At 45.8% G+C, this 72,089-nt stretch overlaps 1 protein-coding gene and 1 non-coding gene across 2 annotated transcripts; both read left to right on the top strand.

The window, feature by feature from the left end:
• The first annotated feature begins 23,027 nt into the window (after positions 1–23,027).
• STC1 (stanniocalcin 1) lies at positions 23,028–52,653 on the top strand. Its single transcript, XM_035139928.3, has 4 exons — positions 23,028–23,344; positions 30,331–30,473; positions 35,289–35,500; positions 46,837–52,653. Exons 1-4 carry the CDS (start codon positions 23,227–23,229, stop codon positions 47,105–47,107), a joined length of 744 nt encoding a protein of 247 aa, XP_034995819.2. The 5' UTR covers positions 23,028–23,226; the 3' UTR covers positions 47,108–52,653.
• On the top strand, positions 40,877–40,948 carry TRNAC-GCA (transfer RNA cysteine (anticodon GCA)). The gene has a single exon. It is a non-coding gene; the product is annotated as a tRNA-Cys (tRNA).
• Positions 52,654–72,089: the final 19,436 nt, after the last annotated feature.

The raw sequence follows: 72,089 nt of genomic DNA, 5'->3' as shown, positions 1-72,089 counted from the left end.
TCAGGTAAGCCCTGCCCCACATGATCAATCACATGATGCAGTGCACACACACACACCTTTGAATGGGAATGCCCATCATGTTTGTGGGGGCCCAGCCCCCTCAAATATTTTATAGTGGGGGGGGGCCATAGGAGTTGGCTCCCCTATGTCTGGAAGAGACTCCTGCGTAAAACCCATGAGAGCTGCTGCCAGTCAGTGTAGACAATACTGAGATGGCCTGACTCAGTGTAAGGCAGTGTCCTTTGTTCCTAAATCAGATATGCATCAAAATGCATAAAGTGCCATCAGAAGCTATTCTTTCTTTCAGTGCGATGCTCCATTCTTTAATGGCCAGCTGACTTGTGGAAAAGTTTGCATTTTGCACATTTAGTTACTGCTGTGCTGAAAATGTCCTGCATTTTTTTTCTTTAAAGGAGGGGACATATATATTCAATTAATAAGAAAAGAAATTGCATTTGAAAATTGTTAGAGGGGAGATAACGTTTCTGTGAAATTGTGCAGGAATAGTTTTTCTTCCTCTCTCATAACACTAGTGAGGGAACTTGACAAAATAAAGTCCTTTTTTCATGCAGCACAAACCTTATTAAACTGTTGGATTTGTTTCCACAAGATGAAGCGATGGCCACCAATTGAGATGGCTTTTGAGAGAGGATTAGACAAATTTATGGGGGGGGGAGAAGGCTATCCCTGGCTACTAATCATGATGGGTGCAAACCAAAGAGGGAGAGGTCCTGTGGCACTGAGGTCCCATTTGTGGGGTTCCCAAAGAGGTGTTCGGCTGATCCAGAAGCCAGGATCTTCTATGTTTTTAAGTGCTGTATGGAAGTGAGAGCTGGACCATAAAGAAGGCTGATCGCCGAAGAATTGATGCTTTTGAATTATGGTGCTGGAGGAGACTCTTGAGAGTCCCATGGACTGCAAGAAGATCAAACCTATCCATTCTTAAGGAAATCAGCCCTGAGTGCTCCCTGGAAGGACAGATCTTGAAGCTGAGGCTCCAATACTTTGGCCAGAAGAGAAGACTTCCTGGAAAAGACCCTGATGTTGAGAAAGATGGAGGGCACAAGGAGAAGGGGACGACAGAGGATGAGGTGGTTGGACAGTGTTCTCGAAGCTACCAACATGAGTTTGACCAAACTGCGGCAGGCAGTGGAAGACAGGAGTGTCTGGTGTGCTCTGGTCCACGGGGTCACGAAGAGTCGGACACGACTAAACGACTAAACAACAACAACAGGAACTCTGTGGGTGAATTCTCCCCGTCATGTTTTCATTTTACTTAAAATGCAGTACGTGGTATGGGTGTGGTGGGGGGGGGGGCTGTAAAGGTCCTGCATTGTTGTAGCTGCTCTGATCAAAAGTGGAGCAATCTCTCTCTCTCTCTCTCTCTCTCTCTCTCTCTCTCTGTCTCTCTGTCTCTCTCTCTCCACACACACACAATCTATAACATAATATACAGTTTGGCTCCAAGACTATAAAGTATTCAGGGCAGGGACCTGCCATTTTATTTCATTCCATTTTATTCCTTGTCTAGCTCCATAAATGGTCCTGCACATTGACAGTGAAATAGTCATTTTTACCAACAGCTGTGAGATTAGACCATTATTGTTTTTTTGCAGGACAAAAATTCCATTTGTTAGCCCTGATCCAAACTGTGCAAAGTATTTTCCAGGATATTTCATGGTTGGATCTGGGCCCGGCATCCATTTTCTCTCCCCATTTTCAATTAAGAGCTGGCCTCCAGGCTACCGGTCTGCTGATTCACTCCCCCACAGTTATACAGCTGATGGCTCATAAAGACTTTGTGTTAATCTGATTCCGTAAATAGCTCTGGGCTACATCACAGTCACAGTGGTGATTTTGCTCCTAAAATCTGAACTTTATTCTTATTAGCCTCTGAAAGTCAAGTCAAGAGTTCTTAGAGGAACTGTCTACAGCATCAGAGGGCTTCATGCAAAAGGGAAAAGCCTGCAGTGGTTTCTAGCACGATATGCCCTGAAATGGGCTGAGATATGGAGTCAAAGCTCACTGAAATCAAAGGGATTCTTTCTAATGTTGAGAATTTGGAGTCTGGAGCTACAGAATTGCATTCTGTCTGGGTGCTCCAGAGCTGTCACCAGGCCTGACATCAGAACCTGGCAGCCTAGGGCAGCTGTCTGGACCCCAGCTACCCGATGGCTGCCCTTGGCCCTCCACCTTGAGCAGCTGGGCCTGCAAAGCTCTGTTTAATTTCCCTTGTGCCAGGGATGGAGAATTTCAGGCTTGTGGGCTAACTGTAGCCCTCCATGCCTCTCCACCTGGCCCTTGGGACTGGCCACAGTCCCTTCTTGGCTATGCCCTCTCTGGCTGGCTGAAATGTGTACTTGGTAAAATGACTCTGGCTCTGCTGGACAGATGATAAAGAATGGCACGTGAGCATGTGAAGAAGGTAGCCTTTACAAATAGTAAATTTGTTGCTCTGTCTACATTTGCCTGAGAACCTACCCACTACAGACATGTGGCACCCACAAAAGGTTACCCAGAAAAGAATGTGGGCCTTGAGTGGAAAGAGGTTCCCCATTTCTGTCCTATACCTTGGAATGTCTGGGCGCACTGGAGCACTGTGGGAAATCTGAATGGCAGCTCCCAGCCTCCCTTGGGCTGTTCTAGACCTTGGGCTACTGTTCAGAGAAAATAACTCCCCCACACCACGAAAAATAACAGTTGGCAATCCCTGTGCCACCTACTGAACACAAAAACCCTCCCTGGCTGAAATCAAAACTTCACCTAGCTCAGCCTTCAGTTGCCAAGGGTAGGGTTGCCGTACGTCCAGAATTTCCCAGAATACATACACGGAATATTGCAGTGTCTGGGCAGAAATCAACTAATCTCTGGGGAAATCCGGACGTTTTTGCCAATTTCCCCTAAAAAATAGCTCAAAAACATCTTTCTTTGCACACACAAAAAGCACACTCAACAACTCACCTCCCCCACCCCACCCCCCAAAAGCTCAACAATTTAGATTTTCACTGTTTGAAAGATGGCAACCCTACCAAGGGGCCTTTGGGGAGCTCCCAAACAGCACATACAGGAAACAGCCTTCCACTGACCTCAGAATTTTGGTACTTAAAAAAGAAAAAGATGTGCTGCTCCTGAACATGGAAGAACCACTTAGCGCATGCTCATTGATGGACTCATCCTCCCTGAATTTGTCTACTCCATTCTTCCTATTTCTTTCTGTCTTTCTTTATCTTAAAAAGTTTGCATTTAAATCTCACCTTACCCCAAGGAGTTCGAGATGCTATACATGAGTCTCACTCCCCACTTACTTTATCTTCACAACAACCCTGTGTGGTGGGTTAGGCTGAAAGATAATGAATGACTTCAGTGCAGATTTGAACCAATGGTCGACAACATCATCATCACATCTTGTGGCTGGGGGGTCCATAATTATGTGCTGTGTAAAAAAAGTATCTCAAACTGATTTCCAGTCAGTTTAATTTGAAAAGCCTGAGTTCTTTCATTGTCAGAAGGGGAAGCAGGATTTCTCAGGAAAAGCCTGCTGCTGAACAGAACCAAGATTTCAGAAAATAATTCAGATGTATTTTAAACAGTCCTGGGACTGGATCTGTAATTCATAGCTGGTAACATTTCAACAGGGGATTCACATCTGTAGAGATTAGGGGAGAAATGTGTGCATTTGCTTCTACTTTTCAAATAGAGTGAGAGAAATATCCAAGGATAATGTTGTTGGAATGAAACCTTAGTTATTTTTGTTTTAGTAAAACAAGAAAGATTATCAGCCAGTTAAGAACTAAATGACTTCCTGCTATGATGCTGGTAAAAAGCTTTTCAAAGCTTTGCTAATCTTTTTCAGGATTAGGTATTCATTAGCCCATTTGATTCTCTTATTACAACAATCATGATAGAGCAATTGTTTTCACTTTTCAGAGCCTGGCCAGCAGCCTACCTGTCGCATAGCCTCAATGAGAAATTTGCCAACTGAATAAAGTAAAAGAAATCTGAGATTCCTTGAGCATTGTCATAAACCTGAAAGCACTTTGACTGTAGCAAGTGAAACTTTTTCCAGCTCATTGGCTAGGAAGTCATGGAAAAAACTTTGGGGCGGGTGAAGGGGTGGTCATATAATCCTTCTCTCCAACGGGCCAAGATTGTATGCTTCCTAGGGCTTTGTCCATTCTAAGTATTAAATATCACAGTCAGTGAAGCTTCAAATTGCCCTGGCATTTTTGTCAGGCCAAATCTTTTCAAGTGCTGTGCATTTTTAAAGAGGAGGGCAGGAGAAAGCCTATAAGTAGAGGAATACAGAATTTACTCTTCCTTCAAGAGAGCTAGGAGAGTGATGAGGATTGTACATACACAGCGATTGAGGGATACAGTCAGCACCTTGGGGGCAAGTATCAGAGAGCTCCCTCACTGACCTTCAAATGACTGTAGATGATGTAAGACTTGCCAAGATCCATTACAAACTGATGTAGGGTTCAATTTTGGTCTCCTACTATGCCCTCCTATTTTCTTGAGTTAGCTCATGGGTAGGCAAACTAAGGCCCGGGGGCCGGATCCAGCCCAATCTCCTTCTCAATCCAGCCCATGGACAGTCTGGGAATCAGTGTGTTTTTATATGAGTAGAATGTGTCATTTTATTTAAAATGCATCTCTGGGTTATTTGTGGGGCATAGGAATTCGTTCTCCCCCCTATATATATATATATATATATATATATATATATATATATATAGTCCAGCCCCCAACAAGGTCTGAGAGACAGTGGACAGGCCCCCTGCTGAAAATGTTTGCTGACCCCTGAGCTAGCTTGTTTGAATAATCTGGAGCTATTGGTTTATAGAGACACAGGAACTATTGGTCTATAGAGTGGCTGGGGAAACTCAGCCAGATGAGCAAGGTATATATAATAAAATTGTTGTTGTTGCTGCTGCTGCTGCTGCTGCTTTAAAGCATTTGTCAAAGCCACGCCAGGAGGGGAGGGTGGGGTGGGACAAAGGTGGGGGGGGAAGCTGTATCCAGATCCAGGCCCAAAATGTTCTCCAACCCAGGATCCCAGCTACCAGGAGGAGGAGCTCCCTATTGATCAGTGAAAGGCAGAAGACTAGGACTTTCATCTTTATTGGGCCTAGCCAATCCAAAGGCTTTATACTGCCTCCCAGTTGCAGGGGCTAGTCTTACAAACCTGAAGCAGAACTCAACTGCTTCACTATAAGCTGCAAGGGAATGTGCTGATGTGGTTCCAGAACCACAGGTCAGACGCTCATCCAGAACCAACAGAGGTGTTCCACCATTATGGCTGTCCTACTTTGTAGGGTCGGCATTACCTCAGGAACCTTCCACATGGGAAGAGATCGAGGAGATGCCAGCTGCGGAAGCCCATCTCTGGAGAAAGGCCACAGAGGAGGAGATGGATCCACTGCATCAAAACAAGACGTGGACCCTTACTGAGCTACCTCCTGGAAAGAGCAAAATAAAAAAATTCGTTCAGTAGCACCTTAAAGACCAACTAAGTTTTTATTTTGGTATGAGCTTTCGTGTGCATGCACACTTCTTCAGATACACTAGATACTTCAGATACGCTCCTGGAAAGAGGTAAGTCAGTAAATGGATCTTTAAAATTAAGAGGGAAATTTACCGGGAACAATCCAGACTAGACAAGCCAGACTGGATTGCTTAATTAAAAGACTCTAGCGAGTCATCAACTGCTTCACTATAAGCTGCAAGGGAATATGCGCTGCTGTTTGCTTACTAGCATGAGTGAGGAGGGATAACATCAAAACAACATATCCTCTCCTACCTTCCTAAACATTCCCACACATAGCAGTGCCAGATTTAGGGTAGTGCGGGTGGTTCCCCTGCACAAGGTGCCTAACTGAAGGGGTGCAAAACTGAAAAGATTCATAATTGAAAAGATCCATTTGGGGACACCAGATTTTATCCTTGCACAGGGCACTATATTACAAAAGATTACCAAAGTCTCCCCTAGGAACCATATGTATGCTGCTTTTTGTTCCCAAACAGAAGAAAGGAAGGGGGAAATGTAAGAAACTACTGTAAATGGGCTCCCTTGGGTGGTTGTGGGCTCTCCTTCCTTGGAGGTTTTTAAGCAGAGTTTGGATGGCCATCTGTCATGGATGCTTTAGCTGAGGGCAGGAAGGGCAGGGAAGGCCCAATATATGGGGAGCAGTCCAAGAGAGAGGGAGTGGAGATGGTCTTGCTGGCTCTTTGTCCTGCTCCATCTAGCAGCAAGGGGCTGGCATGAGGAGCAAAAGCCCCCCTTGCCCCACCTACGCTAAGCCTCTTCACCCAGCCAAGGAGAACAAACAGCTGGTAGTTTAAGTCTTTATTGGTGAAAGGACACACTTAAAGAATACATACTCACACATGCTTTCAGTGGTTACATAGCTAGCATTAACTTTCCCAGGTGTATGCCCTGGTGGACAGTTGGCGCAACAGTGGTGTTGTGACGTGGGGTTTTGATTTCAGCTCTCTTGACATAACATGCTGGAGACAGTTCTCTAGTAACAGCTCTTTATTAAAGTGAACAAGACTGAAGACTGAGGAGAGGAAAGCTACATTTATAGGGACAGGGGACTAGCTAGGAAGGGATACATTTTGGAGGGAACAATATCAAGCAATCACAGTGCTGCCTTTTGGAGGAAACCAATAAGACAGAGGATCCAAATACAGCAGCTTAAATGAACCAATAGTAGCTGTACCCTCTGGAACCAAAAGGCAGTTACTTTATCCTAATGCAAATACAGACAATAATAATACAGATATAAAATCCTTTGACTCAATACACAACACCCCTCCCCCCCTAGTGAGCACAGCAGACGTAATCCCTCAGGTACTGTGGGGTCCTACAACTTCTACCTGATCTCCTGACAACAGGTGTTGCAGGTTCTGGATTGGGTGTTACCTGTGGTGGAGGGGCTGCTATAGGGGTTTCATCAGGAACAGATGGAGTCCCAGACATCTCAGGGTCCCCGACCTGTACCTCGTCATCATGAGGACTAGCAGACCCTGGTTCATTTGCTGAAGCCCCTGGTGACTGCACCTCTGGGCCATCTTCACTCTGGTCTCGCAGCTGTGCGTCATTAGCCAGGGATGAATTATCTGACTCCTCCCTGCTGAGCGCCCGGCGCCTCAGCTGATCTATATGTCTCTTCCAAACTTGCCCATTTTCCAAGGTCACATAATAAGACACAGGTCCACTAGCCCGGGTGATCACACCAGCCACCCACCGCGGACCTCGTGAATAGTTCCTCACCCAGACCAGATCTTCAGGGGCGAGATACCTTGTTGTGTCAGTCTCAGCCTGGGGGGTTGCTCTTGAATTACGGTTTGGCATTTTATCTGGGTGGACATAATCCAGCACCGTTACCAGTCTTCTACCTAAGAGCAGCTCGGCTGGCGACTTGCCCGTCGCAGTACACGGTGTCGCATGCTGCAAAAATAACATTCGCGCAATGCGAGCCGACCAGTTACCCTCCATTAAGCGCGCAATGGATTCTTTGGCTGTTCTTACCATGCGCTCAGCCTGCCCATTGGAGGATGGGTGAAAGGGCGCGGATGTGACCCCTCTTATAAAGTTATCAGCCAAGAATGCCCTGAATTCTTGGGATACAAAAGCTGCCCCATTATCTGATACAATGGTCTCAGGTAACCCGTGGGTAGCAAACAGCTGCCTCAACACCTTGATTACGGCAGCTGATGCCATGCTAGGGACCATCGCCACTTCTAACCATTTGGAATATGCATCAACGATAACCAAAAAGACCTTCCCTTGGAATGGCCCAGCAAAATCTATGTGCAGCCGGCTCCAGGGAGTCCTGGACTGCTCCCACCAGTGGACTGGTGCTCTGGCCACTTCTGGCCGCACCTCTTGGCATGCCTTGCATGTTCGTACCCATTGTTCTATGTTCTGGTCCATTCCAGGCCACCACACATAACATCGGGCTAGTGACTTCATTCTGACCATTCCCGGGTGTCCCATGTGAAGCGTCTCAAGAACCCTGTTTCTCAGTGGTGCTGGGATGATCACCCTATCTCCCCATAGGAGACAACCCTTATGCATGGACAATTCGTGCTGCCTTGTCGCATAAGGCCTGAATTTTTCTTCATGCGGACCACCTGGCCACCCCCTCCCCACCCAAGTGAGCACACGGGAGAGAACAGCATCTTTCCTAGTTTTCTCAGCTATATCCGTAGCTGTTACAGGAGCCCCCGGAAGTGTTTCTAGCATCATAATGTGCTCCGCCGGAGCAGGATCCTCATTGCTCCCGCCAGGAAGGGGCAATCGACTCAGCGCATCAGCATGGCACAACTGTTTCCCTGGCACATGGGTCAAGGTGTACTGGAACCCATTCAGGAATATTGACCAACGCAACATTCTGGGGGAGAGAATTTGTGGCGTTTGTTTGTTTGGGTTGAACAACCCTAACAGTGGTTTGTGGTCCGTTTCAATGGAGAAATGGCGACCGTACAAATAATCATAGAACCTTTTGATTCCGGACACAATAGCCAGTGCCTCTTTATCAATTTGAGCATAGTTGCGCTCTGTGGGCGACAACGTACGGGAGTAGAAAGAGATGGGCTTTTCCGACCCATCCGGTTCCCTATGACTCAGCACAGCCCCCAGACCGTATTGAGAGGCATCACATGCCAGGACCAGCGGCTTTGACTCATCATAATGAGCAAGGACGCTCCTGCTACTCAGCATTCCTCGCAAGGAGTCAAAAGCCTTCTGCTGCTCCCGCCCCCATCGCCACACATTCTTTTTCTGCAATAGTCTATGTAATGGTTCAGCTACCGAAGCTTTCTGGGGTAAGAACGAATGATAAAAGTTAAGAAGTCCCAGGAATGACTGCAACTCCGTCTTGTTCTGTGGTCGTGGTGCCTCGATGATGGCCTTAATCTTAGCATCTGTGGGGTGGATGCCTGATGCATCAATTTTAAACCCCAAGAAATCCACAGTTGGCACCCCAAAACTGCATTTTTCTTTTTTCAGTTGCAACCCCACCTCCTTGAACTTGAGCAACACTGCACGGACACGCGCAACCAGTTCCTGTGGGTCTTTTCCAGCAATCAAAACGTCATCAAAAAATGGCAAGACCCCCGGCAGACCTCTTAACAGGCGTTCCATGAGCCCTTGAAAAATCCCTGGGGCCACACAAACTCCGAACTGTAATCTGTTGACTCTGAACGCCCCTTTATGTGTGACAATAGTCTGTGCTTCCGCTGATTGTGGGGTTACTGGCAGCTGTTGGTAAGCTTGTGCCAGGTCAATTTTGGCGAACACCTTGCCCCCAGCCAGTTTAGCCAACAGATGTGATACGACTGGAATGGGGTATGAGTTTCCCCTGAGTGCCTTATTGATAGTACATTTGTAATCTGCACATATCCTGACTTCCCCATTTGCTTTAAGGGGCGTGACGATTGGAGTCTCCCACTTAGCAGAGTCCACGGGTGAGAGAACTCCCTGCTTGACCAATTTATCCAGCTCTGCCTCGATCTTGGGTTGTAGTGCAAATGGCACTCGCCTTGGTTTGAGTCGGATTGGGGCCACCCCGGGGTCCAACTCGAAGTCAACTGGGGGCCCTTTGTAACAACCCAGTTTTCCATTAAAGAGACCAGCAAATTCCTTGCATAATGCCTCGCTCATCTCAGGGCAGGTTTGGATTGAATTAAGCCCTGAGATACTCAGTCCCAGGGCGGGGAACCAGTCAGTGCCCAGGAGACTGGGGCGACTGCCCTTCGCAATCACCAGTTTGAGTACAGCCTGTTTGTCCCGGAACTGTACTCTCACGGCACACATTCCCATAACATGGATGCGGCCTGCTGAGTACGACTGCAAGGTTGCCGGGAAGGGCTCCAGAGGGGGCAACTTACCCCTGAGGAAGAATGTCTTCGCGGTCTGGTCCGACACGATGGTGAATGCAGATCCGGAGTCCACCTCCATGTCGCACTGCTGACCCTCAATCTTCACCTTGACGTGTGCCTTGCCTTGCGCTGGAAACTGCACGGCCCTCCCGTTGATCTCTGTTACGTAGTGGCAGTCCTTTAGAAAACTAGTTGCTGTGGGCGGTCTGCGATGCTCCAGTCTAGGTGCTCCTGTTGCTCCCGACGCCGCCGATCTACAGACCCTGGCGATGTGACCCGTCTTTCCGCACGTCCGGCACATAGCATCCCTGAAACGACAACTCTTCCGCTCATGGTTTCCGCCACAACCTGGGCAACTGCCTCGGCGATCTTTGTGCACTGTGCAGGCCTGACGCACCAACTCGACCCCACGGACTGGGCTCTGGCTCGGAGTAGCCTCTAGCTCGTCCATGGCATGCGCAACTTCTATCTGTGGCTTAGTGGCCTTGCGACTGGCATCAAGCTCCTCTCTTTCATAATTCTCCGTGGCGGTGGCCTCCTTCAAGGCTGAAGCAAGGGTAACCTCTTCTTTAGCCACGATGCGTCTTCTGGCTTTCTTGCTGCTCAGACCACCAATAAACCGATCCAGGAGAGTCTCTTCCAGATTTTGGAAGCCGCAATGCTGAGCGAGCTTCCGGAGCTCAGCCAGAAATGTGGATACAGACTCCCCAGCACGCTGCTGCCTCTTATGGAACTCCATCCGCCGGGCCATCTTGGTCTCAGTAGGCGCCAAGTGGCTTGTTAGGCAGGCAAGAATATCTTTGAGAGATGTCTCACTCAGCTTCGCTGGAGCAAGTAATGCCTTGGCCAGCTTGAAGGTCTCGGGCCCACAGTAGCTCAGGAATGTGGCCCTTCTTTTGCTGGCATCGGTGATCCCTTGAGCCACTGCAAAGAACTCGAAGCGTTCGACGTAGTCTTCCCATGTGTGGGGCTCTGATGGCTGGAAGGGCTCCAATACCCTTGGACTCTCCATTGTCCTAGCGGGCAGGGTCGTCTTCTCAGCTGGCCAGTGAGTCTTGTTCTCAGCTGCAATCCGGACTCTGAGGCAGGGCTGTGTTTAACCGCTCCTCAGCATTCCGGATCCCATCCTCGTCGCCAGTTGTTGTGACGTGGGGTTTGTGATTTCAGCTCTCTTGACATAACATGCTGGAGACAGTTCTCTAGTAACAGCTCTTTATTAAAGTGAACAAGACTGAAGACTGAGGAGAGGAAAGCTACATTTATAGGGGCAGGGGACTAGCTAGGAAGGGATACATTTTGGAGGGAACAATATCAAGCAATCACAGTGCTGCCTTTTGGAGGAAACCAATAAGACAGAGGATCCAAATACAGCAGCTTAAATGAACCAATAGTAGCTGTACCCTCTGGAACCAAAAGGCAGTTACTTTATCCTAATGCAAATACAGACAATAATAATACAGATATAAAATCCTTTGACTCAATACACAACAAGTGGGACCACACCTGCCCACTGGGCTTGAGTACCTCCATCTGACAGAGTGCACCAAGCAACCAGTGACTTCTCCTACACGGAGGTTGCTCCTGCACTTCCCTCTTCAGAATTTTCCTGGTCCCATAAGACAGGGGTGGTGGGGAGTCAACCAGCCCTCCCTTTGCCAAAACAGCCTATTTCTCTGCTTCTGACACATCCTGTGCCGCCGCCCCGCCCCTCGCCATCTCTGACTGTTTGGACTCCACCCCTTCCTCCAGCCCTGTGCTCACAGGTGGCAAAAAAACCCATAAATCTGGGTCAGCCTCTGTCCCTCCTGCCTCCTTCATACATTCATCAGAGCCCTGCCAGTCCCTGACATTTACTTGTACTGCTGCAAGCTTTGAATAAAGCTTGCTTACTTACTCACATGTTAGAACCCTGGCTGAAGCATTGGAGTAAGTGCCAGGACATATATTTAGTCATTCAAAGCACATTCCATGAATGTGGATAGGGAAGGGAGCATCATTAAAGGCTTTTCAAAGTTCCCAATCCTAAATGGATAGTGCCCTCCATGAATACAGGTGATCTGTTCATGATTTTGAGGACTGTGCAGAGCATGAAGGGGAGGAGTCTGCTGCCCCTTCTTCCCATCCTGGCATATATATTCACTGGGCATGCATGGAACAACTTAGCAGACCTATACTCTCTCATCCTTGCAAAAATGTGATGCAAAAATTCACAAAGTTCTGGGTTGACTTTGGTTGCAAACTCAAACACTTGCAAATGAAAAAAATGCCAAATATAGTATCTTATTCAGTTTTCTTTGGGACATTTGACTGGGACTTTATTTTCATTGGTTGGTTGCTACATCTAGGGATCATGACTTTTGTGGCTCAGTGCCATTGTTCAGAGTGTAGGATGCTAGGTGAGCTTGTGAGACAAAAGCAATACTGTACAGCAAATTGTGTTGTTGTGTCTGCTTTTGTGCTTCTTTGGGGAACAATTCATGGGGCCAGGCTACATATATTTTAAGATAGAAATGGGGAACCTCTGGCCCTCCAGATATTTTAGGGACTCAATTTCCTATCAGCCTCAGCTGGCATGACAGTGATGAAGGATGTTGAGGTATGTAACCAACAACATATGGAGAGCCACAGTCACCAGATCTCTGTCTCAATATATACAACTATAGAACCTTTACACAAAGAGATGATAGGTGGACAAATAGTTTGACTTGGTAGAAGGCAGCATGCAGTATTCATATGTTCCTGCCACTGTAGCCAAGTGCTGGTTCCATGGGGCATCCTTGGTAAGATGCCCCCAGTGGCCCCTCCATCTGCTCAGTGCTACTGTCACCCACTTTGAGTCCAATTAACACTACCTCTCAAGGAGAGAGAGGAGAAGGGATGGGGAGGTAGGGATGAAGAAGAAATTTGGTTCAGTTCACACTGAAAGGCAAGCCTACACAATACACACACACTTTCCAAAGCAATGCTTGAACTAAAGCTCAGCCAGCTGTTAGAATTCACACTTCTCTCAATTTTGCAGTGCAGTTTCCCAGCCAAGTAATACATACAAAAATGCATCTACTTAGGTGTGCATAAAAATGCAAAGATTAGTGAAAATTGCATACAAAAATGTGCATATTAAGAAAAATTTGCAGTAAAATGCTGATAAATTTCCAGGAGGATGTCCGGTCTTGCTGATTCCCTGATGCTGATCCTGTAGCAAGGGGGAGGGGGGAGAGGAGGTCCCAGCAGCCCTCCTGATTCTCCAATGAGCACGACCACCCTGATAGTTGTTACATGCCATGGAGTGGTTGTTGTTTAGTTGTTTAGTCGTGTCCAACTCTTCATGACCCCATGGACCAGAGCATGCCAGGCACTCCTGTCTTCATGCCATGGAGTGGAGGGTGGGTTAAATAAAATGGTCTCTGAGGGAAATAACTAAGTTAACCCCTCCCCCATTTTTGTGCTCCTCCTTCATAGGCTCCTGAAGTGGGGAGGGTATTCAACCATTTTGGGGGGCTTATCAGGAGATGAGCTGCTGCTTTTTTGCCTCACTTTTCAGCATTGCATGGAAAGGTGGAGTTCCCCCAACCCCAGGCGAACCCCGAGTGGAATAATGACTCAAGAAAATGTGCTATGGGCTTAAAATTGGCCACAACTTTATTATGTTTCAGGTATAGGGAGACCTTGGATCAGGCATTGGGCATTTATCCTTCCCAGTCCCCAGCCAGGGATCTGGGAGACTTCAGGGTTATCCAGAATGTGTGGGGATTGGGCTGGCTCTGGAGAACATATGTTCAAGCAGAGAGCCCGCCCCCCCCATTTTGCCGCCATCTCAGGAGAGAGCAAAGACAACCTCTTGGTGTATGGCCAATGCCTCCCCTCAAGACCCCTTTAATGGGGAACCCTGGGGTCACTGCCGCAAGGGGGGCATGGGTCACCGCTTCATGTCCCCCCCCCCCATTTAGGAAGACAGGCTAAAGGATTCCGCGCAAAGCCTGAAACTGCCAAAGTTGTGTCATTTTGCTACAGGAAAGGCAAATCCTGCCAATGCAGGAAAATTCCTTTCCGGCCCTTCAACAGCGACCATGATGTAGCAGCACCCACGTACCTGTGCAGAAGAGGTTAACCTGCAAAAGAAGACTTAACTGAGGGAGGGCAGGGTGGGAGAAGCTCTGGAGTCAACTGACGCTTCAGAGGTTAGCAGGGCCGTCTCAAGCAGGTCGGGCGCCTGGGCGCCGTGGTGCGAAGATCGCTCTTGCGCCCCCGCCCTGGTGGGCGGGCGCAGCGCAGCGCACAGCTTCACCGTGAGGCACCCCCCCTGGCGCCCTGGCGCCCTGGCGCCCCGCACCACCCAGCCTACCCCCTAGAGCCGGCCCTGGAGGTTAGATTCACCTTCTGTTGTATGGGCAGGGCGGGCCCCCCCTCAGTGGTGGAGCTTCATGCTCCAGCACCAGGGTGGGGGTGGGGCACGCCTCCCGGAGGGGCGGCGCATGCATTCCAGAGGGCCGTGGCGCATGTTCTGGGGGTGTGGTGTGCCTCCCAGAGGGGCGTGACACGCGTTATGGGGGCGGGGCACACGTTTTGGGGGCGAGGCGGGCGCCTGTGATGGCGCCCCTTGGAGCCTGCCGCTCGGGGCGGCCCGCCCCCACCTCCCCTATCTTCCTACGCCCCTGCCCCCCCTTACCTGCCCAATTCCCTGGCAATGCCTCCCCAGGCGAGATTGGGCGATTGGCTGAAGTAGGCGGAGACCTCCAGATATCCAGCCTGGGGAGGGCAAAGCCAGTCCATACTACCATGAGCCACACTGGGTTCCGGGGGGCTGCACACAACCACGCAAAAGGCGCCCCCATTTGATGTAGAGAGCAGTCATTACTCCTGCCTAGCTGCTTGCTTGAACAATGCTATATCACAGGGGCTGGCAACCCTTTTCAGCTCAAAGGTTGCATTCCTTTCTGAACAACTCTCCAGGGGCCACATACTAGTGGTGAGGAAGGCCAGAGGCAAAAGTGAGTGTATCAACAAATGTGAATTTTGCCTTTGTACCATAGGCTAGTTCCTGCACACATTCAAATAACCCTTTTGATCCTCTGTCCAGGCAAGGAAGGAGCATTATGAGTGTCTGTGGAGCCAGTCAGAAACACTCAAGAAGAAGAAACAAGAGGCGTGTGAAGCAGGGCTGGCAAGGGGTGTGACCTGGGGAGACAGGTGTGGCTCAGGAGAGTACTGAGGGCCAAAGAGCTCTCTGTTTGGCCCTCGGTACTCTACTCAGCTACACACACTCTCCCCAGGCCACACCCCTGGAGACATGGAGGGCTGCATTTGGCTCTCAAGAACCTAAGGTTCCTTGGCTCTGATAGATTGAGGCATAGGGCTGTTCCCAAGCTGTGCTCTGCAGACCACAATGTGAACTTCATTCTGGTGCCATGCAGTGTGTCTGTAAAATTAGAAGTAGTGGTGGTAGGAGTGGTAGTACCCAGCCCATCTTATTGGGTTGCTCCAGACATTCTGGGCAGCTTCCAACATGTATAAAAGCATAATTGAACATTAAAAAGCTTCCCTATACAGGGCTAGCCTTCAGATGTCTTCTAAAGGTTTTATAGTTACTCATCTCTTTGACATCTGATGGGAGGGCATTCCACAGGGTGGGTGCAACTGCCAAGGCCCTCTGCTTCTAACCTCACTTCTCACAATGAGGGAACCACCAGAAGGCCCTCAGAGCTGGACCTCAGTGTCCGGGCTGAACGACAGGGCTGTTTAGGGCTTTAACGCTCAGCACCAACACTTTGGATTGTATTCACAAATGTACTTGGAGCCAATGTAGATCTTTCAGGACCAGTGTTAAATGGTCCCAGGCCAGCAGCTGCCTCAGTCTGGATTAGTTGTAGTTTCCTAGTCACCTTCAAAGGTAGCCCCACACAAAGTGCATTGCAGTAGTCCAAGTGGGAGATAACCAGGGCATGTACCACTCGGGCAAGACAGTGTGCAGACAAGTAGGGTCTCAGCCGGAGTACCAGAGGGAGAACTGACCTGTGCCTCCATGGAGAGCTGTGAGTCCAAAATGTCTCCCAGGTTGCACACCTGGTCCTTCAAGGTCACAGTTACTCCATTCAGGACCAGGGAGTACCCCACTTCTACTCACCCACATTCCCCCAGAAACAGAACTTCTGCTTCGTTGGGATTCAGCCTCCATCCATTAGCCGACATCCTTCCTCCAACCTCCTCCAGACACTCATATGAGACATTTACGGCCTTCACTGCTTCTAGTTTAAATGAGATGTAGAGCTGAGTATCATCCGCAATCAACATGTTGATTAATAAATGTGTGAGTGTGTGTGAGAGAGAGGGAGGGAGGGGGGGAGAGAGAATAAATGTTATTGGTATTATTATTAATAACAGTATTAATTTGCCCAAAGGTAATACTTTCCCCCCTTTTTTGAGAAGGGGACGACAGAGGACGAGATCCTTGGACAGTGTTCTCGAAGCTACAAACATGAGTTTGACCAAACTGTGGGAGGCAGTGGAAGACAGGAGTGCCTGGCGTGCTATGGTCCATGGGGTCACGAAGAGTCGAACACGACTAAACAACAACAACAACAACAATACTTTTAGTACTCATCGGTTTTAAGGTGCGAGTGCCATGCCCTTGCTTAACTCTCCCCATAGGTCACATAAGTGCATCACTTTGACTAGATCATTCCCATTGGTTTCATTCATTGGTTCAGGTTACATTATACAGTAAATGTACATTATACATTTACTGTATAATGTAAGAAACACTCACTTATACAAGAACTCCTTAGAGAATGTTCAAAAGCCTTTCAAATCCAATTCTAGTCTTGAGCACCCAACAGCTGTCCTCTGAGGAATCTTCTACATACCATTGCTCCATCTCTCCAGCCATACCCTATGACAGTGACCTTTAACCTTTCCTTTTGTAATCACTTTCTTAAGAGTATTTCCGTCGTTGCGCCAAATATAGAGAGAGTACTTCAGTGGATGCCCACTGATTTCCGGCAGGAAGACCCGCTCTTCTCCAGACATATTTTCAGTGTTATCATAGATCTCAGTCTTCTGCTCAGGAGCCTGAAGTCTTAGGAGTTGCCTATGAATGAATGATTAAATAATTGTTTAATAACTTGCCCAGTTTCATTTAATTCACTGGCTATGCATGAATGACACTATCATGCATCTCACTAGCAGCATTTGCTAACACTGTTTGCTAATGAAATGCTCTTCGGATGATGGATGAAACAGAAGCGTTATTCAGCAGAACAGAGTGCACCATTTTGCTTGGAGGCTGCCCCAGAACAATGAGATGTACATCACTAAAACAGGCTCCCTAAAAATGCTGTGGCCGGAGACACAAAGCACAGTCTAAGATGACATGACATTTTTGCCATATTTGTGGACAGCAGCCCCTATGAATAGTCTTTTAAAATAGGCTGTGGAAAAGGAGGAGGAGGACAGCCTCATTTCAACCACCAACCAGAGGACCAACAAATTCACGAATAAAGGGCTATTTATATAATAATATAATATAATAATAATATTTATATAATAATACAGTAATTTATTCAGTCTTTACTATTTGTTCTGATTTGATTGCAGGGAGGTTATATGACAATGAGCATTCATCTGGATTTGTCTGTGGTGTGGTGTGTTTATATGTCTTCCTGTTAATCATTTGTCCATTTGTCCATTCCACACTTTTAAATGCATCACTTTCCTAACTGCAAAAGGCTGCTTCTTTTGTCAAAGAGGCCCTGTTGCACTGGGGCAACAGGGCACTTTAAGCCAGGGGCATAGCGTGGGCTGCTGGGGTAATCAACCCAGGCACATTTCCTGGAGGGGGCACACTGCTCACTGCGCCCTCCCTGAGCCAGCCCTGTGCCCTGATCAGATCCCAGCCTCACAAAACAGCTTGGGGAGGGTGACATTAGAAAGATGCCATGTGCCCTTTATTCACAGCTTCACCTCCAAGGGACTGGGATTGAAGGGCATGTGGCTGTTGTGTCCTTCTCATGTCGCCACTCTGCAAGTACAGCAAGCTACTCGCTGCAGACTTTTCCACGCCAGCACATGGAGAGCCCCAGGGCCAAGCAATGGGCTATGACAGAGGAGGTGGGCCTAGAGTGTCGCCACTCTCCCCTTATGCAATTATAATTCCACAAGAAGAGCACTTCTTGTGGCTCCATCAGGAAGGCATTTTCTTCTCCTTTGTTATAGGTTTAAGTGGAGGACCTCCCTAAATCCTAGAAGTGAGAGATGGGGCAGGCTCCTGCCTTTTGTAACACCTTCTTGCTTCTGTTACACGTCCACATACTCTAAAGTTGAAGCCAGCAGTGCTGGTATAGCTGAAGTGATGTGAGAAAACCCCTTGCACATCAAGCTTCAGGTTAATTTGAGAAAAGTAGTGTTGGGGAGAGCCTGTTGGAACCATGATATTTGCACTGCAATTCTGCCAATCAGCACCTCAAGAACATGGAAGGATGAAGGCATCTTTCACATTCAGAGCCCTCTGACCATAGATCTTTATGAAGAAATGTTTGGCAGCTCAGCTGAGAAGCCGGGTTTTTATTTTAACCTTTAAGAATGACGCCAATTTCACAGCTGTTAATGGTATGTGGAACTGACTCTTTCCAATGCAAATTATCCATCAAGGGCTAAATGCTTGGAGGGAGAAATCTCCATATTAATGTGCTGATACCGTATCTTTGTCCATAAGTATCTAATTTTATGCCTTAATCAGATCACCTCCTTTTTCTGATTAAAATGCTTCTTAAAGTAAAAAGATGATTTGTATATACATTGGGAGCTATTGGCCTCTCAGATTTTGGAAACAGGGGTGGAAATGTGGATTTTGCTAAGAAAACTAAGGGGAAATGTTGCCAGCTCACCAAATTTCAGGAAGCTGATTGGGGCAAAGGGGGAAGTGGATCCCCAGCCAGCAGTGATCCCATCCCTGTGTTCTCATACATACTGGATTCCATTCTCTCTCCTCCACCTCAACAAAATGATTTCCACAGCAAGTTGTCCTAAACAATTTTAAGAAGAGAAAGTGTGTGACCTAACAACCTAGCTTGAAACACCCACCCACCCCAAATAAGGACATCACAACTGAGCAGTTTTCTCTATGTTAATACCGTAATATAAATCCATCTCCCTACCACCCAAAAGACCCACGATAGATAAAACAGATCACACTGAAAGATAAATGTAATCTTTTATCATCCCCCTCCAGACTTCCAAGATGTTTTGATGTATTGTTAGGGGGCTCACATTGCCTACCCACCCTGCCCCCCATGCACAAATTTGTTTGCTTTCAGGACAACCTTGCATGCTGCAAAATGTGGCCCTGGCCACCCAAGAAATTTGTTTTTCAAGTAGCACCCTATACTCAGTGGCACGGGGGGTGGGGTGGGTGGGAGTGAGTAGGCAGGGATGGGGCTGGCACACATCCTGGGGGCGTGGCAAATCGCCTGCAGGGGCATGGCGCCCAGCGCAGACGGGGGGCAGCCGCAATGGCACCCCACTGGGATTGCACTGCTGGGGGCGGTGCACTCCCCCCCCGCACTCCTCTTCCTCTGCCACTGTCTATACTTGGGTGGGGGCACATAGGCCAGGGCCTGAAATGCAGTGCTCTGGGCCTTCCTGTCTGGCCCCTTGGATTTGTTGGGAGATTGATTCCCCGTGTGCAGTCATAGGTTTGTTGTCTGTCTTATGACTGTATGTATTTTCATTCCACAGAGTGGGAAGTGACATAGACAGGATGTTTGTCTTACTGTGTTCCTAAGTGGGACTGTTGTCTCCATTGTTCTTTCTCTTTACTGCCTGTGATGCTAGAGAGAGGGAGCCATGATGAAGAGCTCCGAGTCTGTTTATATGTAAATAAAGTGGTTTAGCCAAATGCTGTGCTACTGAGTCTGTCATGCAACTGCGCAAACCTCTGCGGATCCCTAAAGTGTGCTGGCGCTTCACATCACCAGTCACTGTGATGTTCAGGCTGAAGAATGCTCAAGAAGCTCCCGAACGATCTCCCAGGAGGGAGGGAACATGCCAGTTGGATATGTGTCTCTGCCATGGCCTTACTCACAAGTAGGCACCCTCCTGGACATGCTGACAGGATTATCCCCAGGCCACACCACTCCCTGCTCTAGTTTCTCTCTTCCCTCCAACTAGGCAAGCAACAGACATTATCACAGTTCAAGGACACATCCCACCCAGGCAAATGCACTTGAGGGTCCTGGCCTGAATGGAATGAGTCTTAGAACTCTGATAGCCCCTTTCGCTTGCCTGGATGAAGAACAGCGATGGGTGTGTGAGCATGTGTAAAAACTAGCCTATTGTACAGAAGTAAATACTTACCTTAATTTCTCTGCCCACTTTTGCCTTGGCCCCATCTACTGCTTGACTTGCGGCCCCTGAAATGGCAACATATGGGGGACCACAAGCTAGCCCCCCATCATCTAGGTGCTCAAGCCAGCCATGCAAAGGGTGCACATGAGAAGGGTGCAGGGGGGTCTGGCCCAAGGAATCCCATTCCCTAGTGTTATGGAACTCCACATTTGAGGGGGGGAGAACAGGCCTGAAGCTCCCCCCTCCCTGTTTTGTAGATTTAACAAAAATCTGGGACACGTGTGAAATATATACTTTGCCTTTGGCTAATGAGTTCTATGCCTACATCACCAGCATTTCACAGAATGAGGCAAGACTGGCCCACCCATGAGTTGAGGTAAAAGCACCTGCCTTGGGCAGTGTCCGCTCCAGAGACAGAGCCCCCACGGGTACCCTGCCCACTCTACCACCTTTACAATTGGTGGAGAAGTCATGCCAGAACCTGCTTCAGTGGGGGCAGCACAGCAGGGCAGGGGCAGGGCAGGACTTCCCATTTCACCTCACGTGAGGTATGCTTTTGACACGCTTATTCCTTTTCTGTGCTCACTGTCCAAGCCCTACGCCCCACCATTCTGTACTCCAGGGATGGGGGATCCATTGACCTCCAGGTCTTGCTGGATTCTAGCTTCCATCATTCCTGATTATTGGCCATGCTGCTGTGGCTGATGAAGGTTGGAGTCCAATAACACATGAAGGTCCATGGGTTCTCCTCATCTCTGCTCTAGGCCATTCACTGTGGTATATTTGCACATAGGTTCTCTTGGTTAAAGATATGCTAAGAAGCCATCATTGTCCTATGATGCGTTCCCCATAGCGGCAATATGGGAAACGGCAGGCTGAGCACTGCCTTAGTGTTCATCAACCTTCATTGTTGTTTCAAATGTGCACTGGAGACAAGATGCACTAGATTTCTGCATGCAGTGTGGATGCTCTGCCACTGATTACAGTCCTTCCCCCAGAAGAAGAGTCAGGTGTATCTTCTTCCAATGTATTGTTGAGTAACTGATCAGTTAACTCTGGATAGACAAGAAAAGGGCTAGGTTTTTCAAAACAAATGGCTATTCCACTATTATAGAGCATGGACTGCTGGATAGCTCAGCTGGTACAGCATGCAACTTTTAATCTAAGGGTCGTGGGTTTGAGCCCCACATTGGGCAAAAGATTCCTGTATTGCAGGGGGTTGGACTAGATCAGGCTTCAACCTCGGCCCTCCAGATGCTTTGAGACTACAATTCTCATCATCCCTGACTACTGGTCCTGTGAGCTAGGGATCATGGGAGTTGTAGGCCAAAAACATCTGGAGGGCCGAGGTTGAGGAAGCCTAGACTAGATGATCCTTGGAGCCCCTTCCAACTATATGATTGCATGATTCCATTTTTCAGCAGATGGAATGCTACTGAAATACATGGAACCTAACCTTATTAACTCACCTGCACCTGTGGGATTTCTGCCATCAGTTTACACGCCCTGCATTTACCCACCTATCCAAATGAACACCAGCAGTCTATGAAATTGTCATTACCATGGAAACAAAATCCGATTCAACAGCAGCAACTTATTGCATCATGTTTCTCTCTCTTCTGGAATTTGTGTAGTAGTGAAATGGGGAAGCCATGATTATTTTAATCTACCAGCCTAGCAGGTTCCTAAGTTCATTGGCATGCATGTCATGGTGATCTCCAGGCTATTTGGCAGAGTCTTAACTATTTGAAATAATTTTCTCTTTTTTTACAAAAACTATCTTTGGGGGACATTTTATACGAGGGAATTTAGGGAGCTGCCTTACACTGAGTCAGACCATTGATCCATCTACCTCATTGTTGTCAACACTGATGGGTGGAGACTCTCCAGGGTTTTTCCCAGCCCTACATGGAGATGCCTAGAATTGAATCAGGTAGCTTTTGCGGGCACTTGCTCTACTACAACCCTTCCCTTGATTTTGTGAGTTTTGTTTAAGTCTTGGCAGTGCCTTGCACTGCTGTGGCGATTCTCCGTGGAAATGAGCTGCCACCATACACAACTGTTTGGGGGCAGCCTACACATAAGAGCTGTAATGTGTACAGCAGGTATCTGCATAAAGAGACAGAAGGCTGGTTCAGGCATGTATGTTCCCTGCTTGATGACTGCAAAAATCAAGGAATGATTTAACGGGCCATCACAGGTAGCACACACCGTAGAGAGAACTTCCATATCACTGCAGAGAAAATGATTTTCAGTGTACAGACATTCCACCATCAGTCATCAAGGGTTGCTGGTTCATACATGCATGTTTATCAGCTGATCACTGCAGTCTCAAGCAATCATCTGTATGTGTGGTATTGAAGTTACAGCCTAACTTACCTCACAGGATTGTTGTGAGGATAAAATTGAGGGGGTGAGACCCATATGCACCACCTTCAGCTCCTTGGAGGAAAGGTGAGATCGAAATGGAGCCACAGGGAGTTTACTGTTATGAATTTTTTGGTCTTTAGAGCCACTGAGTTCATAGTATGCAGCTTGAGTTAAATTCTTCCCCCAACCACCTCATCAAAATTCATGTTCCTTCTTTTCTTTTGGTTAATATTCCTCTTTGGCAGGTTCTTTTAATGGGCTGGAAAAAATTCTTCCTATGAAGTTCCAGGCTTCCTGTGCTTGAATGAGCACTGCTCCCCATTGGCTGCCCATCGCGCTCCTGATTGGCTCTTGAAGTTGGAGGTAGGGGTGGGGAGGGGGAAAGAACCTCTCAGGGTGGCTATAAAAACTCCAGGTTGGTCACCTGCAGCGAATAGGAGTCGGAGTCCAAGTGGCTTTTACGGACTCGGCGCGTCAGTCAATCGGTTGCTCATTTCTCAACCCCCGTCCGCTGCCGCGCACTCTGCTGCGTCCGCGCTCCGCGTCTTCGTTCCAGCTCGAGAGGTGGCCAGAAAGCGAGAGAAGACCGGGAGAGCCCGAAGCGCGAACTTAGCGGAAACTTAGCACAGAATGCTCCGAAAGTCCGCGGTCCTGCTGCTGCTGGCGGCCGCTGCTGCTGCGACTTATGAAGTGGAGCAGAATGACTCCTTCAGCCCCAGGAAGGCCAGGCTGGCCGCGCAAAATTCAGGTACCCCTCTTTCCTCCGCGCGCCCATCGCCTTTGCAGGCTCACTTTGGCCACAGACGCAGGCGGGAAGTTCTCCTGCGCAAGCCGCTGCCCCACTGAAAGAAGGGACGGGAGCTGTGTGCAAGAGGGGAACTTGCGCAGGAGAACTTTACGCTGGGTTAATATGCCTCCTGCTTCTCTCCCTCTCTTTCTGCCGCTGTTTCACAGCCGAATGAATGGGAGGAGAGCCCTCGCTCGTTTCAGGAGCTGGTGTAGTGATCCTAAATGCGGGGTAGTCCACTTCAGCCATAGCGGAGACCTCCAGTCTTCTTGGAGAATTGAACTGAAGCAGAATGGTTCACCCATCTCCAAATTAAGCACCATTCCCTAGCGAACACTTCATGCCTCTGATGAATTGCGCCCCGCCCCCCAAACAGCTTATGCTAGAATTAAATTGGCTGGTCTTCAAGGTGCCCCAAGACTTTTCGTGATGTTAGCTGCAGCAGATTAACAGAGCTAACATACTACTCTGAAAATAGAAGGATGGTGTGTATGCACCATATACTTAAGGCGTTCTCCCTGCCCTCCCCCCCAAAAAAGAATCCTGAGAAACAGGGTACTGGGAACTGTAGTTCTATGAGGGATAAACTACAGTTCCTAAGATTCTTTGGGGGTGATGTGTTTTAAGTGGATGGTGTGTATGGAGCCTTAATAGCTGTACTGGGAGCAGAGTACCCAATGTAACCCACATCTGAAAATCTACACCTTCCCTTTCTGGCTTCTAACTTTTAATCCTCCCTTGCTCTGCAGTCAAATCAGGAATTCTCATGTTGCATGTTACCAATACAGTCTTAAAACAAGTTAATTCCATTTGAGAAATGGGCCGTATATGTTTTGCTAACTTATCCATTGCTGCAAGTAATCCTAAAACTAAGCACTTTTGAAAAGGCGAAGGTGTTGGCTGCTCCTTATGCTTCCAATGCCGGCAGGCATCACTTGCACCCATTTAAAATAAAGACATTTATACTCCTCTGATTTGACACTTGCCAAGAGAGGCTGCTATTTCAGATCTGCAAGACTCTGCAGCACAGTTCTAGGGTATTTGCTCAATTTCCTTTTGTACTTGGTTGCTATAGAAACAAAGGGTCTCAGTTATTCCACTGTGCCTAAAACAATAAGAGCCCTAATATATATTAAACATGCTAAGTGCCAAGTTATAACCTGAATCTATGAAAACATAGTTATAAAATGAGTTGTTTTATTCATTCATTCATTAAATTTCTATGCCACCCTTCATCCAAAGATCACAAGGCAGTTTGCAATATAAAAACACAAAAATACAAAACATAGTAACAAATAATAACCACCACCCCACACACAGTGTATTTATTTATGAGGATAGTTAGGAATGGTTTGCAGAGAGCTTTGTCTTATCAAATAGTTATCTTTCTTTGCATATAAGTTAGCATTGAAACATACAGTGTTCTCATTTAAAAGGTACCCACGACAAGATGCTACACTTGACTAGAAATTAACGAGCTTTTTCACTAGGTTTCTAAAACTACTGTCTAAAATCCCCTGCGAAATAGCATCCCAATTTTTTAAAAGGCCTGGTTTGCATGTCATTCCTAACATATCAGGCAAAAAGTAACAGATCTCCCTTTGCATGACTGAGTAGAAATTCAGCTTGGAGAAAAATGTTATACCAATTTACCAGCAGGCAGGGGAGAAATCTGGTGGGTTGTCAGCCAGCTTCTGGAAGAAAATTGTCCTGCTGACATATTTAAATAGTTCAGTCTTGTGCACAAACTCTGGCAGCTCTTCCTAGGGTCTTTATGCTGCTCTACTCGCCTCCATGAGCTTAACTACTGGGATTTAACTACATTTACTGCATTCTACTAATTTTCCATCAAGGAGCTCAAGGGGATTACATGGTTTTCTCCCTGTACCCCCTCAACAACCCTGTAAGGTAGGTTATGCCCAGAAATGACTAGCCCAAGGTCACTAAGTCAGTTGTATGGCTGAGTAGGGATTTAAAGCTGGGTTGCCTCAATCCTAGTCTGACACTTCAACCATTTCACCACCGTCAATGTCTGCAAAATCTTAACTGGAGCCTTACACTCGCCTTAGTGGGATTAGAAAGCCTGTATTAGTGACAGCTTTTCAAACTGGAGTTGAAAGATAAAGAAACATTTCTCCAAAATGCTTACAGTGGTAAGGTAAGATTAGACTCTGGGTTTATGGTTCCCCCTTTAAATGAGAATTTAAATAATAATTACTATCAAATGTGGCAAGCCAGCTTGCTGCATCTGGAAGCCCTGTGCTCATCCCATCAGATGGCCTTTCTGCTTCAAAGTCCTTTCCTGATGGCACCATTGGGTCCTTATTTAAGCAGATGGACATGTTCACAGTGCATCCCGTTCAAACATCCAACATGATTTGGAAGCGTCAGAGCCTGCTGCTTCAACAACTTCTCTATGTGGCTGATGAAGGTGATCACCTGTTATGAGCCCATGTGCTGGTCCACTGCTCTTAGCCACTGAGCACCCTAAGGCAATGGTAATTTGCCTCTTTCGATATACTGTACTCATCCCATGCTTCTTCCAGCTGTGCACTGCAATGCTCAGCTGCCAATTCCATGACACCTCCACATAGAAAGCAAACAACGTAATGAGTGTAGAATGCATTATCTATTTTTAAATGTAAGGGACTGCAGTTTCCTATATTTAAACTGTTTGTGTGTCACACCAGAAGCATGGGAAGTTCAATTTGGAACAGAAAGGATAGTTGTGCAAATTGACCCCCTTCTGTAGGGATTCTTTAGGCTATGTTATAAAATTTATACCATAATACAGCTGTTTTAGATGGGAGGTTTGAGGCATCATTGAGGGTGACTGAATTTAAAGCAGGTAGAAATGTCCATTAGGAAGTTCTCCTGAACAAAAATAGACAAATCCTTCCCACCCCACTAAAAGATTAGCACTGACAGGTCAGAAAACATAACACTACCTGCTCAGTTAGCAATTGGAAGCCTGGGTAAGTAAGAATCATAGAATCTTAGGGTTGGAAGGTACTCAAGGGTCATCTAGTCCAACCCCATGCAATACAGGAAAAGTTTCAGCCTGGTGCCAAAAAGCAAGCAATGATGGCACCATGTGTCCTTCTCTGGGGAGAGCATTCACATCAAGATAGTCTGGGTCCAACAAATGCAAAGTAGCTCCTCTCCCTACATGAAGCCCTTGGTCATTAAGGTTAGTGTCAAAGGCCCCTTGGAGCATCAGCCCGTTGTTGGCAAGGTGAGGAATGAGGCCACAGTTCCTCCAGAATTACCTTCTGATCAGCAGGTTTGTGTTTTCAGGAGGTGAGTTAAGGCGCCTTCTTTTATTCTGGAATGCTTGTAGTTTTCTGTAAGAGTTGGAATGCCATCAGGTGTGGCTGAGGTTCTGTGGTGGTTTTTATTTTATTTTTCTATGCATCTCAGAGGTAATCCTGGTTTTTACAAAGAGTGGGGTGGTGATTTATTACACCCCCTGCCCATCCAACCAGGTTGCTCCAGTTGGGATGTACATATTTGACAGTACTTAACAGCCCCCAAATGGAGGAGAAAATAACTTCAGTTTACATATAAGGACAAAGCTACTCAGTATTTACTTTCCGAAACATTATTCAAACTAGAGCACAGCCATCCTTCAGAATTTGCACTTCTCCAAATTTTGCAATGCAGTTCTCCAGCATGTGATGTGCATAAGAATGTACCTAATATAGTGTGCATATTGGCGGAAATTGCTTTGCAAACTGAGTTTATTAAGCAAATTCATGTCTAAAATATGCATAGGGAAACTTGGCACATGAAATACTGACTAATTTCAAACTGATGTGTAAATGTGGAGAACTTAAGGTTGGAAAAATGAGAAACCAAAATTAGCACAGTCATCCATTGCTACCCAGAAACAAAAGAGGGACAGCACAACATTGTAGCATGGGTTCAGAAACGCATTTCCAATCAAGCATTACATAGAAACATGCCCATTATGTATCCATTGCAGCCACACCTTTAGCCCATAAAATGCTAGGTATTCCTCTGTGCCTCTTGGCATCCTATCCTTGAAAAGTTTACTGGCATGCCACCCAGAATTTTAGCAATAATTCAAAAATGCTTTTTCTATGAATAATCTCTCCCTTGTCTGTATGTTGACTTGGAATGGGAAATTACCATTTTCCTATACATGCAGAAACACACTCACGCTACATTATACAGTTTAATCACTGGAATGAAGTTGGAAGCCAACAGTCCCATACATGTCTACTTAAATGCAAGCCCAACTAAATTAAATGTGACTTAAAGGTAAAGGACCCCTGACCTTTAGGTCTAGTCGTGACCAACTCTGGGGTTGCGGCGCTCATCTCACGTTATTGGCCGAGGGAGCCAGCATACAGCTTCCGGGTCATGTGGCCAGCATGACTAAGCCACTTCTGGCGAACCAGAGCAGCACACGGAAACACCGTTTACCTTCCCGCTGTAGCGGTGCCTATTTATCTACTTGCACTTTGATGTGCTTTCGAACTGCTAGGTTAGCAGGAGCTGGGACCGAGCAACAGGAGCTCACCCCATCGCAGGGATTCAAACCGCCGACCTTCTGATCAGCAAGCCCTAGGCCCTGTGGTTTAACCCACAGCGCCACCTGGGTCTTATTCCCTGGTAAATGAGCCTAGGATTACAGCCTTAGTGAGCATAATGGCCATGTGTGTCTTTTTAACTGATGTAGCACATAGTTCATAAACTCAGCCCAAAACTCATTGAGTGGCCTTAAGCAAGCCATTATAGAATGATAAGGAGTAAGGAATTGGATCTGGCAGGCAGGTAGACAGAATCCTTATCTCCCCACCCCCTTCATGCCAAGCTTGACAGGGAGTGGGGTCACCAACCACATTATGTCACATTGACCTCTATTTTTGACTGCAGGGGTTGAAATCAAACTGTGCAGGCAAAGGCACAGTGCTATTCAAGCCCTGGTAGTCAGCTGGTAAGCAGTGCTAGCAAGCCCCATTTTGGTGCAGTTGACTCTTTACTCACCCCACATATATGACATCAGTGTAGGGCGGGTAGGTATGGCTTGGTCAAATGAGGAGGCCTGGCAAGGCCTTATGAGGCCTGTGTGGTGGCATTTCCCCACTCCTGACTTAAGGATTTGTGATGGTTGCATTGGAGTGAGAGTCTGGGTGGGCCAAAGTGTCCTTTGGCACCTCCTTTCTCAGAATTGTCTTCATACGCAGCCCCTTTTCCTGGCTGCTTCTTGAGTAGAGGTGAGGCAGTGACACCCACTCAAGCAGCTCAGCTGGAATGAACTGCCATTTGGCTGCTCATCCACCCTAGAATTGTCTTGCAGTGGCCATGACAACCCAACTTTGCCTTTCTCCTCCTCCCTACCTGTCTGTCTTTACATTGCAATGGCTGCTAAACTGTGAACTGTTAAAATAAAATGTGAAGTTTCTTAGGTGCATCGGCAGTAAGCTGATATATCAAACTAGCAATGTCTGGAAATAGAACTTTGGGGAGGGTGTTTCTGTACATAAGGTAAAGGTAAAGGGGCCCCTGACCATCAGGTCCAGTCGTGTCCGACTCTTGGGTTGTGGCGCTCATCTCGCTCTATAGGCCGAGGGAGCCGGCGTTTGTCCGCAGACAGCTTTCCGGGTCATGTGGCCAGCATGACAAAGCTGCTTCTGGCGAACCAGAGCAGCGCATGGAAACGCCGTTTACCTTCCTGCTGGAGCGGTCCCTATTTATCTACTTGCACTTTGATGTGCTTTCGAACTGCTAGGTTGGCAGGAGCAGGGACCAAACAACAGGAGCTCACCCTGTTGCAGGGATTCAAACCGCCGACCTTCTTATCAGCAAGCCCTAGACTCTGTGGTTTAACCCACAGCGCCACTAGGTTTCTGTACATACTAACCATTTTGAATGTGCAGTTGTAATAGCCCCAAAGTCTGACATTCATTGCTTGTTGGAGCCTGTGTCACATTGCAGAACTGTAACTGTGTGCTTGTTTCTTCCTGAATTGTGTTACATTGCTACAAACAGTAGACTTATGCTAAGGTTCTTGTTGCAATAAAAATGTTTTGCTATGTTAATAGTGACACAAACACACAAACTCCTCTCCACCATTCTCACTATGGCACCAGTGTGGAAAGGTGAGATGGGAAGGTTCATCTAATGCAGCCTTTTCCAACTTGGTTGAACCACATCTGGCATGGCCAAACTTGGCCCTCCAGATGTTTTTGGGACTACAATTCCCATCATCCCTGACCACTGGACCTGTTAGCTATAGTTTCCATCATCACTGACTGGTGGGCTGACTGGGGCTTGTAGTCCAAAACAGCTGGAGGGCACCAGTTTGGGAGTGACAAATCAAATGTTTATAAAGTGGCATCATAATTGGGGTGGAGTCTTCTCGGCTTGGTTTGTAAAATGAAAGCACCAGAAACTTTCATTTTCTTGGCAGTCATGCTTTCCAACTTGGAGTCCCTAAAACCAGTGATGCTATGAGGGCTGGACTTCAGGGCAGGAATCCACTTCGCCAAAATGAACAGCATGTCTGACTTACTGTGTTTGTGATGAATAGGCACCTGTGCCTTCAAGAACTTAGTTCAGTGTCACCTGTCACCTGTGGTTCAACTATCCAATTATGCACTAAGACTTTTTGGGATGGTGCCCTCCTGGTGTATTTCACACACACACACACACAAAAAGGCTTGATGCAGAAAATGTACTCTCCAAGGTGCTGGAAGCTGACTCTTGCAGCAAAAATGCATTTGAGGTGTGGTGGCTTAGCTGTGGGTGCTTGTTAAAGGTGATATGTAGAATGTGCACACTCCAAGAGGAAAGCAATGACTTAACAATTGCTGGCAAATGCCTTCAATTGAGTTGAAAGCTGCTATGGAAACATGAGGCATGGCAGAAGTCTGTATTAAGATGGACTCTCCTTCTCTCTACCCCCTTCTCTTTTGCAGCTGATGTGGTGCGGTGTTTAAATAGTGCCCTCCAGGTAGGATGTGGTGCTTTTGCCTGCCTGGAAAATTCCACATGTGACACAGGCGGCATGTATGACATCTGCAAATCCTTTCTCTACAGTGCAGCTAAATTTGACACTCAGGTACAGTATCAGCCTAACCCCTTTTCCCTTGCAGCTTCCTTGCTGATGGACAGGGGAAGAACGGCCAGGGCTCCGTGGTGGTGCAATGCTTTCCATGCAAAAGGCATCTCCACTTAGAGATAGGAAAATCTCCTGTCTGAAACCCTTGAGAGTCTCTGCTAGTCAGTGCAGATCAGTGGGTCCTCCAGATGTTGTTGGACTCCAGCTCCTATCAGCCCCATCCAATATAGTCAATGTTCAGGGATGATGGGAGTTGTAGTCCAGCAACATCTGAAAGGCCACTGGTTCCCCTTGGTAAAGGTACTATTGAGCTATATGAGCCCAGGGGTCTGCGTAGGAGGCAGCTTTCATTGACTCATATGCCCCGGGGTGTGATGCTGCTGCAGCCAGTACTATTGTATTGTACATAAGTTCTCAGAATTCACCTGTCTTCATATAGTGCAGCTGATGGAGAGCAGGCTTGGCTTGGCTGAGACAGCCTTACAGGCCAAACAGGGAGGCCTCAGTGGCCAAAATCGACTTTTGGGCTGGAGCCTCTGAACCCGCCTTACAACAACTACAGATATCAAATGCAATCTTAAAAAGAAGCATTCTCTTACTCCACAGAAGGAAATGCTTCTTCTAAGATGCTGGTTGGTGTGATGCATGTGTGCATCCTCTTAAAATGAAGTGTCTTGTTTTCTTTAAAACAGGGATAGATGATGTTGGTGTCAGCTTCCCTTGGCCCCAGCCAACATGGCCCACAACTGGGGGTGCATACATAATTTTATTTGTATATGGCCCATTTTGTTCTTAAGCCTGGTGCAGTCCCAGCAAATAAGGGTCGTAGCTCACTGGCAGATAGCTCCCCCAAAGTCCAAGGTTCAATCCCAGTTGTCTCCAGGTAGATCTGGGGAAGAATCCAGCCTGAAGTTCTGGAAATCCACTGCTGGTCAGTTATCCATGATGCTGAGCTGCAACAAAGCTGCTGGTTGCACGAAGAGCTTCTTATTGTCCCTTGTCCCTTAAGCACCTATATTTTAAGTAGCTGCAGATATGTCAGGTGCTTCATTTGCTGCAAATATGTGATAACTTGTACCCAGAGGCAGTTTATTCAGTTGTTGTTGTTGTTGTTTTAAAAAAACATTTTATTATCACAGTGGATATATTCAAGTGATGGGTTGGGAATAGGGGGTCCATTCTATGACAGTACATTTTCCACTCACTGTGTGCGAAGGCTTGGCAGAGGATGTCTTGTGGGGTGGAGAATCAAGCTTCCCTTTCAAGAGGAAACAAATGTTCTTTTCACACAGCCGCTCCTACTGTGGGAGCTGGCAGGGAGATGTGCTGTGCCAGATCAGCCTGACATGACTTGCACTTCTCTTTCCTAGGAGGCTAGGAATTAGAAACTTGGCACCTAACCCACCAAGTGTAGAGCCCTGGCCATCCCTGCCATTGGACAAGGTGGAGTAGCTTTCCTTAGGCAGGAGATTTTAAGATACCAGTAAATAAGAACACCAAAGTGGCAAATATTAAAGTTCATTATTATAGGGCAGGCACGTCCAACAGGTAGATCGTGATTAGGGCCTTGTCAAGCATGTCGGGAGCCCTGGCGCCGTGGTGCGGAGATCGCTCCGGGGCGGGCGCAGTGCTCAGCGCGGTTCCCCCCTGCTGGCCCGGCGCCCTGGCACCCCGTGCCACCCAGCCTATCCCTACAGCCGGCACTGATTGTGATCTACCAGTAGATCACTGGACGTCTGTGGTAGATCACTGGCAGATCACTGGCTTACGAATGTGTTCAGAACGCATTAAATTCATAAGTAGAGGTACCACTCTATATCCGTGGGGTAGAAGATTACTGACAGGGGATGCCTTTGGAATTCACATAACCCCTGTTCTGAAACAGCTATTTTGGCTGCCAGTTCCTTTCCAGGCCCAATTTGAGGTGTTTAAAGTCTTAAAAGGTCCCAACTTTCGGAGAGACTGTCTCATTCCTTTCAGGTGATAAGATCAGCTGAAGAGGGGGGCCCTCTTGGTAACTCCTCCACCCTCAGACATTCACAGGGGGGTGAAGTCCAGGAGAGGGCCTTCTCTGTGGCAGCCCCTAAGCTGTGGAACTCCCTCCCCACAGAGATGGGTGTGACACCATCATTATACAGCTTTCATGGTATGCTTAAGTAAGTGTTCTCAGCATGCACCCTATTCCTATGACCAATTTAACTGCTTTTAATATTTACTTTTAAATTGTTGTAACCTACCCTGGAACTTGCTGATAAATGGCAGGTAAAAAAAAATTAATAAAAGATCAAAATGTAGGAAGCCATTTATACTAATTTTGCTTCAATGTTCTCTCCTCAATAATTTGTGCTATGTGGCTATACTACATGGTGTGGTCTTTTCTTTTTACATGCAATCCCCAATTTGTGTGGGGGTTGCAATTCTGGGCCCCCACGTGGGTCAGCGGAATGTGTGTAAGCCTGCCCCACCCCGTTATGCCTCGTTACGTCCCCACCCTACTGCGCCCCCTTTTCCAGCCGCTTCTGGGTTGTGGCGAAGCCAGTGTGAGCCATCATGCTGCATGCATGGAGCAAATGTAAAATAGTTGTTGCATGTATTTTATTTTATTATCTACAGATATGAAAGAACTAAACTCACTGTCCTTTGGTTGCTCCCTGATCAGGAAGAGCTTGAGGGTGGTTTCTAGCCTTCTTGGTGATGGATGCACAACCTTATATAACTGAATCAGTTGACACAATCTGTATCCCAGATTATGAAAGAGAAAGCTTGTGCAAGCAACTTCTACAGAACTGTTGAAGGGGAGCTTTTATTTTGTCCTGATTTTGGATGTTAAATATGTATTGTTAGCTGGCTTCCATAGATTTTTTTTAAAGAGTTTCATTGTGCTGGCTTTGGCTAGTGCAACAATTTAATTTTATTGACTTCTAAAAGTATAACTTAGATTTCTGGCGAGAGGGTCAGTGACATTTTAGTTGCTTCTCAGAACATCCTTGCTTCTCTGTACATACATGGCTTTTAAGTCCATGTAGAAATATGCAAACTCCATCTCTTGTTGTTACTGTAGCAATAATAGTATTTTATTATCATTTCAGAACCAGAGCTCTTTTGTTACCTCTGGATCCCATTAATCTGGATCCCTCCCATTGTTAACTGCATTTTTATCCTGCCTTTCCTCCAAGGAGCTCTGAGCTGCAGGCATGGATCTCCCCTTCCCCTTCCTCCCCTCACAACAGCACAGCCTTCTGAGTAGGAAGCCTTAAACCAAGTCAGACCACAGGCCCATCTAGCTTTGCATTGTCCTCACTGACTGTTAGCAGCTTGGAATGGTTCTCTCCAAGCCCTACCTAAGGGTGTCAGGATCCCTCTGTGTGCAATGCTGATGCTGTACCCCTGAACTACGGTACTACACTGTAGACAACCACAGTACCATATGGACCTGAAAGGGCTGGCATGACTATTAAACAAAAACAAAAACATGAAGGTTGGTTCCATGATGTGGGCTTGTCTTGGGAACAGTCAGGTCAGCAGCTGAATTTATGGCTTAAGCCAGGCATCCCCAAACTTTGGCCCTCCAGATGTTTTGGACTACAATTCCCATCATTCCTGACCACTGGTCCTGTTAGCTAGGGATCATGGGAGTTGTAGGCCAAAACATCTGGAGGGCCGCAGTTTGGGGATGCCTGGCTTAAGCCGTTTACTTATTAGAGCACACTCTGTCACAAGAAGATCTCTAGGTGTGGAGCAAACCAAATTAATTGGTTTATTCTCAGCTTGGATTATCAATCCACCCCTCCCTGTCTGGAAATCTGTTGTGAAATTTAACTCTGTCTCCAACCTGAAATTGGCTCAGGGCTCCTCTGCTCTTCTGCTTGTCCCTAAAAAGCACAAGTCTTTTTCCACTTGCCCCAGGCTTTCTAGGCACAGGTCAGAGTGGTGTTGCCTTTCCCTGGCTGCTGCAATTTAGTGCTAAATCATAACAAACAGCAACCCACAAAAGAAACCCAATTGCTGTTTGTTCCGATTCCATGCTAAACTGCAGGCTTTCCCAGAGGAAAATGGAAGCGTACATGAGCCCTCAGTGTTGCCAAGTAAGCTTTGTATGTACTGATGTTTTAGTTACAGTTACCATTATACATGCTAAGGGTGAATTTGGTTTTCTGAATTCTCCGTAAGTAGCCAAAACAGCACCACCCATGAACAGCAGGCTTAGGGCAAAATTCAAGTTGGCAAAAGTACATAAAAAAATATTTATATGGGGTGAACCAAAAAGGGGGAAGGACTGGTGAATATGGGAGGAGAACAGGAGAGGAATGGAGTATCTTGGGAGAAGGCATTGCTGGGTGTCCAGAATGCTGAAATGGAGTCATCCACACTGGCAGGGGCAGAGGAGAAATTCAGTCTGGTTTGCATTTAAGGGCAAATCTACCAAACCTGCACTTCCCAAAATAAAATGCAAACAGAAACTCTGCTGTAATTTTAAAATTAACACTTCTCTGAATTTTGCAATGCAGTTCTCCAGGCAAACAATATGTGCAAAAATGCATATATTCGTAAAAACATATGTGCATATGTATGTATAGGGAGAAATTAGCACTAAAATGCTTCTAAATTTTTTGAGAACTTAAAAAAAACACCTCTTGAACTGGAAATGTGTAAACCTGGAAAAAAAGAGAAACTAAAATCAACATTCGCCCATTGCTAACTGAGTTTCCCTCCTGAGGATCATTAATTACATGTGACAAAAGCATAGTCTACAGTAAAGATTCATACTCCTGTTCTTTTAACCTGGTCACTTACACCCTTACAATCAATTGGCAGGGGAAAGCCTTTGTGAAGGAGAGCTTGAAGTGCATTGCAAATGGCATTACGTCCAAAGTGTTCCTTGCCATTCGGAGGTGCTCCACATTCCAGCGAATGATTTCTGAGGTGCAGGAGGAATGTTACAGCAAGCTGGACATCTGCGGCATTGCAAAAAAGAACCCAGAAGCAATCACGGAAGTCGTCCAGCTTCCAAGCCACTTCTCAAACAGGTAGGCTTGTTTGTGCACTATAAAAGACATGAGTACACTTGTTGAAAAAGCATGTTCAAGTCATGGTCAGGGATGAGGGTTAACATGGCTGGGCACCTGCCACATGCCAGGGGTTCCACTTGCAAGAATGGACTTGCTTTAGTTGGTAGGCTCACTAGGCCATGCATTGCTTATGAGGGTCTATGGACCCTCCAAAAACTGGCGCTCACCCTGGTTCAAGTTGGGTTGATTGTGATGGTAAAGTTTGGTGTGGAAAGAGGACCAGGTCCACCACTGGAGCTCCTGAAGGTAAAGGCAATATGCAAATGAATAAACTAAAGCTGTTCCACAATAAGTTGAAGGATGTTCAGTGGTAGAGCATCTGCTTTGTATGCAGAGGCCCCAGGCTCAACCCCCAGCATATCCAGGTAGGGTGAAAGAAAACTGCTTGTTCAGAAATGCTGTTAGTCAGGGTGAATGGCAGTGAGTTTTATGGACAAGTGTGGCTGTCATTCTGAAATGAAATTCCTCACTGCTGTCTTGCTGACTTGGTGTAAGGGAACTCATGGTCTTTATGTGATTGTCTTAATCCTGCTAAAATTGTGAGGATGTAGCTAGGGAGGCAGCAATTTCTGCAATAGGGGGAGGTAAGAAGCCTCGGGGCCTCTTCCAACCTGCAGAGCTCAAGTGACTGAAGGGGGGGGGGGAGTCCTTCATGCTGCTGGAAACAAAACCAACAGAATTTCCCAGCTAGTAAATTGACACAAGTTTTCCCAAAGCAATCCTGCTTTCTCAGATGTCCCCAACAGAAGCTAAGCATGAACTAGATGGCACTGCAGTTAAACAGGAGGTCATTAAAAGGTCAGGGCACCTTTTCCATGGTTAGTCTTGAATGGTATCTGAAATGGGAGAGAAAAGATTGACATGTGGATATGTGTACTAGGCTAAAACATTTTTAAAAGACTCCCATTTCACAATTTTATTTCAAGCAAGGCCTTCTTTGCTGAAACGTTGCCTTGTATGATTTCAGGCCGGACTGCTCTACTGTACTGGAGTCTGCTTCAGGAAGGGGGAAAGGCTTGTTCTCTCTGCGAGTTATTTGTTTTAAAGACTTACAGCCCAATACCATGGTGGGGTGCAGCATAAAACTGCCACTAGCAAAGCTTAAACAGCAGCAGGGGCCTCTAAACATGGCAGAGAAGACTGAAGCAGTCACTCATTTAGAAACCTGAAAGTCCTAGGAGTGGGGAAGCTTTGGCCGTTCACATGAAGGGCCTTGACTGCTGAATGTATTGATTGGGGTTGATGGGTGTTGAAGTCCAATAGCACCTGGAGAGCCCAAAATTGCTCACCTCCATTCTAGGTACACAGGTACATGTTTACTTGATGCTGAAATGACAACAATGTCAGTTCCTAACACACCTGTATGGGGGCGGAAAAGATTCTCAGGCAAAAGGCTGCATTTTCTTGCAAGGCTGCAGGCAAAAGCAGGTGGATCAACTAATATTCATTCTCGTACCTTGTACAGCAGGCTAGTTTCTGCACACAGAAGTCACACACCCCTCTGTATCCTCCCTCCAGACAAGGACAAAGCCTTATCAGAGTCCAGGGGCACAATCCAGTCAGAGAAACACGCAAGAAGGGTGTCAGGCAGGTCAAGTGCATGCTGTGATCTGGGGATAAGGGGCATGGCCTGGGATGAATTCCAGTGGCCAGTAGAGAGGTCCAGAAGGCTACATTTCCCTGCTGTAAGGCAAGGGAAGGTAGTGTATGACCTTCTAGAGCAGGCATCCCCAAACTGCGGCCCTCCAGATGTTTTGGCGTACAACTCCCATGATCTCTATCTAACAGGACCAGTGGTTGGGGAAGATGGGAATTGTAGTCCAAAACATCTGGAGGGCCGAAGTTTGGGGGTGCCTGTTCTAGAGGTTCCTAGACTACAACTCCAATCTTCCCTGACCATTGGCTGTGCTGGCTAGGGCTGATGGAGTTGGAATCAGAGTCCAACAACCACAAAGAAGACTCTGTCCCATGTCATCATCAACCAAACCTGCTGATCAGAAAGCACAGACAGTTGGTTATAGAGGGGGCACTTCTTCCGGTATTCAGGCCCTAAACTATTTGGGGCTTTAAAAGTAAGCAGCAACACTTTAAATTGAGCTTAGAAGTGGATGGGCAGCCAGGGCAGTTGTTTAAGGAAGCAATGTAATAAGATCTCTCATGGTGGTACCTGTCAAACCTCTGTCACATGCATTATTCACTCAGTGAAACTTCTGAGTTGTCTTCAAGGGCGGCCCCACATGCCGTGCATGGCAGTCATTCAAACAATAGCTGATCACAGCCTGGGCCACTGCAGCCCTGCTAGGAATACTTGTAGCTGCTGAACCAGCTGAAGCTTGGAAAGGACTCTCCTTGCCACTGAAGCCATCTGGTCCTCAAGCACCCTCAAACTATGTACCTGTTCCTTCAAGGGAAGTACAGCCCTATATTCCCATATCCAGGAATTGGTTTATTGGCCCCCAGTCCAGCCCATTAGCATATCAAAGCACCAATTCAGCACCTTCACTGCCTCACATGACTCAGATGACAAGGTGAACTAGATATTGTTGGGCTGCAACTCCTGTAATTTCTGGCCTTTGACCATACTTCCTGTTGGGACCACATGCTCACTGTCTCTGGCCTCTTCCAACTGGCAGCATTTCTTTGGGGATCTGGACAGGGGAGTGAGTTCGCACAGGGACAGGAACCTGAGGAAAGGGCAGAGCAAGAGGAGGGCTGGCAGGAGAGCAAACCAGAAAGCGGTGCAAGGGCTCTGAGCGAGGCGGAGGGGCTTAGGGATGCTACCGGCATGTGCGCAGGAGAGGAGGTGTCTGAAGGTACTGCAGCAGGGGTGGTTTCGGAAGTCAGGGCAACGAGGAGGCTGTTGAGCAGTTCAGGAGAGGGGCCTGGTCCCACTCCCTCCCCTGAGGTCCATAGACTGGGAAAGCGTCAAGAGCAAAGGAGGAAACGAGGCGGGCCGAAGTTGTTCTGCTGGCATAGATCGAGACGCACGCCAGTTCCGGATTCTGACTCGGAATAGGTGGTCATGTCTTTCTGAACTCTGAACTGTACATATGCATATAGTATTAAATTCTGAAAAGCCATCCCTGAGTCTTGGTGGTCTTTGGTCGTGGGAAGCTGCACACAGGGCCAGCGCGTCTATTTAGGTGAACTAGGCCGCTGCCTAGGGTACCAAAATGGAGGGGGCTCTGGCCAGCCTGCCGGCCGCCGGCCACCACCCCCGGTGCCGCCTCCACTGCGCCTGTCACCTGTTGAGCGGCTTCAGGCCGCTCTCCTGAGGCGCACGCTTGCCTCCGGAGAGCGGCCTGAAGCCGCTCAACAAGCACAGCTGACAGGCGCAGTGGAGCCGGCGCCAGGCTCGCGCTCCCCGCGCAAAGCGCAAGCCTGGGGCCACCTCGCCGTGCCTCTCAGCTGTTTTTTATTTTATTTTTATTTTTTATTTTTATTTTTCTACTTTTTAGTTTTTTCTATTTTCTATTATGTTTTCTATTTTTATTATTATTAATTAATTAATTAATTTGGGGGGGGGTGCCAGAAGGTGATCTCGCCTAGGGTGCAAAAAACCCTAGCACCGGCTCTGGCCGCACACCAGCCCTGACACTACTCAACCAGTAATGCTGTTAAGTAATATAAGACTCCCGGCTTAATGGTCTGTTGGAGAGAACTTTAGATGGTGTTGTGTATTGTGGCAATATTTATAGTTTTAACTTGTTACTGGTGAACCTCCCAGAGAACTTGTGTTAAGTCAGCAGGTGGCATGGAAGTGTTGTAAGTAAATGAAGTAAACCTCTATTTTTCACCTGCCTTCCCAAATGTGATAAGGGCCAATATTTGGGGTAGGGGATGTCCTATTCTTGCTCCTCAAGCTCCTGCCCTCAAAGCACTGCTGTTTTTAGCCTTGTTGTCTTAGAACTTTTGGGGTGGGATTGAACCTGGGACCTCCTGCATGCAAGGCAGGTGCTCTGCTGCTGAGCTATGCACACCCTCCGTTTGGGGTGCCTGCATACGGTGAGTTGATAGGGTGTGCCAATAAGTACAGTAAAGTGTATTGGCATAGCTAGAGGTGTAGATTATCGGTGAGAAGATTGAGTGGGCTGTTCTTTCCCCTTTTTTAAAAACCATCTCAATCCTGCACCAAGGAAAACAAATTCTTAAATTATGGGATTCATAGAAGTGGCAGAACTGGTTACATTTAAACAAACCAATTCACTCTGGTTTAGCTAGCCATGAAAGAAGGCAGGCAAAGACCGTAGGGTTCAAAGGTTCTACGTTGTGTTGACCATGTGAACTTTTTCTGAGCCATTCTCCTGGCTTTGGCAATTTCACCATGCATTCTCTACAGAGTTCTTAGCCATTCATATGATTCTATGATTCATAGGTCTGGGATTATCATCATTTTCTAAAAATTGAAATCCCAAGGCTCAATGCAAGCTATGTTTGCAAAGGAGGAATCAGGGGCACCCACTAAAGTGAGGGAGAGCTCTGTTTAATGGCTAGATCTGCTCTGTCTCATTATCCAGCGCTAGGTAGTCTGAAGCTTGTTTTTAGAGCTGCAGTGCAAATTGACCCTCAGCCCCAGCCAGCTTGGTCATGGATGGTAGGACAACTTCATCAACACCATCTGGAGGGCCACAGGTTCCCCACTCCTGTCTTATATATGCAGGTATTATATATAGTTGTTGCAAAGCTATTGCATTATATAGGTATTGGTTGCAAAGGACAGCTTTTAGGAGTGGCTTTGTCTTATGGCTTGCTTCAAGCAAACAAATCATTCTGTCATTATCTTGATACTCAGCTGGAATAGTTCTTGCTCTGTCTAATTTATCTGTTGCTCAAAAGCATTTCGGTGTTGGAATTCAGGGTCCTGTCTCCCTACCCATCATCTGTTCTCTAGTTCTTCTAGGAATGTTCCCCCAGAAGTTGCAAATAGCTGTCTCACTGTGGATCTTCATTTCACCATGGCTCTTGCTGTCTCATATTAAGTATATTTTGGCTTTCCATTCTTCATATTGTAAACTGCCCTGTGATCCTCAACTGAAGGGCAATATATAAATTTAACAACAACAATAATACTTTTATTATTTATACCCCACCCAACTGACTGGGTTGCCCCAGCCACTCTGGGTGGCTTCCAACAAATTTAAACACAGTAAGACAGCAAACATTAAAAACTTCCCCATACAGGGCTGCCTTCGGATGTCTTCTCAGTAATCGAACTTTATTTCAGTCACAGCCAGCATAAGATAAAACATACAGATAAACTGAACACATAAGACTTAAACAGGTAAGGGATAAAAAAACTAGTAGTTAAAAGATGATTATATCATGCATAACACAGGGGATATAGCTCAGTGGTAGAGCATTTGACTGCAGATCAAGAGGTCCCCGGTTCAAATCCGGGTGTCCCCTCGTTCTTTAGGGACCCAGGTGGCGCTGTGGTTAAACCACTGAGCCTAGGGCTTGCTGATCGGAAGGTCGGCGGTTCGAATCCCTGTGACGGGGTGAGCTCCCGTTGCTTGGTCCCAGCTCCTGCCAACCTAGCAGTTCGAAAGCACATCAAAATGCAAGTAGATAAATAGGAACCGCTACAGCGGGAAGGTAAACGGCGTTTCCGTGTGCTGCTCTGGTTTGCCAGAAGCAGCTTTGTCATGCTGGCCACATGACCTGGAAGCTATACGCCGGCTCCCTCGGCCAATAATGCGAGATGAGCGCGCAACCCCAGAGTCGGTCACGACTGGACCTAATGGTCAGGGGTCCCGTTACCCTTTTATATCATGCATAACTTAAAAAGATAAAAACAAGGACAAACGGTTAAAAGTGACTATAAGGGAGCATGACGGAGCACAGGTCTTGCATTTTGGGCCTCGTTTGTGGTGCAAACCATCCTTTAACAAATATCCATCATGGCAGCGCAAAATCTAGCAACCGAGTATGTAACATCTGCATTTTCATCTTGAAGTAGCAGTTGTTTTGTGCAACCTGGAAATTTACACAGCACAGGCAAGGTGAATCTAGATCTTTCCCATCATATGCCACCTGATCCTTCTTAACTGAAAATGGCAGGAATCAAGCCCTGGGCCTTTCGTGTGCTAAGCAAGTGTTCCGCCACTGGCTGGGAGTGAGGGATGCTGCAGTCCACCACATATGGAGGGCTGCAGGTTCCCCATCTCTGCTTCAAGGCTTTTTTTGGAGTCACAGGTGGTTTGCTTTGTCAGACTATTGAAAGTGAATACAGGAGAAGCTGCTTTCAGTTTGGAAGTTGAATCCTTTTGTCTGTCAAGCCATCAGGTTTTAGAATAGGGTCCTTTGCCAGCAAAGTATGTAGAAAATTGCCAAAGTCTTACTAGGGGAGGAATCCCTCTCTTCGGTAATGGCATCTGGGAAATGAGCCTGAAACCCCATGCAAGAAATTCACCAAACACACTGCTGGACCCTTGAATAAAGAAACCATAGATTTCAGTAATCTGGATTCACTCCCAGAACCAGCATTTATTTTTGTTTTTTTAAACTATTTCCTGCTTTATAAGGTGCCCAAATGCCAGAACCGGTTTAGGAGATTTTTCTCCAGGGGTGGAGAACACGAGACTTTCCAGATAACGCTGGACTACAACTCCCATCATCCCTGACCATTGGAACAAGAAGGGACAGAGCCTCCAAGCTGTTGTCAACTAATGAAAGTCTCACCTTGGCGTGCACTCCTATTTCAAAGTCCCTGTTTATTCTGGAGCTGCCTGTGCAAGACTAAATGCATAGGACTACTCTGCCGTTTGTGGGTCACAGAACAAAGGAAAGCACAAAAGAATCATTGGGCGCAGATAACTAATAATTGTTAGCATTTCTGTGGTGCTTTCAGGTGCTCAAAGTGCTTATCATGCCTTGATGGTAGGGGCAGAGGAGAAATTCAGTTCAGTACATGTTTAAAGGTGAATCTGTAAAATCTGTACAGCTTGTTGGATTTTTTGAATAGTCAAGTTACTTTAGAGCCGGTCTAATGTAAATACTGTCTGTTTAAGAGAAACAGGTGCAGGTGATTTCTGTTAATTGCCCACAGGCGTGGGCTCTGCTTCTTGTATATAAGGCTCTGCCAGAAAGCCTTCTGTATCTCTTAGTTAGATCTTTCAGTTTGATTCATCTCTAAGTAGATCACTCTCTCAGTTGTTCTCAGTTTAAGAGATTCCAAGTTGAATCTTAGTAAGAGAGACTCTCAGTTTAAGAGATTCCTTAGTTGAATCTTAGTATGAGAGTTGCTTAGTTATAATGCTAGTTTGCTTTTAATTCTTGGGTAGTTTAATGGGAGTTTTGTGGGAGTTTGTGGGAGGTTTGGAATGGGTTGAAGGTTGGAATGTTGCTAAGAGAGAAAGCATTTATCTTTAGTTTAAAGTCTCTTTAGAGTCGGTTTCTATTTCAGTTAAAGAAACCCAACTGTTTATATTTTCATCTGCATACTTTTACAAGTGTGCAGCTAGTAAGGGGTTTCATATAAGGGAGATAATTCCCTACACTCTTGGTGGTGTTTTCTTAGCCAGGTCAACTTCTGACTGTGTATACTCTGCGTGAAGCGTACTTTAAAGGGCCGCTGTAAAACTGGGATATATGATTTAGGTTAAGCAGGTTTCAATATCCAGTTTTCTCCAATATTATTCTTATCATATATATATATTATTTCCAATACAGCTATCCTTCAAAATTCACACTTATCTGAATTTTTAGATGCATTTCTCCAACCAAACAACTTTTGCAAAAATCCATATACTAGGATTGTGAAATAATAGTGGGGGAAATGCTTGCAAGAATGTGTACATTAGTCAAAACTACATATAAAATGTGTTTTAGGCAAAATTAACATTAAAACTATGGTAAAATTTCATGAAGATGGTAATTTTAAAAAACTGATGTGAAAATATAGAGAAGTAAACTTAATACTGGAGAATTGAGAGAAACCAAAATTGACAAATTCACCCATCCCTTGTGACTACTGAGCAGGTGTTAAACTCAAGGTCCTCTTAAGCCACTGCACTGCACCAGTCTCTTATTGACTACGATTGAGTAAAATCTGGACTTCTGTCATCTGTTTCAGCTTCCAGCAGCCACTCCTCAGCTCAAAAATGCAGCAAGAGCATTCTTGAATTGACCAGTTGCATGAACTCTCAAGTGTTCTTTTGCATTTATTTCCTGTGTATGTAACTGAATGAAAAAGTCACATTGACTAGAGCATTAATTTCATTTAAAAGTTTCTTTTTTCTTTTTTCTAGTTAATTCAGAATTGATTCATTCCATGCTTAAAGAGGTTCTTAGTATCTTGTGTGAAAACCTTCTTTCTCTAAATGAAAGATGTCTTGCATTTCTGGAGCAGTTATTGTAGGGCAGGACAGAATAGTTCAGATTCCTAAAACTCCACTGTCTGGCTCTTTGGAAGCAGACTCCAGGAGTTCTATGAAGCAGTTCCCTCCACCCCCCAGTGGCTGGAGTCTGCAGAGGTTGATCTGGTGGGAGGAAAGATGATGCCCAAGATTAGCTTCACCAATATGGTTCTGTCCTTCAGATGCATGGGGCTGCCTCTTGGGAAACTGCCCCCTGTGTGTTGCAGCCATGGACCAAACTGGATGTTGCCCTATTTTTGCAACTAGCAACTGCAACAATAGCTTTTTTAATTAAGTTTGTCATTTATTGTATTTATTGCTCACCTTTTCACAAACTTCTGCAAACCAACTTACAAAAATGATACCAACATTAAAGCCAAATATAATCATGGAGCCTCCCTCATCCCACCCAGAGTGCAAATAGCAGGCATCTGGGGCCAAATCTGAATCAGGCCTTCACAAGGTGCAAATGATCAAAGCTGCTCTTTGTAACAGAGAATGCTCCATTAAGGTCTATAAACAATGCCCCACCAACCTGAGCCAGCTCCCACCTGCCTTCCATCCAGTCCAGGGGGTGACAAAGCCTATCACCTTCCTCCTCCTCTTCCTTCTTTTAGTCTATGTTTTGCCCTTGCAGAAGTCAGCAGAGAGATGGATGGGGGCAAAGCCAGAATTAGTTAGCTCTGTCTATTAGTGCCTCCAGTTTCACCTGCCATTGGCTTCAACAGCTGTTGGTCTTCCTGCCTTGTGCCTTACTAATCCCAATGGGCCAGTCTCCACCGTCTGTATGCCATGGTCCTGATCTGCCCTGCACCTGAAATTGCTTCTCAAAAAGGCATACAGTACATGAGGTTGCTAATTGCATGGGTGGGGGGGGTGTCTAGTTTGGCTCTACATTTCAATGACAACTGCATGTAAGAAATTCCTAGTTAGCTAGGTTCTAGTTAGGGACACAGGGAATGCAAAAGGCCACCTCATGAGAGCATTCTGCAGACGGGGAGCTATGTTAGAAATGGCCCATTCTCTGAGAAAACTGGGCAGCACGGGAGAATGGATGGAATCCTTTGAGGAACCAAGAGACCTTTGCATTGAGAAGCTAGTGCCATATAATAGCTGAGAGCCTGAGTTGTGAACTCTGCTGCTACAGTCGTACCTCGGGTTACGAACAACTCGGGTTATGAACTGCGCAAACCCGGAAGTATTTTTGGCCGCGATCGCGGTTTGCGCGTGCGCGGTCTGCACGTGCACAGAAGCACGGAAATAGCGCTTTGCGCATGCGCAAAATGGCGGTTCGGGTTACGAACTTTTCAGGTTACGAACTGCGACCCAGAACGGATCGTGTTCGTAACCCGAGGTACTACTGTAATTGCAGCACAAAGAGGGGGGATTTCCATTAGGGTTGTGGCCGGGGTGCAAATGGTTAAACCTCCCCCTTCTGCATATTATACTTGAAATCAAAATTGCCTTCCATCTAGGGTTCATTTTTTAAAAATCCTCTCACATGGCTACAAGCCAAACAATTATAGTGATGTGAGGGCTCAGCCACACTTTTGCATGGACCCAAGCAGTTTTCCACTGGGTCTGGGCAGTTTTGTGTTTGCCCTGCATCTTTTCCCTGGAAAACAAACACACTTTACCACTGAATCGGAAGAAACATCAACCCCCCCAGAAAACCTGATCACCATTTGGTCCAATTCAGCGGTAAATCGTTGGTTTTCCTGGAGGGAAGTGGCAGGACAAGCGGAAGTGTGGGAGAGTCCTTAGTTAGGCCCTGATCAGTGCTGTTTTTCTAGAGCAAGAGTTGCTGGAGCTCATCCTGAGCACCTCCTCTCTTCTCTTATTATGGCAATGGTGCCCACCTGAGAGGTGTCGGAACTGAGTTCCGGCTGAAAAAAAAGCTCTTGCTCTGATACTGAAGTTTGTGGCAGAGTGCTTGTAAACATTTTATTGAAGGTCCTGTGTAAGTGTCTGGAGGTGGTTGGAGGATGGATGGCGGCTAACAGATTGAGGTTGAATCCTGACAAGACAGAAGTACTGTTTGGGGGGGACAGGGTGTCAGGCAGGTGTGGGGGACTGCCTGGTCCTGAATGGGGCAACTGTACCCCTGAAGGACCAGGTGGGCAGCCTGGGAGTCCAGCTGTCCATGGAGGCGCAGGTCAATTCTGTGTCCAGGGCAGCTGTCTGCCAGCTCCATCTGGTACGCAGGCTGAGACCCTACCTGCCCACAGACTGTCTCGTCAGAGTGGTGCATGCTCTAGTTATCTCCCGCTTGGACTACTGCAATGCACTCTCCGTGGGGCTACCTTTGAAGGTGACCCGGAAACTCCAACTAATCCAGAATGTGGCAGCTAGACTGGTGACTGGGAGCGGCTGCCGAGACCACATAACACCGGTCTTGAAAGACCCACATTAGCTCCCAGTATGTTTCCGAGCACAATTCAAAGTGTAGGTGCTGACCTTTAAAGCCCCAAATGGCCTCGGCCCAGTATACCCGAAGGAGCATCTTCACCCCCATCGTTCGCCCTGTCATCCAGCGCCGGTGGCCTTCTAGTGGTTGTCTCACTGCAAGAAGCAAAGTTACAGGGAACCAGGCAAGGGGCCTTCTCAGTAGTAGCTCCTGCCCTGTGGAACGCCCTCCCATCAGATGACAAGGAAATAAACAACTATCTGATGTTTAGAAGACATCTGAAGGCAGCCCTGTTCAGGGAAGTTTTTTAATGACTGATGTTTTAATGTATTTTTAATCTCCTTGTTGGAAGCTGCCTAGAGTGGCTGAGGAAACCCAGCCAGACGGACAGGGTATAAATAATATATTGTGGTGGTGGTGGTGAAATAATGCATATGAAGTTCTTTGGTGTGGTCCAAAATGCCACACAAATGCTTTAATTGTGTTGGTGGGAGGAAATATGAACAACTAACTGTCTGATCTTAACACAGGTATTACAACAAGCTTGTGAGAAGCTTATTGGAATGTGATGAAGAGACGGTGGCGACCATAAAGGACAGTTTGATGGCAAAAATCGGTCCGAACATGGCCAGCCTTTTCCACCTCCTGCAGACAGATCATTGTGCCCAAATCCATCAGAGAGCAGACTTCAATCGGAGACGTATCACTGAGCCTCAGAAGCTAAAAATCTATTTCCGAAATCTGCGGGGGGAGGGGCCTGTTCAGTCCCACATGAAACGTTCTTCCTCAGAGAGTGTGTGATGTTCATTGAGAGAGTGAAAGTGTAGGGCAGCCTTCACCAACCTGGTTTCCCCCCAGGTGTTTTGGACCTCAGCTCTTGGGTGTTGTAGTTCAAAACAGCTGGAGAGCACTAATTTGGTGAAGGCTGGTGTAGGGAATCCAAGCTCTACCAAAGTAGGAAATGTACTTCTTCTTTTCCTTTAGCATTAATAAACACCAGAAATTTACTGTAATTGATTTTAAGGAACACTGAGCTAATCTACACATTCAAAACAAATAATGACATGTGGTCTAGTCCTCCTAGGACTGAGCTGCTTCATTGTGCAGATAGGAGAGTTTCAAATTTAAAGCACAATTGCTTGGATCCACCAAAGTCCTCCTCAATGTAGCCCCACTGAAATTAAGGTGCCCATTGATTTCAATGTGTCTGCTCTGGGTAGGAGCTACAGCCCATAGATTTAACACACTTAAAAACAACAACTAGCATATCTCAGAAAGCTGTTCTAGGACCATCTCCATTGACCCCTGGGCTTTTCATTGACAAGGGGTTTGTGAATTTTCCCTGCTCATCTCTGCCAAGAAATACAATCCCCTTATCTGCATTTTGAAGTGGTATAGTCCCAGGAAATTTATCATATGTTTGAAATGAATGTATAGACCAGCCTCTGGAAAACAGGTGGGTTTTGGGGTGAGGGGTAGGGTATGGTGAGGATTTATTTTCTTTTGCTATCTTCAGACAAGTTGTATGGACCTGGGATTTCTGGTTGGGGAGGGGATCCCTTAATTCCTGAAATGGAAATACGCTCTTTTCTTTCCACTCACCTTCCGATAAAGAAATCAAATGAATCTGGGGTTTTCTTGAATGCAATGTTAACAGCACTTCTTCAGCAAACACCAAACTATCACTGTACTGTAGCTCAAACGCCATTGCAGTTTGTGCAGAGAAGGAATGAAGTAAACTGTTGAAGGCTAAATTCTGCTGAACTAAGTTGGCAGATAAATGGTGGCAAGTCAAAACTACAGCAGTTGCACAGTCTATAGATGTCAGTTGGGAAGTCTTCTTATGAATGGTGCTGGCCAAGGGCAATAGGGGTGTCCTATCTGAGCTTATGGCCTCAGTGTTGTGCTCTTAATTTTCTCAAGCCTGAAGTTCCCTTAAATGCCTGATTTATATCAAAACTTATTTTGAGTACTTTGTTGACCCTAAAGCAGGAAGGGGGCACCTGTGATCTTCCATAAGTTATTTGGTTCCTGCTCACATCAGCTCCAGGCAGCTGGGGATGATGGGAGTTATAGTCTAAATGCACATTTAGGACCGCAAGTTCCCCACTCCTGCCATAGAGAGAAACCCATTGCAACAGTTGCTCACCTGCACACACCATCTGAATGAAGGTCACCAAAAACAGGTTTATCTATAATAGGACAGCCAAAGTTTTTCAGATGGGGGGGGGTGATTCTGAGTACTTTGTTTTCCCAATCACCACATTGGAAAAAGGGGTCATTTGGCCAAATGTTTCCCACCTTTTTTTTCTTCTCCTCGTTTCAGCTGCCATTTTTTTTTCTTTACCAGAGCTAGCTCTGGAGCTTTGTGGCGATGTAAAATAGCAGATAGGCTGCCACTACTGCAGTTGTTGCTGTTGCTACTTTCAGCAGCAGAGGAGGAGAGAAACCTTAAGGAAAATGTAAGGAGCCATGTTGCCCCACCTCTACTAATGGCATCTCTCTCTCCCAGCAAATGGGTATAACACAGCTCAGGAACCTCTGTCCAGATATTGTTAGACTCCAACTCCCATCAGCCCCAGCCAGTGTGGCCAATGGTTTGGATGATGGGAGTTGGAGTCTAATGAGAGGGACCGTGGCTTCCTCCATCCCTGTGTTAGATTTCCTCCTTCCAATGGGGAATATACAGTGAAATAGTTTCTATCAATTTCATTGCCACCAAACAGGGTGGAAAATGTTGGGAGGTCATGTGCGCTCAGTTCTAGGACTGCCATAGATTGATGGTGTGTGGCAAGTTGTCCAGGTCATGGAGATGGGGACCCTGTGGCCCTCCAGATGTTGTTGGATTACACCCATCATCCCTGGTCATTGATCAAGCAGGTTGGGGCTGATCCGAGTTCAGCAACAGCTTGCAGGCCACAGAGTCCCTACCCCTGCAGTGGTACAAAATAGTCCCTGGTGTTGTTTTCATGTGTGTGTTGGTGAGGGCAGGGGGTTAAATCTGTGTCTGGACTGTACCACTCATGGAAAGTTTGTACCTGGCATGCCTGAAACCCTTTGATGTGCTTGCAGTAGGAGCTCTTGGGCAATGGAGTGGACTCCCTGGGGAATTGATGGGCTTTCCTCCACAAAAGGTATTTTAGCAGAGGCTGGCTGGGCATCAGCCAGGGAACCTGTAGGGCAGATCCTGCGCTGAGCAAAAGGTTCCCTCCAACTCTGATTCTTGGTTGGGGGTGGATTAGTTGGTGGTTGTATTTTTAAAGACAGTGGTACATTCAGCTATGGGACCCCCATACTTGCAGCTTGAAGTGGTAGAGTGCAGCCAACAGGTCTGCCACCTCAGTGACCACTAGGCCCTTATTTCTATTACGGTACTTTGTCTGTGGTCAGCCATGACTGTGGCAGTTGCATACCTCTTGCACTGCTTCAAAAGCAAGCAAATATCCTTATGTACTGTATCTTAATTCAAAGCTTTAAAAAGAATCTTGAGCAAAAGGCAGTTGTCTTGAGAACAGAGTCTCAAGACTTGTTCTGTGGTATAAATAGTAGAACTCATGTACTGTACATAATTTCCAGGGGAGTCTGCTTTTGAATGCAGTACAGAATACCTTTATAGCACACATTTTAAAGTTGTACCTTTATATTTTTTTCCTCAAACCATGCATGGTGTGTCTAAAAGTACCTTAACTCTGTGCCCCAGGGCGTAGCCAGCTTGGCAGCCTCCCGATGTCGTAGACTACAACTCCCATCAGCCCCAGCCAGCATGGCTAGTAGTCAGTTGTAGTCCAAAAGGTCTGGGTGGCACCATGCCAGCTGCGTCAGCTGGGCATCTATTACTTCTGCAGACTCCTTTAGAGGAACCAGTAAAATCCAGGGCTAGCTTCAGGTTCAAGCTGCCCAGCCATCTTCTGAGCTCCCCTTATATACAAACCTTGCTACCAAGAGTAGGCAGCAGCACCACAATCTGTAACAGGACTGCCCCCCCCCCCCCATTTAAAAATGTAAATAGTGAGTACTTTTCACAGCCACCCATAGGTGGACCCTCAGCAGATGCCCAGGAATGCTGTCTGCTGATACCAGAGCCAGTGATGAGCTGCTTATCTGGACCAGACCTTAAAACTCCCCTGTATATCTGAGTTTTTCAAACATGCATGCTTTCAAAGTTTGAAGGAAGCATCCGAAGATACTGTACTTTCCCAAAGAGACTCAAACTTTTCCTGCTCTTTTTAATGTGCATTTAGTTCAAAGATGTGAAACCATTTTGGGCATGCAGTCGAAATCAAGAGAGACCTGTGCATTCCAAGGGTGCTCAGTTGGGGGCGCTATAGCCAGATGACGCATGGCTGGCTGCCTACAAATTGGTTAAGGAGGACAGAGAACATTTCAAAAGTACACTTCTCATGGAAAAATATACAAAGCAATAGAATATTTACCATGAAGCCTTTAAGCAGCAACTTACAGCTGATATGGTTCAAGCCAGGGGCAGCACATCAGTCTTTGCTGACTTTATTTACCATAGACAATATGTATCCCAGAAAGTGCTGTTACAGGATTATAAGCAGTGAAAAGAAATTGCAGACGGTTAGGCATTTCTGCACTCTGTATTATGCAGTCAAGCTCCGTCTAGATGGGATGCTGTGAATATAATCTTGACACTTTTCAGGTGAGCTAGATTCCTATTTTGCAGGATTGCACCCTTTCTAAAGTGCTTGAAAAGTAATCTTTGCAAGGGGGATTTGGGGTTCTAGAATGTCTGATCTTGAGCAGTACTTAGCACCCTGTGGAACAAATCTTGAAGTTTATCTTTACTCAATAAAGGCCATCCGTGTGGAAGTCTAAATAGCCCAGATCTCAAATGTATGCTTGAATGGGAGGAGGGGGTGTTAACAATCTCTTTTGCGAGAGTATTATGCCATATTATAGGATCTTGCTTTACATTGCAGCTTTTCCACGGCTGCCATAACCCCCCTCACTTCCATATGTTTTGATTCATGGAATTTAGCCATCACAGTATTCTTGCTCCGCCAAAGCCCACGACTCTTGCTGTTTAGTTTAATGAAGGGGTGAGATTTCTTTCTTGAAGGGTGCGCCCTGCTGCAGGTCCACCAATAACAGAAGCTAAGGGTGGTCCCACCCCAGCCAACATAGTGCCCTCCAGATGTTGCAGAGCATCAGGCCCCAGCCAGCAGTGAAGGGAGTTCTAGGCCAGCAACATCTGAAGGCCACCATGTGATCTATCCCTGCTGTAGGCAGAACAGGCTTTTGCCTAAGGCAGTGGGATTCCAAAGACTCCAGAATAATCAGCAAAATCTACTGAGAGGGATAACACAATTTTTCTACTATCAGTTTCTTGAGGTAATATGGTTTAAGTTTTCCCAACTGCAGCCCCCACCCCTCCCACCCCCGCTCTTCCATTCACTAGTAAAGAACAAGAAAAGGGTTTTCAACTGGGAAAATTGTTACATGAGAGAACACAAGTTGCCCTCTCTCCTGGACTCTGCTGAAGAAATAGTTCCACACCTCATACAATAAGATGCAGGTCTAACGACAGGCAAAGGCACAATTGATTTTCATTTAAGGCATCAACGTCGTTTGAGATACCCCTAAGGCTGCTGTCCTGGACACACATGTCCACTCAGAAGAAAGCCCACTGAATCCATTGGGTCATATTCCCAGGTCAACATCTGTAGGATTGCAGCCTTGCCTAGGAACATGTGCTGTTTACTTCTGAGTAGGCATGTCTAGGATTGCACTTTAAATGCCTTTCACTGATAGTTAACTGCCTTAACAAAAAAAAATGGGTCTATGGCAAATCAATAACATAGCTCTGGAATAAATCTGTAGAGTTTTGATGGAAATAGTAATCGCCCAATGTAAAAGACGACTGAATTTCATTCATCTAATTCTTAAATATGTTTGGCCTTATAAATTGAAGACTCCCACTCCAAGATGACAGTTGGCTTATCTTAAAAGTATAAGATTTGCATGATTTAATTGTGATTTTTCCCGCCCTGCACTTTAGATAATTTGTGTCATTTCCATACATATATAGATATATAAATTTAAGTATGTATTTATAATTTAATTTTTTGCCAAGTACTGGAATAAACAGTGAGCATATCTGGTATATGTCATTATTTATTTATTAAATTGCATTTTTTTAAAAAAGAAAAAGAAAAAAATAACTCCATATGTTCATTATAAAGATTATTTGAAATCTATCGCAGCAACAAGAAAAGATGCAAGTTATTTTCTCTGCTTATTTTTATAATTAAAGGATGAATAACATTATAAAACATATGGTGGATTCCTTCTGAAAGAAAAATAAAAAACCTGTCCCATGCTAAGTGTCTGTCTTCTTTTTGGGGGGGGGAATTTTCACTTCAGCTCAGATCATCCTTTGAATGTCAGCAAAATAGACTTGCAGCCCTGGATGAATCAGGATACATCCAGGGCTACAAGCCAAGGAGTGGCTTTTCCTGTATAAACCTTTCCACTTCATCAGGACCATCAGGCAGCTACCAAGAATTTATGGCTGAATCTGGATCTCTACCAGGAACCACCATCACTTCCAGACAACATGTCTATTGAGTCTTTGTTTGCAAGGAGATCAAATGGTGTTAGCCAGGCATCCCCAAACTTCGGCCCTCCAGATGTTTTGGACTACAATTCCCATCATCCCTGACCACTGGTCCTGTTAGCTAGGGATCATGGGAGTTGTAGGCCAAAACATCTGGAGGGCCGCAGTTTGGGGGTGCCTGGTGTTGGCTATTCAATAAGAATTTACTCTGATTTGTTTGCCTCGAGGACAGATGATGTTGCATCCAAACAAGTGTTAATCCCCCACATGCTGGTGCATTTTTCCATTGCTTTCCTTATCGCCAATAGTATTTTGGGGAAGCAAGTTTGTTGCACAAGACCTCCCATTGGACTATTGTGCAGCCTGAAGTTGCCAGGTTGTGACTGAGTCCCACTTGAAAATAGTGACAGTCTGATCCTAGTTCTCCTGCACAGGTAAGGCAGTATGTGTGGCCCCAAGAGGCAAATTCAAAAGCCCTTTCCATTCCCTCTCTTGGCAGCCCACTGTAGAAGGAGGAGGACTGGAAGACAGTTGTGGCAGCACAGCTACTCACCACCAACAGAAAACCTGAGCTGCCCATTATTTAAGTCATCCCAGTGAAGCTCTGCTACATATTCTTGTACCTTCCAACATTTCTCTGATGGAAATAGGGCCATCCTATTCAATAATAATAATAATAATAATAATAATAATAATAATAATAATATATTTATACCCCACATACCAGACTGGGTTGTCCCAGCCACTCTGGGCAGCTTCCAAAATATATACTGTATATATATATATAAATATAACATTGAACATTAAAAAACTTCCCTATACAAGGCTGCCTTCAAATGTCTTCTTAAGGTTGTATAGTTACTTATCACCTTGGCTCAGGGGTCGCCTAACTCCATACCCTCCAACACATGTCTGATGAAAATAGGGACATCCTAAGGAAAAGCAAGGGACCCAGGTGGCGCTGTGGGTTAAACCACAGAGTCTAGGGCTTGCTGATCAGAAGGTTGGCAGTTCAAATCCCCGCGATGGGGTGAGCTCCCGTTGCTTGGTCCCAGCTCCTGCCCACCTAGCAGGTCGAAAGCACATCAAAGTGCAAGTAGATAAATAGGGACCGCTCCGGCGGGAAGGTAAATGGCGTTTCCGTGCGCTGCTCTGGTTCGCCAGAAGCAGCTTTGTCGTGCTGGCCACATGACCCGGAAGCTGTCTGCGGACAAACGCCAGCTCCCTTGACCTATAGAGCAAGATGAGCGCTGCAACCCCAGAGTCGGACACAACTGGACCTGATGGTCAGGGGCCTTTTTACCTTTACCTTTAAGGAAAAGCAGGACATTTGGGATCAAATCAGAAATCAGGGTGGTTTCTGTAAATCCAGAACTTTTCCTGGAAAATAGGGACACTTGGAGGATCTGCCAACATGGTGAGCTCAAAGAACAAAGCCCTCTACTTTTATTTAGGGATGGACTCCACACCCAGGAGCAGGTCAGTAAAGCTGACTTAAAGCTAAGATTAGGGCTTGAACTTAATACAGAGCTGCTATCCCAGCAAAGACCTGAGGGGGGACTGTGAGGCCTCTTGGAGAGGTCCCCTTCCCTTCCTGGTCGTATGCTGCTTCCAAATGCACATGACGACAACAGCAACAATTTTATTATTTGTATCCCACCCATCTGACTAGGTTGCCCCAGCCACTCTGGGTGGCTTCCAGCATATTCAAAAGCATGACAAAACATCAAACATTAAAAACCTCCCAATACAGGGCTGCCTTCAGATGTCTTCTAAAAGTAGTATAATTATTCATCTCCTTGATTTCTGATGGATGGGTATATCCCCAGGGGTGGGTGGGAGGGTACCACGGCCAAGAAGGCCCTCTGCATGGTTCCCTGAAACTTCACTTCCCACAGTGAGAGAACCACCAGAAGGTCCGACCTCAGTGTCCCCTGTGGGGATGGAGGTCTTTGTCAAGTCCCACATCTCTTCCTTGGGACTGACTTAAAACTCTGGGTGTAGGTAGCTGTAGGGACACTGGTACTGTGTCCCAGAGGCAACAAATTCAGCATTCAATTGCAACGTACACTTCCCCATGTCAGCGCTCCATAGTCTTGGTATCACTGGTCTCTATATGTGAGCAGAAGGTTGAATCATGTGGAAAATGTCTCCCAAACTTTCCATTCTCTGTGTGGAGTAACTTTCAGTGGTGTGGTTTTTTTTCTGGAAAAAATGTGAAACTGGAAAAGTATGAAGCTGGTTTACAATTAATTTATTCCACTAGCAAATAGGTTACATTGCATAATTTTAAAAAGGAATTTGAAGGGCGATTGGGATCTGGAGCATGTGTATTTGGGTCCCACAGTGGTGAATGTAGTAGATTGTGTAGACATTTTACATCCTTTCCTTGGTCAGAGGTGGAATATATGACAGAAAGTAACTGTCGACCTCTGTGGATTTTTCTTGATGCAAACCCCACAATTTAAAAAAAATCAGTTACTGGATTAGCAGGTTAGTTGTGACCTTATCAGAGTATGAAGAGTTCCAGTGGGAGATACATTCCTGTTAGGCGGGAACCCTGCAGGGCGGGTTCCTAGGGCCATATATTTGTCCCCCACAGGCCTGAGGTGTTGGGAACCCCATGGCTGCAGTCAGCTTAGGCTTTGGGGTGCTAGGTACTGTCGGATGAGGAGCAGTAGGAGGACACAGAGGATGCTGTGGACAGGGAGGGGGAGAATGGGGCTGAGGGAGAGGAATCTGGCAGATCCCCATAACTCCATATAGCCTGCCTATCTATCTATCATCTATCTATCTATCTATCTATCTATCTACAGTATCTCTATCTATCTACAGTATCTATCTATTTCTATCTATCTAATCTGTTCAGGGAACAATTAACTTACGGTACTAATAATTATACTAAATCTAGTAGATATTACAGGCTTCTAAACAAGTTAGTAAATGCACAACTTTTAAACTTCAGTTGCTTATTTTAAGTTACCACTCTTTTGTTAGATGTTACAGGTTTCTAGACTAGATGGTAAATGCGTGGCTTATTTCTGATTATTTCAATAGAACCATTAGTAGCCAATATGTCCAGATTTTCATGGACTTGTCCTCTTCTTTGTGGTTAAGATCTCTGCCCGGGTGGATTTTTAATATTTGGCAAAATGTCTGGGGGGGCATTGTTTTTGTTTTGGTACCATTTTACTCACACTGAGCTGAAAGTTCTTTCAGCAACTGAGGGCAGCGGAGCAGCAACCGGCGGCTTTGCAGGCTCCTACCAAGCAGATTCTGAGGAGCTGCACCTGCGTCCCACCCAGAGCCGTCTTTCCCATAGAGCTTAGTGGTGCGTCGCACCAGGGCGCCGGCCTCCCCTTTCCCTGCACACCCGCCAGCTGTGCCCCATCAACCATATGGCTGGCAGGCATGCAGCTTGCCTCCCAAGCCTCTGCGGGGATTAGCCGTGGTAATTTGGGGGCGCTGGGCAGATATTTGCACCTCGGTGCCGCATCTGCTAAAGATAGCCCTGGTCCCACCTGGGAAATGTGGCAGCAGGTATGTGCTCTCTCGTCCCCTGCTGCTCCCTTGCCACTGAGGAGAATGGCAGAGGCTCACCCCCCCTTAGGTGTTGTGTGAGTGCCTGTCCATGTGAGAGGGAGAGAAAACTGGCAGGCAGTGGCAGCTGAGGCGAAGTCTTCTGCTCCCGGCGCCTGGGTGCCTCCCTCTCAGGTGGCGGCTCTCACTGCCCACCTGGGCCAGAATGTCGCTGCCCTTGCTCTGGTCTTCCTTCTCTTGGGCTGGCGCGACCAGGAAGCACAGGATTCTCTTTCCTTCAAGCTGTTTGCCTACAGTGTTTCCTGGCTCTGCCACTCTTGAGAACCAACTCTGCTTTGTGGGAGGGGAGCAGGGAGAATTGGGCTCAGCACGCAGAAAAAGACCCCCAGGACCTTGGCCCCAGAAAGAAGAGGGAGGGGAGGAGCCTGTCACTAGCCTTGTTGAATGAATGAATCATTTATTACGGTCAGAGACCAGCGTTTAGAACACATTTGAGGGAACGCTCCCACAGGACAAAACATACATATAAAACTTTATACAATGATAAAAATTAATGTTTAAAAATACAGTGAACGTAAAGGTACTAAAACTTTAAAATAAGCTGCCGCAGAGATCTGGCCCTGGGTCGCTCAGGAGCCGGGTTTAAGGACTTTCAAACGAACTAGTTTGGCTCAGGAGAAGGTCTATGTCTGTAGATCTGAACAAAGAATCTGGCGACTGTCCGGGTTGTCTTCTGATATTTGCCTAACAGGAGCAGGATGTATATTGGCTTCTCTGTGAGTTCAGCTAGCCTCACCAGTGTGGCATCAAGGATCTCCCTATGGGCCTCTTCAAAGAAGGGACATCTAAAAAATAGATGCTCTGGGCTTCCTATTTTCCCCCAATGAACAGGCACAGAGTCTTTGGGCGTATGGGACTTTTTTGTAGGATCCTTCCAGGACCGGCCAGGGCAGCTGTATCTCTCTCCGATTCTCCTATTTTATAGTCGGGGCATCTTGAGCAGTCCTGTTGTCTTTCAATATCTATGATTCTTTGTTTGACCATTAGCCTTGTTTCAATGTGTTGCTCTACACATTTGGCCTTGCCCGTGTTTGCTGCTGAGTGCCTTAGAAGCTTACCCACAGGATCTCACTGCAGTGTGATGTTATGCTGCTGTCCCTTTGCTAGACAACAGCCGGGTTCCCTACACTATCCCCTATGGGGATCCTTTTTCACTGACAGTCTGTAAATCTTTTAGTTACCCAGGTAAAAACATTGATAATGTACTATAAATGAAATTAAAACATTCACCTGGTGCATTTCTGATTACTAAATTAGTACTTTGAGATTTGTCCAATTTTTTCTAGCTGGTTAGGTTAGCTTATGTAGTACTGCTAGCAACATAAAAAAATTCCTTCAGTAGCACCTTAAAGACCAACTAAGTTTATATTTTGGTATGAGCTTTCGTGTGCATGCACACTTCTTCAGATATACTAGAAACAGAAGTGTCAGACCCTATATATATACAGAAGGTGGTGGGGGTGGGTGGGAATGGGTGATTTTTTTATTTTGCTTTGACTCAGACCAACACGGCTACCTACCTGTTGCTAGCAACATGTGAGTTGCAGTTCTCTTCCCCCCCCCCATGGTCTAGCTTTTTAGGGGGAAGGTTGTGGCCAGAAATGTAGAGATATTGCAAAGCTGAGATAGAAGGTCAGAGTCTGAGCAAGAAATAACAGTCCTTTATAACATAAGGGGTGTGTGTAGGGGTATTTAAAGTGAGAGTCGCCATAGTGATCTATAGTTACATTTCGGAATGTGTCCTCTTTTTTGTTCTTCAAAATATGGCTACCCTACATTAGTGTCTATAACTGTGCTTCTTGTGTCATTTTATGGCTGTGTTCTTGCTATTATGGAAGTGTTTTGAATTGTCTTCTTATTTTTGTTGTTGTTTTTTGTTTTGGCTGTGCTTTGTTATGATCTTTATGGAACATTTGTGGGGAAATGGTATACAAATGAAGTGATTATGACTAAATTTTAATCTGTTTGTTATCCACCTTGGCTCACCCACAATGGCCTGCGAATAAAATGCCTACCACTGAAAAAAAATCTAATGTACCTGACACAGTGGGCAACCTTTCTTGTTATGTACCTGTCACATTTCCAACATCCTCCAAGCACACAGGTTGGAATCCCCTCCCCCCCCCCCCCCGGAAGGTTCTGTCTACCAGGAGTCAACTAGAAATCTCTCCAAGTTCTCACCTTTTCCTTTCACTTTCTTGGCTTGTTGGAAGGTGTCAATGGTGAATAGTTTCTGTACTCCTATCAGCTTCACTGCCAACTTCAGTTTGTAGCCAGGAAGCATTAGTCCAACTCCCATCAACTCCAACCAGCATGGCCATTGGTCAGGAGTGATAGTTCAACAATAAGATCTCAAAGCCTCCAGCTTCTCCAGCCCTGATGTAATACGTACTTACCTCTGAGTGAGTGCCATTGAACTCAATGGAACTTATTTCTGAGCAGACTAACCTAGGCTTGCCCTGTGGATCAGGAGGATTCTTTTAAGTTAAGAGACTGAGAGGATCGTATCCGACTGAGTTTGATTCAGTGTGGATCCATTGAAATTAATGAGCCTCAGCTAATCATGTCTAATAATTCTGATGAGTCTACTCTGAGTACAACTAACATTGAATACAATCCATCATTTGGATTTTGAGAGGCTGGCAAGGACAGAAGCCTAATTTAACCAACTTCCAATGCCATTGGAAGAACTATGGTGGATTTGATGCCTCTGTGGACACTTGCCGTAATCTCTTTGACAAACTTAATATTTGGCAGTTTCAAGAAGAAGAAGCTTCACAATGTTTGTTTTCAGGGCTTGGCCAAAACAGTTCATATTGTCTTTTTCTGTTAATCTCATTTTCTTCCCATGAATTTCCACTCTCCTCCTGAAGGGAAGCTTGCCCCTTTGACCTTGTGCATCTCCCTCAAGACGTTTGAAGGGTGGATCTGCCCTAAGTCCCTTCCTCTGATGGAGCGATAAAGCATCTGTCATCTTGGATCCCATCAAGTGGAGGATTAACCCTGTCAGGTCAGCAAGTGCGTGTGCTATAATGGGCGTTGTATGTAGGAAGTGTAGATTATCAGTTCAGGAAGGTGGATTTCATAGAAGCTGTATGAAACCTTTGCTCAGACAGGAATGCTATGGTCCTCCAGACTCACATCAGCCTCAGCCTGCTTGGTCAGCAGTTAAAGATTATGGGAGCTGTAGTCCAGCAACAGCTGGAGGGCCACGGGTCCCCCACCCCAGCTTTAGCTCAACTATACACCCATTGCATGTTGCCTTTGCACAAATCTGTTTTCAGCCCCAATATGTTAATTGTAGGTTGTATCCAATGTAGTACAAAGTTAAAATCACTTAGTGGAATACTTCTTCCACTGGTAAAATGTTTTGTGCCAGCAGAATGTTGTTGTGTGAGAGAATGCAGAAGCAGTTTACTGGTCACTTTGTTGTTTAATAGACTGTGATCTTGTACAATGAGTTTCTTCTGTTGCATTGTACTCTCTGCTTCACAGAGTTAAAACTCACCCATCATTAGCTACTGCAAGAACTCTTGTGCTGGTTGAAAGACAACATTGTTTACAGGCCGGGGTGTTTTCGATAGACAAGCCAGTGTGATAGAGAATTGCACTTTGGCCACCGGCACAATTCAGATTCAAGTCCTGACTCAGCCATGAGACTCACTAGGTGATTTGGGGCCAATCTTCATCTCCTAATCTAAGCTACCTCATGCAGTCACTGTGAGAAGAGGGGGGGCAGTATCTTGCCCTGAGTTCCTTGAAGAAAGGGTAGGGCAAAACTGAAACATATATTTCAGGCCTGGTTCCCCCACCCACAATACAATCAGGTAAGAACAGAAGAAGAACCTGCTGGATCCAGCCAGTGGCCCATCTACTCCAGCATCCTGTTCTCACGGTGGCCAATAAGATGCCTACTGGAAAACCCACCAGCAGCAGGATCAAAGCACAAGAGCGCTTTCCCTCTTCTGCAGTTTCTAGCAACTAGTATTGAGAAGCATTACTGCCTCTGACCATGGAGTCAGAGCAGAGCCATCATGGCTAGTAGATCTTTTGCTAATCATGAAACAGACGCTTCCGTGATAGGAAACTATTCCTGCCTTTGGATCAGTACTAGTGGGACTGCTAACACTCTGTCAAAAATGCATTGCTGCCTCACCCCACCCTGGCCAAAAAGATAGGATGGGGAAAGCACACAGGTTTGCATGCTAACTGCATACATATAGATGCAAATTTAGAAATAATCACTGTAATTTAAACAGAAATTCAATACATCATCCCACAGTAGCCTGTTTGTCTAATCAGCCTGCTGTCCAGGCATCAGATGTTAATGCAGCTCTCCCTTTGCAGTGTTCTTTAAACTAGGATTGGGCCAGCCACCAGTTCAAATAAAATATTTTTCCATTCAACAGGGCACATGGCCACCCCAACCAGTACCTGAATACAAAGTTAACAGTTCATGCTCTCAGATGTTGGCAGGAATGGCATAATGTCATAGCACTGTGACCACACTTTGAATTTCACATCAATTTCTAGTTTGGCCTGATGAGATTCTTTGTCCTGAACACACCTCAAGTACCCTGTCAGTTTCCTGTTGAGATTGCAATATAACTTCCATGCAGTCATACATGACCTCTCACCCCTGAGAATATAATAGTCACACTCATCTTGTTCTTGATGGAAGCACAGCTATTTTTTTTACTGCAATACAAACACTGAACTGGCAAGTTCCTTCTCTTGCTAGGTGTGATATGGCCTTGAAAAGTATTCTTGACTCTCACACACAAAGATCTCTTCCTGTGCAGAGACTGATGAGACAGATTAGCCACATGTTTTCCCAATGTAGGAACAATGAGTGCTAGAAACCTTTAAAGGCAAGTTTGGGTTTGCATAAAAATCCCAAGTTCTGCAGCAGATGAAAGGTTCAAATCAAAGCTTACCTGCTCCAAACCACAGAAGGCAAATAGGTTTTCAAAGCTCATTGTCTCCTGGACTCATCTACAGAACATGTCCCGGCTGTTATTTTCTTGTCCTCTCTTCTCCTCCCTAATCCCTGGCCCTAAGGGGCACCATGTTGTGTTCTCAGCTGTTTTGGCCCAGATTTGGTTGGAATGGTTGAAATAACCTTTGCCCGACGCCTCCACATTATCGTTCCCGCACCCCAGTTTGCTGGCAGCATTTGCAAAGATAGATCAGAGGGAAGATTATTGTGATCCCTAAATGATGTTAATAAGAGGCAGCTGCTCTTTATGGCAGCTAATAATATAAAGAAACTTAGTCATGTTTTAAAGGCCTTAATAAGCCAAGCCATCCCCTCCTTCGCAATCACATACATTCCTGTTTCCATTTAGCTATTAACACTCTCCCCTCCCCTCCCCTCCCCTCTCCCCCTTTTGGCACTCTTTCTTTTTCATCTTTTTCTCAGAAATGTGATGTACCAGAAGTTATTTAACTGGCTGGGTGGCATCCATTCTGTTGTGGATGTCAGACTTTGAGGACTGAAATGGCCACACAATATTATCCAGACTGACTAGCAACAAGCCTCTGCGATTTCAGGCAGGGGGCTCTCCCAATCCTACCTGGAGATTCCATATGGGATTTAACCTAGGATCTTCTGCATGCTATGGACCTGTGTGTGTGTGTGTGTGTGTGTGCGCACACACACACACACACACACACACACACACACACACACACACACCAAATGTCCCATTTAGCTCAACCCTTAGCAATAGGCAGCCTATGCATCTTTCTTGTAAAAGACCTTGCTCCATCAAAGCGTTTTCAATTCCCCTGGAATGCTGTCTCTATAATGCCCCAAAATCTCCCTTCACAAGTTTACAAAAGACACTTTCAGCATCACTCTAGTGAACCGGGCACTTGCAGTCTCTTCTTCTTGGGGGACAGGGGGAAGGACAGCCTTCATTTTCAGCCTGGTACTGAATGTATCTCAGTGATGGCTTTCTTTTCTAATCAGCCATGGCAGGCTGCCACTGAAACCTTATGATGAAGATGTTAGGGATTAAAGAGACAGACTGCCAAAATGGTCCAGGATTTTCTTTTGGACCATGAGACACAAAGTCCCAGCTTGTTCTTTGTGTGCCAAATCCATGTAGCCTTTCTGCTTTTCAAACAATGAAGGGGAACGGCCCATTTGAAAGGCTTGGGTGGAACCAGATAACATAACCCAAGAGGTTGCAGGACAATCAGGGCCAGCCCTACGTGCAGGCTGGATGGCGCAGGGCACCATGGCGCCGGCCCACCAGGAGGGCGCCACGAGCTGCGCCTGCCCGCTGGCCGGCCAGTCCGGCGGTCCGCCACGCAGCTGCGCCTGTGGCAGCCGCGCTGCGCCCACCTGCCCACCGCACAGGGAAACGGAGCGGGAGGGCGCCGGAGAGATCGCGCTGTGCCTGCCCGCCCGCCCGCCACGCTGGGAAACGGGGCGGGAGGGCGCCGGAGAGATTCGGCGCACCACGGCGCCAAGGGTGCTTAAGACGGCCCTGAGGACAATGCAGGACCTCTGTGGTTAAAAGCCTCAGGCCACAGAAGACTAATAATAATAATAATTCTTATTATTTATAACCCACTCATCTGGCTGGGTTTCCCCAGCCACTCTGAGTGGCTCCCAACAATATTATTATTTTTTTATTAACGTATTTATTAAGGTTTTTTTTTAAAAAAAAAGAGAAATATAAAAAGAAGAAACAAAAGCGGCATACAACAAAAAGAAAAAAGACTACAAAAACACACAAAAAGAAGAAAATTTTACAAAAACAAAAATTCATATTTGATATCCTTATTACTAATCTAATCTGTTGACTTCCTCTCCCTCCTCCCGCTACGCTTCTTTACATATCTAGCTTAGTAAATTCTTACTCTTACATACTTCTAAATTTGCTTAAATATTATCATAATACCATATCTAGTGATTCTAAACAATTAAACTCTTAATCTATTACTTTCGTCTTTATATTAATATCTCTATCTTCTAAGGTTGGTTATTCTAGAACCCTTTTGTAATCTGCAACCTCCTTGTATCTCCCTCACTATCATTAAATCAGTCTATGATATGTTTGTTTTCCAGATATCTTTTGAATTTCTTCCAGTCTTCTTCCGTCGCTTCTTCGCTCCGGTCCCGGAGTCTCCCCGTCAGCTCAGACAGTTCCATAAATTCTATCAATTTCTTCTGCCATTCATCCACCGTTGGTAATTCTTCATTTTTCCAATTCTTTGCCAGTAATATTCTTGCAGCAGTTGTGGCATACAAAAAGAAAACAATATCTTTCTTGGGAATATCATCCCCTGTGATCCCAAGTAGAAAGGCCTCTGGTTTCTTAACAAATGTGCATTTCAGCACTTTTTTCAATTCATTATAAATCTTTTCCCAGAAGTCTCTCACTTGGGGGCACGTCCACCACATGTGGAAGAAAGTACCTTCCTGCTTCTTACATTTCCAGCACTTATTATCTTTTTTGTGATAAATCTTAGCTAACTTTACCGGAGTCAGATACCATCTGTACATCATTTTCTTTAAGTTTTCTTTTAGCACTGTACTCGCGGTAAATTTCATATTGTGCTTCCATAGCCTTTCCCAATCTTCCACCATGATGTTGTGCCCCACATCATTTGCCCATTTTATCATAACACTTTTTGTTCGCTCATCTTTTGTATGCTATTCCAACAATACATTATAGATTTTTGACAAATTTTTACTTTTGGAATCTATCAATTCTGATTCTATTTTGGACTTTTGCATTTGAAAACCAACTTTTTTATCCATTTTAAACAATTCATTTATCTGGTGGTATTAAAACCAATCATTTACTTTACTCTTCAACTCCTCATACGGTTTTAATTTTATCTGATCACCTTCTTGCACTAATATGTCTACATATCTTAACCAATTTGTTGACATGTTCAATCTTTTTCGCGCTTTAGCTTCTGCAGGTGAGATCCATCTGGGTGTTTTGGTTTCTAACAAATTTTTGTACCTATTCCATACATTGAGAAGAGTTTTCTTGATAATGTGATTTTTAAAACCACTATGTGCTTTAACCTTGCCATACCATAAATATGCATGCCATCCAAAAATATTATCATGACCTTCCAAGTCGAGTACATTCTCATTTTCTAAAGTGAACCAATCTCTTAACCAGCAAAAGGCTGCTGCTTCGAAGTATAGCTTCAAATCTGGAAGGGCAAAACCCCCTCTTTCTTTCACATCTGTTAAAAGTTTATATTTAATTCTAGGTTTTTTCTCTTGCCAGATGAATTTTGATAAAGCCTTTTGCCGGCTCCCAACAATATTAAAAACATGATAAAAGATCACAAATATTTAAAACTTCCCTAAACAGGGCTGCCTTCAGATGTCTTCTAAAAGTCAGATAGTTGTTTATTTCCTTGACATCTGATGAGAGAGCGTTCCACAAGGTGGGTGCCACCACTGAGAAGGCCCTCTTCCTGGTTCCCTGTAGCTTCACTTCTCACAGGGAGGGAAACACCAGAAGGCCCTCAGAGGAGGACCTCAGTGTCTGGGCTAAACAATGGGGTGGAGACACTTCTTCAGGTATACTAGGCTGAGGCCATTTAGGGCTTTAAAGGTGAGCACCAACACTTTGAATTGTGCTCGGAAACGTACTGGGAGCCAATGTAGGTCTTTCAGCACACACATTCCATCCATGCCACACATTCCTCATGTGCTTTTGAACACATTGCAAACTCTGCCTCAGTTTCTCTGTTGCACAGTGAGAACAGAAAAACAACAAGTGGTTATTATTATATACCAGAATAAGAACCTATGCAGAGCCCAGGTGGATCTGACCAGTGGTCCATATGACTTCACACAGTGGCCAATCAGAGGCTTCTGTTGTGGATTGAGTCAAAGGATTTTATATCTGCATTACTATTTGCATTAGGGTAAAGTAACTGCCTTTTGGTTCCAGAAAGTACAGCTACTATTGGTTCATTTAAGCTGCTGTATTTGGATCCTCTGTCTTATTGGTTCCCTCCAAAAGGCAGCACTGTGATTGCCTGATATTGCTCCCTATATAAATGTAGCTTTCCGCTCCTCAGAGCTCAGTCTTGTTTGCTTTAATAAAGAAGTATTACTAGAGAACTGTCTCCAGCATATGATGTCAAGAGAGCTGAAATCACGAACCCCACGTCACAACAGCTTCCAAAGAACCCACAGGCAGAGCCTGAAGGTATCCCATTCCCTGTGGCTGCTCCTTACAACACCTGATATTCAGAGGTACACTGCCTCGGAACCTGGCGGTTCCATTTAACCATCATGACAGACCTCCCCTCCATAAATGTGTCTTCTCTCCTTTTTAAAACTGTCAGTTTCAGTGGCTATTAGCAGATTTTGCTGTACAAAATAAATGCAAATTTAAAGGTATGGGCTATAATCCAAAACACACTTGCTAGGGAGTAGCATTGGACTTATTGCCCTGGCTACTGAGCTCACACAGTCCTCCCTGTCAATAGAACGGCCTGTCAAATTTGGTTCTCTCGGTTTCTCATTTTTTTCGATCTTAAATTCAGTTATCCATCTTTTCCAGCAATTTGTGAATTTTTAGTGTGAATTTCTCCCAGTAAACACAAATTTACATGTTATTTTGACTAATGAACATATTTTTGCAAGCTATTACCCCTAATATAATGCATTTACTAGTTATTTTCACTAATAATCTTCATTTTTACGCACACTCCCCTGATATATGCATTTTTTGCAAACATTGGTTGGAGAGCTTCATCACAAAATTCAGATAAGTGCACATTTTGAAGGATAACTGTGCTTTGGTTCACATATTTTCAGAAAGGTTGAATTTGATAGATTCAGGTTTCAATACATACTGAATTATGGGCTGTTTCTGAGGAATCCCCCTTAATGCATTTATTTTTTTGTACTCAGTGTTTGCAAGTTCTCTCCCTTTTATGCCCAGGTGCTGCCATTTTGCCTCTGTATGCAATGGTACTCACAGCCTGAATGTCAGGAAGTGAAGGAATGGTGCCTGTACACGGCCTCCTTTCCTGTGCATGGACTGCTACCATTAACACTCCCTTATCCTCATCCTCCGTTGCAGCCTTTCCCAAATGGAAGGTCACCCAGTGGGATGTTTTTGGGCAGCATCAGCCCGTGCCAGCATGGCCAGTGGGAGCCATAAGTCCAGCAACATCTCAGGGCTGCCACGCGATGGACAGCCACTCTTTATCTTACTTTATTAAGCATACTGTACTAAGTTCCATGTTTTCCCATCAGCTTACAAAAATGGTAAAGACTTTCTGGATAGAATCAATGGTTTATACAGTGCTCAGTGCACACACATGTTGTTAGATATGTGTTTAGAGGGCAGCAGGACTACTCTGAAGTGCTGGCTTCAGGATTTTGAAGGTCCTTGGGGACAATGCCTACATACCCATTTGGCTGCTTGGCTGTCTCTTCAGCCAATTCATGGGAGGCATAGCAGCATTCCACCCTTCTTTTTCTGCCCCTGAGAAATTGTTCTCCTGGTACCCTGCCCCCTCCCACCTTCTAAGGCAGAGGTGGGGAACTTCAGAGGTGGGGAGAGCAAATATGGCCCTCCAGATCTCTCAATCTGGCCCTCGGAACTGTCTGCAGCAGCAGCACCCCTTCTCCCTAGGTCACAACCCTCCCTGGTGTTGCTCTGTATCCTGAGTGTTTCTGCCTGGCTGGGATTGTCCTTGAACTCTCAAGGTCCTTCTTGCTTGTCTGGCTGGAGAGATGTGGGCAACCCTTTATAGAAACCAGCAGACTGCATGAAAGTAAAATTGGCATCTATTACACTTCCCCCTTTCACTCCTGGTCCTGCCTGCCACTACGGTAGCATGTGGCCCTTGAAAGGCTGCCCAGAACAGAATGCAGGCTTTGGGTTTAAGAAGGTTCCCCAATCCTGCTTTAAAGAAACAAATGGACTTCTAAGGTTGCTATGCATCCGGGAAAACCCGGACATGTTCTCTTTGGGGGGGGGCAAATATGCCCATCCAGGTGCATTTTTACATCTTAAAGGAAATGTCTGGGTTGGGGTCGGGGTTGGCTCAGGCTCGGGAGGCTCGGACCTGGACTGCTCTGCATGGTGCAGCCACTGCCAGCCCAAGCTGGGGAAAGAGACATGTGGGTTTGGCCGTGGCCCTGTGCACCTCTTTCTCCAGCTTGGGCTGGCAGCAGCTGGGGCTGTCCTCTTTTTTCCTCTTCAAGATATAGCAATTCTATTTTTTGCAGCATATGAAATCAGTGACTTCAGTGTTTCTGTATTAATTTACAAAGTACTAAACAGCTTGGCTCAGTGGTCAGGGATGATGGGAGTTGTAGTCCAACAACAGCTAGGGACCCAGGTTTGAGAAACACTGCCTTCTGTTCTTGTCCAGTCACTACTACACGTTTTGGGCCCAAGCCTGTGGAACTCCTTGCCAATTGAAATTAGACCAGTGATGGCGAACCTATGACACGCATTTCAGACGTGACACGCAGAGCCCTCACTGCTGGCACACGCCCCATCGGCCCGTTCGCGCTGTTGTTGTTGGTTCCCCCCCCCATTTGTTCTCCCATTCCTCCTCACGCTACAGCTTGTCTCCGCTGTTAAAACCCGGATCCTTTTTTTTTGTTGTTGCTGGTAGCCAGAGATTGGCTTTTTAACCTTTTCTGTGCTGTTTTTGCTGGCGCTTTGGCAGGCGATGATTGGGTATAACAGCGTTCATTTTTAACCCGTTCTGTGCTGGTTTTTTTGGTGCTTTGGCAGACTATGTCGGTGCTGCGTGTTAGTTCCAGCGAAGGTATTACCGGTATTCATCATTTATTTCTGTTCTCTTTCCCCCCCAAAAAGTGCAGCAGTTTTGGGGCACCCCCCAAAAAAACCTCCTAAGGTTAGCAGCTGTCCCCAGAAAGCTCAACAACTCTGAGCACTTTGTGATAAATAAGGGTTTTTTGGTTTGGTTTGGTTAAATAATTAGTTTTTGGTTTATTAAATACAGTTATATATTACAATTATACATTTTTGTTATTTAAACTATAAATATCGTGAAATTATGGGTTTTTTCTCGAAGTGACACACCACCCGAGTTATGCTCAGTTTTTTGGCGAATTTTGACACACCAAGCTCAAAAGGTTGCCCATCACTGAATTAGACAACAGATTAGAAATAAGGTTTATAAATTAGAAGATTTGGTTTTTGTATATTTTTTGTTTTTTTTGTATTTTGTATTTTTTGTATTTTTGTATTTTTGTGTTTAGTGTGTTTTGTGTTTTTGTATGTGTGAAAATCCTTAATAAATATATATATTTTTTTAAAAAGAAATTGGACAGGTAGCCTCCCAGAACGACAAAGACCTTCTTATTCCAGCAAGCACTTTAAGGTAGTGTTTGGGTTTCTGTTTGGCTTTTTGATTATGTCTATGCTACTATCTGTATTGCTTATTTTATACACGCACTGCATGGAAATTCTAATAATTAAGCAGTATTACAATGCCTAAAATCAACCTACAATTGTATGGCAGCCTCTAAGAGCAGACAAATGCTGCCTCGATAGGTTCCAACAGCCTCTTCTCATTTTGCTACAGGTGATGAGGGCTGGGCTGGGACAATTGCATAATCCAGTTTAGCATCCAGCACTCTTTGCAAAGCCCTTATGAGTCAGTAGCTTTATTTCTGAATGGTGCAACTGAATAACACATTGAAACTCGAGATGTTCTGCTCTACATCAGTGTGGGGGGTGGGGGGGTGGATGACAGCACAATGCTGCAATAGTCTTGCAGGCTCTCTCACACAAAACAAGGCACTGAGGGACAAGTTGGAGTGAGGCCTGGGGAATGAAGACCAAATCCTGTCCTTAGTTAAACTCTGAATTTCAGGGCCAGCTCACTCTTCCCTGAAGCAGTGGGAGCTGCCTTCATGGTGGCATGGCCATATGCTGACCTGGGAGCAAGCTTGTGATTTATTTATTTTTTTAGCAGACCTTGCTTCTGTGCCTTTAAGAACAGCTCCGTTTGCAGGTGACAATGCTTACCTCCATGCCATGATCAGCTGCTGATCTCTTCAGAATGAGCTATGGATAAAGGCACAGGAGCAGGCCAGAGCAGTTTTCTAGTCATTTGGCAGTCTTACGGGGAACATCTGTATGAAATAATGATATAAATTTAGGGGTGGGCAAGAGGATTTTTTTTAAAAAAAATTCATTATTATTTTTCTGTCACTAAAGACTTGTGCTTTGCTATTGATTCATTAAAATCACATCTGTTTTATTTTCTATTTGTTGCAATCACATTTGTTATTTAAATTTGATGATCGCTTTGGCTGTTTTTTCTTTATTTGTTTGCAGCAAGGGGCGGGGCATAAGATGGGAGTTGTAGACCTGCAGGACTTTTTTAGGACCCACTCTAGTTGCAATTGCAATTTGTTTTGAATTGTTTTAAATGTATTTTACATTGCTGTGATATGCCATGGGGCCTCATCATGAAAGGCAGGTAATAAATAGAATGTGTTGTTGTAGTTGTTTAGTCGTTTAGTCGTGTCCGACTCTTCGTGACCCCATGGACCAGAGCACACCAGGCACTTCTGTCTTCCACTGCGTCCCGCAGTTTGGTCAAACTCATGTTGGTTGCTTCAAGAACACTGTCCAACCATCTCGTCCTCTGTCATCCCCTTCTCCTTGTGCCCTCCATCTTTCCCAACATCAGGGTCTTTTCCAGGGAGTCTTCTCTTCTCATGAGGTGGCCAAAGTATTGGAGCCTCAGTTTCACGATCTTTCCTTCCAGTGAGCACTCAGGGCTGATTTCCTTCAGAATAGATAGGTTTGATCTTCTTGCAGTCCATGGGACTCGCAAGAGTCTCCTCCAGCACCATAATTCAAAAGCATCAATTCTTTGGCGATCAGCCTTCTTGGCGCTGTGGTTAGACCACAGAGCCTAGGGCTTGCTGATCAGAAGGTCGGCGGTTCGAATCCCTGTGACGGGGTGAGCTCCCATTGCTTGGTCCCAGCTCCTGCCAACCTAGCAGTTCGAAAGCACATCAAAATGCAAGTAGATAAATAGGAACCGCTACAGCGGGGAAGGTAAACGGCGTTTCCATGTGCTGCTCTGGTTTACCAGAAGCGGCTTTGTCATGCTGGCCACATGACCTGGAAGCTATACGCCGGCTCCCTCGGCCAATAATGCGAGATGAGCGTGCAACCCCAGAGTCGGTCACGACTGGACCTAATGGTCAGGGGTCCCTTTACCTTTACCTTTACCTTCTTTATGGTCCAGCTCTCACTTCCATACATCACTACTGGGAAAACTATAGCTTTAACTATACGGACCTTTATCGGCAAGGTGATGTCTCTGCTTTTTAAGATGCTGTCTAGGTTTGTCATTGCTTTTCTCCCAAGAAGCAGGCATCTTTTAATTTCGTGACTGCCTGTCACCATCTGCAGTGATCATGGAACCCAAGAAAGTAAAATCTCTCACTGCCTCCATTTCTTCCCCTTCTATTTGCCAGGAGGTGATGGGACCAGTGGCCATTATCTTAGTTTTTTTTATGTTGAGCTTCAGACCATATTTTGCACTCTCCTCTTTCACCCTCATTAAAAGGATCTTTAATTCCTCCTCACTTTCTGCCATCAAGGTTGTGTCATCAGCATATCTGAGGTTGTTGATATTTCTTCCAGCAATCTTAATTCCGTCTTGGGATTCATCCAGTCCAGCCTTTCGCATGATGAATTCTGCATATAAGTTAAATAAGCAGGGAGACAATATACAGCCTTGTCATACTCCTTTCCCAATTTTGAACCAATTCTTTAAGAACTTGCCATAGTTTGCTGTGGTTGACACAGTCAAATGCTTTTGCGTAGTCAATGAAGCAGAAGTAGATGTTTTTCTGGAACTCTCTAGCTTTCTCCATAATCCAGCGCATGTTTGCTATTTGGTCTCTGGTTCCTCTGCCCCTTCGAAATCCGGCTTGCACTTCTGGGAGTTCTCGGTCCACATACTGCTTAAGCCTGCCTTGTAGAATTTTAAGCATAACCTTGCTAGCATGTGAAATGAGCGCAATTGTGCGGTAGTTGGAGCATTATTTGGCACTGCCCTTCTTTGGGATTGGGATGTAGTCTGATCTTCTCCAATCCTCTGGCCACTGCTGAGTTTTCCAAACTTGCTGGCATATTGAGTGTAGCACCTTAACAGCATCATCTTTTAAAATTTTAAATAGTTCAGCTGGAATATCATCACTTCCACTGGTCTTGTTATTAGCAGTGCTTTCTAAGGCCCATTTGATTTCACTCTCCAGGATGTCTGGCTCAAGGTCAGCAACCACACTACCTGGGGTGTACGAGACATAATAAATAGAATATCAACTATTATATTGATGGAGTTCCTGGGGCCAGGCACTCTACAATGCAGGAGATTCTGTCAAATCAAGCAGGGCAGGTAGAGCTGGTGGTAGGCAGGAAAGGGCTGCCATTCTTTCCATGTGGTGGCCTCCAGGCCGAGGAAACCTGCAGCTTCTGAAGTCAGTTGATTAGGAAAATAAGAAGCTGCCTTACACCAAGACAGTGCATTGGTCCACATAGCTTAGCTGGCAGCATCTTTTGAACAGACATCTTTCCCAGCCCTGCC

This window comes from Zootoca vivipara, chromosome 14, assembly GCF_965207765.1.
Source record: "Zootoca vivipara chromosome 14, rZooViv2.hap1.1, whole genome shotgun sequence".
Taxonomy (NCBI): Eukaryota; Metazoa; Chordata; class Lepidosauria; order Squamata; family Lacertidae; genus Zootoca; species Zootoca vivipara.
The sequence above is the reverse complement of the archived record's forward strand: the minus strand, read 5'-3'. Positions and strand labels throughout refer to the sequence as shown.

What these genes read in the sequence shown, in the direction of transcription:
- STC1 (XM_035139928.3), top strand. Translation starts at nt 23,227, where the DNA reads ATGCTCCGAAAGTCCGCGGTCCTGCTGCTGCTGGCGGCCGCTGCTGCT. An exon ending in GCTGGCCGCGCAAAATTCAG is followed by an intron (nt 23,345 to 30,330) that starts GTACCCCTCTTT and finishes TCTCTTTTGCAG; the next exon opens with CTGATGTGGTGCGGTGTTTA. An exon ending in CAGCTAAATTTGACACTCAG is followed by an intron (nt 30,474 to 35,288) that starts GTACAGTATCAG and finishes ATCAATTGGCAG; the next exon opens with GGGAAAGCCTTTGTGAAGGA.